Source organism: Carassius auratus, chromosome 37 (assembly GCF_003368295.1).
Source record: "Carassius auratus strain Wakin chromosome 37, ASM336829v1, whole genome shotgun sequence".
NCBI classification, from domain to species: Eukaryota; Metazoa; Chordata; class Actinopteri; order Cypriniformes; family Cyprinidae; genus Carassius; species Carassius auratus.
The window spans coordinates 3993749-4060513 of NC_039279.1; the positions used below are offsets into that span (position 1 = coordinate 3993749).

At 35.9% G+C, this 66765-nt stretch overlaps 2 protein-coding genes across 4 annotated transcripts; one reads left to right on the forward strand and one right to left on the reverse strand.

Moving 5' to 3' along the window:
* Nucleotides 1-31967: 31967 nt before the first annotated feature.
* On the forward strand, nucleotides 31968-46667 carry LOC113055923 (serine/threonine-protein phosphatase 2A 55 kDa regulatory subunit B delta isoform). 2 transcript variants are annotated; one of them, XM_026222313.1, is made up of 10 exons: nucleotides 31968-32145; nucleotides 32380-32454; nucleotides 40662-40759; nucleotides 40842-41007; nucleotides 42086-42198; nucleotides 42698-42875; nucleotides 43239-43403; nucleotides 44329-44498; nucleotides 44716-44807; nucleotides 45577-46667. In XM_026222313.1, exons 1-10 carry the CDS (start codon nucleotides 32136-32138, stop codon nucleotides 45854-45856), a joined length of 1347 nt encoding a protein of 448 aa, XP_026078098.1. In that variant the 5' UTR covers nucleotides 31968-32135; the 3' UTR covers nucleotides 45857-46667. The 2 variants fall into 2 exon arrangements, with proteins under 2 accessions (XP_026078098.1, XP_026078099.1); XM_026222314.1 differs by lacking the exons at nucleotides 31968-32145; nucleotides 32380-32454 and adding an exon at nucleotides 37068-37288 and having other exon boundaries at nucleotides 45577-45856.
* Nucleotides 46668-46893: 226 nt separating this feature from the next.
* Nucleotides 46894-53135, reverse strand: LOC113055924 (BCL2/adenovirus E1B 19 kDa protein-interacting protein 3-like). Of its 2 annotated transcripts, none has more exons than XM_026222316.1 (6): nucleotides 52751-53135; nucleotides 51244-51412; nucleotides 51052-51130; nucleotides 50463-50569; nucleotides 50210-50359; nucleotides 46894-48974 (listed from the first exon to the last, which is right to left on the reverse strand). In XM_026222316.1, the coding sequence occupies exons 1-6, from the start codon at nucleotides 52791-52793 to the stop codon at nucleotides 48932-48934; spliced, it is 591 nt and encodes a 196-aa protein (XP_026078101.1). In that variant the 5' UTR covers nucleotides 52794-53135; the 3' UTR covers nucleotides 46894-48931. The 2 variants fall into 2 exon arrangements, with proteins under 2 accessions (XP_026078101.1, XP_026078100.1); XM_026222315.1 differs by lacking the exon at nucleotides 52751-53135 and adding an exon at nucleotides 51650-51789.
* Between the last annotated feature and the right edge of the window lie 13630 nt (nucleotides 53136-66765).

A 66765-nucleotide genomic window follows, 5' to 3' on the forward strand; every position in this document is an offset into this window, starting at 1 on the left:
CAGGGAAAGCACAGCTGTTCCTTTCTTCGCAAAAGCAGGCTGAGAGGGAATGAGCTGGCTGATATCCCACTGGCTCTTGGGCCTGGAACTCTTTAGAAAAGCATAAAGACAGTGTAGAGTCAAGGTAGAGATGGAAATGCATTCAAACAGTGAGAAGAGTTGAGAGTTGTCCACTTTGCATTCTGAAATATTCATGTGAGAAAGTGTGAAGGAGAGCATGCTAAATAACATGCAGCAGATAAATGTCAATGTTTTAGTTTAGGTATCTGTTGGCTCTTTTTTGATGATTCTTTTAAAGCTTTTTATGAGACGTAGTGCTCTGTATGATATACTGTAGATAAAAACAAAGAGAGAAAAAATGATTTTGACAGTGTTTTGTCCAAGACAAATTTCCCTTTAGGCCTAATAAAATATATTTTTGTTCACTTGAAGTTTGCTTTCAGGCCGCTCTGTGTTCGGAGTTTCCAAGTTATCCATGATAAAATAAATAAAAAATGGGCATCGCATAGTAAATGACTGTGCAATACACACTACCAGTATTTCAAGTAATTGTGAACACAACAAACTCACACAGAAACTTATGATTGAAAGAAATCATAGTATAAATCATAGTCTGAAGCTAAAAAAAAGAAAAAGAAAGAAAAAAGATCATAAAAATACTCTTTTTTGTCTCTTTAATTCAAAATTTAAATTGTTACTTGCAGTTTCTTTGTAATTAAGTGTGAATATTAAAAGTGAAAATTGTCCTACAGCTAAACCATTGTTTATTTTTTTTTTTGTTTTTTTTTTCTGTTACATATTCTATTATTGGGATTAGGGCTAAACAATGAATCATATTTTAATTCTGATTTATGTGATCATGATTTCTGTGATTTGTTAAGCGTAATTGTCTCCGATATGCTGGTTATTTATCTTGAAGGTGTCTAAATGTAATTTGGCATTTGCATTATTGCATTGGTAACAAGCCTCCACAAGCTTTCCTGGTTGAGGTGGTTGCCAGGTGTCAAGAGTTTAAACCCCCAGTCAGAGCTTTTTCAGAAATAAACACATTTTCTTCCCAGTGTTTTACTTTATCTTTCTGTATGACAAATGAAGAACTGAAGGTCTGAAAAATACTGGCAAATATGTAAGGGTACATTTACACAACAAAGACTAAAAAAATGCAAACGTTTTTCCTTTGTGTTTTGAAAAGTATCACACACAGTTTCAAAACACTGTCAAAATGATTCCCATTCACACGGATCCACGAAAATGACTGAAAACACTGCATTATGCATGTCAGGCCAGTAGTTGCCAATGTCACTTTGCGTGCCACATAGTTATGCATTCACGTAATACACACATGCACATGATGTCACAATTTTATAATAAAATTGCATGGCAATAGTAAGGATATTTATTGTATGTATTTATTTATTGCGTACAATAATTGTGATTAGTGTTTAACCATTGACATGCAGCCCTAATTGGCATCTGAAGAAACGACCCTTATGAAACAAAAATATATTGCAGTATATTGGAAAATATCATGTAATATATTAGCCATATATTATTATATATATTTATTTTTTCCAATATATTGCAATATATTGAAAGTGGCAATCATTTGTATATTTTGCAATATATTATATAATATATGTATCATCGATATATTATTAAATGTATTCAAATATATAAAATATTAGAAAATAAAAAGGGAAAATAATATATTACAATATATCACAATATATTTTAAGAAATATATTGGTAAATATATTTTCCTTTCGTAAGGGGACCTTCAGGCCTTGAGATCTTCTCAGATTCCAAGAAGGGATAAAACCCTGGGAGTTTGATCTAATTACTGTTGCTGGATGCTAATGCACATCGTCTAATGGTTCAGGACTTGTCTCATATAAGCTTACTCGGTTGACCAGACATTCAAATCCAAGATGCCATGGATCAAGGCGAGCTAAAATGTGCTAATGACCATAATTGAAGCCCTCTCTGAACTAAAGCAGGGTGGAGTGTATTTACTTGACTTCAGGCGGCATTTTAATTAGCAAAGTTGTTCCACATCTTGAGCCGCAGGTGGAGGGCCACAGGGATTGACTCTTTGGGATATCACTATGTTGATTAACAGCATTGCCATTGGAGAGGATTGAGAGCACTGTAACACTAATGAATTAATGAAAAATGTATGTTTCTTATCTAACAGAGCGACCCGTGGCACCTCCAGTTGTCACTTTTGATACAAAGAACCGTGTTTCTTCTTCTTCTTCAGTAACTTCTGTAGTTTCCCAAGGGCATCTGCTCTTGTTCGTGAATTCAGTACAGGACGGCATCCATCTCAGGAAGATGGTGTGCTATCAGCTGGCCACAGACGATGCACGATGCATGCTGCACAAAGGGAACAGTTTCCATAGAGGAGGAGGAAATATTGAGACACCTGGATAATGGAGGAAAGAGAAAAGAATGAACAAATTTACAGAGTCTCCTCTTTTCCAGCTGAGGCCACGGTAACCAATAAAGCGTCATCTGCTATCAGAGGAAACTGGGTTTTTTATGTGGTTTATCAGCAAGACTCACACAGGCCTCTGCAACACTAATAATAACTAGAGCTGTCAGCGTAACATGTTTATTTAGTGTGATTCATTAGAAGGAAAATAATGTGATAAAATAATTAGTCATGCCCATGAGACACTGATACAAGAACATCTCTTAAATTAACTTTACAGTATTTTTCTTCCCCATTGGCAAATTGTTTTATTATTATTATTATTATTATTATTATTATTATTATTATTATTATTATTATTATTATTATTATTACTATAAGCATAAATCTAACAGCATTTAATGTGTTTTATACTTAAAATGAGAGACAAAAAAATATTTATTTATCAGTGGGTATAAGAAAACCATGGAAGCTTGTTTAATAAAAAAAATAAATAAAAAAATTTTTTATTAAAAAATCTTACAGTTTACACTTTTTTCTTGCTATTCTAATTTTTTTTTAAGGATTTTACATCTTACAATTTTGTTCTTTGCATACACTATAGAATAAAAAAATTATAATAATACAATTGTGCAATTATATTTCACAATTCTGAATTTTCTTATCAGAATGCTAAGTTTATATCTAGCAATTCTAAATTGAGCAATTCTGAGTTTATGTAATTTATAATATTAATATTTGGTATTTTATTTTATTATGGGCTTTATAATCAATATTTAGTTTATTTTTGGTTTTCAGCAAACACACACACACACACACACACACACACACACACACATATATATTTCACTTCATAATGTCTTTCATAATTCTTTTTTTTTTTTTTTTTTTTCATTTGGATCATTATTCCTCTTTCCTCTTTGTGCTTTAAAAAAAGTAATCCTGGCCTAGAATATCGGTGTGACATGCTTATTCCAGTCACCCTCTGTCTAACTGAAGTGAATCAAATCAGAGAAAAGAGGGAGAGAGACGAAGATGTGTGACAGACTGAAAACGTCAAAGACAAAGATGAGAAAGATTGTGAAGATGTGAATGTGTTTCAGCACACAAACATCAGTACCCTGGGTTTCTGTCTTGGCTGGAGCGAGTAAAGCGAAGAGGGGCAGAGGACTTTTCTGGAACTTTCTCTGAGGATAAGGAGCTCATGAAGGGAAGTTCTCTCTGTTCTCGCCTGTATTTAGGACATCTCTCCAGTTTTCCATTTGCTATAGACTGGATCAGACTGATCTCATTTCAGTTCTTAGCAGGGTTAGCTATGTTTGCTGAGAAATATGTGAGTGTCCAATCAGTGACCAGAACAACGAATGACATCAGTGTAAAGGCTTGAACTCTTTCAGATCCCTTCTGCATGGCAAGCATTTTTAACATGAAATGTCAATTTTATTTTTGTAAATCACTACCATATTGACAAAACCCCACATGCACAATTTACTTATCAAAAAACTGCTTGTGGTTACATTTTAAATATGAATGTATAATAATAATAATAATAATAATAATAATAATAATAATAATAGACATATATGAACTTGTTACATATTGACCAGGCTAAATAAATGTTTTTATTTATTTATTTTTTTATTTTTTATTTTTTTAAGTTATGAGTTTATTGGCAACTGTTCAAAGTGAAAAATGGTAAAAATGTGTCAGTACCGAAGATAAACTTTGTCTCTGGCTAATGCATGTTTTCAGTTTGAATTGATTTAACCATGTGCTGTGCAATGACACTGACAATTAACCAGTTCCAAAAATGCCCACAAATGCCCACAAACCCCACAAATGTAATAATGTATAACAATGTACTAAAAATATTTGGGAAGTTGCTATAACCTGTGTAAGCAAAGTCTTTACATTTTAGTCCAATAATGCAACAATATTAAATTAAAAATCATTTTCATAGTAATAATAATAACAATAATAATAATAATAAGAAGAAGAAAATACTCTCATCCTCTCCCAGACTACATGAGGGTTAAAAAAGACAACTTAATATTGAAAATATAGCTAAAAATTGTATATCTGCATTTTTGGGTTAATGTTTTGGGCTAAAAAACAGAGAGAAAATGAGATAGTGGCAAAATCCAAAAAGAAATCTTCAAAAATGGATATGGCTTATTTCCCATCGTTTCATTCTCATTCGCACTACTTGCATGCAGATTTTGTGTAATTTCCGAAAGTGGAAGTGTATGATTTCGCACATTTATATGGAAATGATATTCCTCCCACCCTGTAAATCACACACTGACACAAATGATGCTTGCTTAAGGGAATCCTGCGGGAATGCCAAGAACACTGAAGCACACTGTGTCTCGAGCTCAGATGATCAGCGGCTGCTTTATTTCAACCTATTCTTTCTGTGCTTAATGTAAAAAAATATGCATTTTAATTCATTTTTAAATTAACCTTTTTCTTTATCCTTTCTTATTCCGTTGTCATTCACACTGTAAAAAAAAAAAAATGTTCTCTTACATAAACTAAAATGTGCTTTATGTAGTAACTAAATTGTATTTTTTTTATATAAATTTAAATCAAAAATATGATTTAATATGAATAATCAACCCGACTACATTACATCATTACATAAGCTTCTTAAGTTCATTTGAAATATCTTATGATCATAATGAAGGATTTAAAATATGACCTTTATGTGGCCATATCTTATTTTCTCTAGCATGCATATGTAAATATCCTCAATTTACCATTGTGTATAAAATGTAAACTTGCTTAAGAAACATTACATTTGGATGAACTGCATGTATGCATAATTTTGTCCGTAGGAGTGTGTTTATGGAGTTGTTTGTTGTTTAATCATTAATATTTGAAAACACATAGAAGCTGTGTGTTAATCTAATAGTGTCTTGACAAGAAACGCGATGAGTGCATTTGCATACCATACTGACCGTACGACAGATCAAACAAGACGCGGCGGTACTTTGTGATTAAGATTATAATCATTTGTTTTGCTTTGCCTTTCTTGTCATCACAGCTCCAGGTGACAGCTTAAGTGGAAGATGCACTGACGACTGAGGACAGGAATCCAAAGAGCGATATTATTTTGCCATAAATAACAGTTTTATGGTCCTGTAATCAAATTCCACTCCAGTCTTGGCATTTCTAAATGAGGCTTTATGACATCTTACAGTGTGTCATGAAGTCATTTAGAGGTATTATCATTTAATTTAGATGGAGATTTATCTAAACTGGATGTAAAAGTATGATTTAAGTGTTGTGCACTACATAATATAAGGCTATTGTTTTAATGATATGGTGTTTGCAGAGAAATAAAACTCACTGTGAGGACATTGTTTTGTAGCTGGGCAGATACAATTCATTCATTCTCTGTCAACCTCTAGATAAAATAAGTGCGTAATCATATACTTCTTCTAAAGAAACATATGAGAGAAGGGAAATGGTGGAGATTATTCACTGCCGGTGTGAGTGACTGTACTGAGCTAAGCTTCAGATCAAATAGATGCTCTCCATTAAGCCCATGGTGGTGGCTGTAAAATATTTCCATATGAAAAGGAAAGGAAGGTCATTTCTCCTTTCTGTTGGGACAGTCACACACCTCTTCTGAAAAAGAAAGAACCAGATGAGCGGGCAATGACGTAAACTCTTATGCATAACTCTTACGATAGGCTAATATGGCGTTACATTTTAGTCAAATGTTATGAGCGTGTAAGACATGCTCACGAGCACATTATGTTATTTCACACGCGCAAAAATGAACCTTCAGCTGGCATGATAAAAGTACTCGCGCACAAATTCAACAACCGAGAGGTGTACATGTAGCTTAGCTGCGAGCGAGCGCCTGGCATACTCTCATAGGTTATCTCTGCTTGTGCAGTGGAATCCTGCTCGCGCGCAGCGGGCTTCTGCTCGCGGAGTGCTGTTTTGCTCGCGCGGTGGATTTCTGCTCGCTCAGCTGATTTCTGCTCGCTCGAGTCTACATGACTTTTGACAATTTGGGGGCGGAAACCAAGGAGGGCACTGACCCTCTTATGATTGGTCACTTTCACACAGGGACATCCTTGTACCTTGATTGACAGCTCTCATTACAGGAAGCACGGAGTTGGGTTAAGTTACCACCGAAGAAGAGTGGGACTGAATTAGAATGAGTTTTCTAATATACATTAAATGTCTTTGCACATAGTTAAATCAATTACCATCGATGTATATATTTGCGTTTTGTTAAGTAAGTTAACATTGACGTTACATATTTTTGAGCAACAAGTAACGTAACTAGCTAGCCTATTCGTTCTGAAGCTAACGCCTTAGCCAACACTTGTGATGCTGATCGACAGACACTCATTTTAAAACTTTTAATCTTTAAAAACTGCATCTTAGACAACTAACGTTAGGCTAACTGAATCATAACAATTGTTTTCACATGTAAAAGTACATGTGAAAACAATTATGTTATGATTCATTTAGGAAATATGTAACGTTAATGTTAACTTTCTTAACAAAACGCAGGCTTCATCGTTCGCTAATACACTCTAAAAAAAAGCTGAGTTAAAAATAACCCAATTGGCAACCCAGCGCTGGGTAAATATTAGACAGAACAGCATGCTGGGTTATTGAGAAAACCCAAAATTGGAATTTTTACCCTTTGTGTGTTTGCATTTTTTTGGTTCTGGGTTATTCTTGCTGGGTTATTCTCATAATTTCACTTTTGCTTAACAAAGCAATCATGGATTAATAAATAATGAAGAATACAGGTTATTTAGACTGTTAAAAATAATTTTAATGGAATCTGACATTCACAAATTTATACCACTGACAAACAACATGCAATTTTCCCTTTTTTTTTGTTTCCAGCAAATCCAAAAAAAAAAAAAAAAAAAAAAAAAACAAATACAGTTGCAATAAATAAGAAAATTATTTCAGAATGACCGGTGTCTAGCTGTTTAACTATTACATTTTTACATGTTTAGCTATTTAAATACACAGTGAAATGACATTGACAATTAACATTTTTTACATTTAAATGTAAAATCATTTAAAGATGTAAAATGTATATTACAAATTTATATCATGTCGTTACAAACCCGTAAGACCTTCGTTCATCTTCAGAACACAAGTTAAGATATTTTCGATGAATTTCAAGAGCTTTCAGACCAGGGTGAATAATTCATGACAATTTTCATTTTTGGGTGTACTATTGTCAAACACTTAAGATTTGAAGCAAATATCTACACCTGAGAGCAGTGTACTCTGCTATAGAGCCTGTCAACGGAAGGACAATTTTCAAAAGGAATTCTAAATTTTATTTTCAATTGCGTTTTCCACATGTGACACATTGTGACATAATCCAAACACAATTGCAAATCTTGAACAAAAACACTGTTTCAAAAACACTGAACAAAAATTACTGTTTCCGTTTTCATGAATGCACAGGGACTGCCAAATTTCAAATGGAAAAGCAAAGTCCGTTTGCAGCTGTATTTTCCATGTATTATGACTAATAAGCCTGTCATATTAAACAAATACTGCATCATAGCAGCTTTACAATATTAAATAGGAAAATAAGTCAGATTGTGCAGAAGAATCATCTGTTTCCTGTGGTCTTGTCCTGGTGGTCCTTTGAGACAAGGTCTTTACAGGGGATCTGTATCTGGGGCTCTAGTTGTCCTGGTCTCCGCTGTCTTTCAGGGATGTAGAGGTCCTTTCTAGGTGCTGATCCACCATCTGATCTGGATACGTACTGGATCCGGGTGACTGCAGTGACCCTCTGATCTGGATACAGACTGGATCTGGTGGCAACAGTGACCTCGGAATGAGAGAGAAACAGACTAATGTTAGCATAGATGCATCATAAGAACAAGTACATGAGGTTTTATGAATTACCATGTCTGTTTTTTCACTGTGTCGCACATGTTACCTGCCAAAACTCAAATGGAATTGCAATTACTTTAGCATCTGAATTTCCAATGCCTCACATTAAAAGCTGTCAATTTTTGTCAGAGGTGGGACCATACTATGGAGAGTGTTTGTATTGGGAGGTGACGTCACTCAAAGACAATTGTGCAAAATGCTTTTCACCTGATGAATACAATATAGGGTAAGATGCAAATAGGTAAATCAGAGTAGAACTGCAATGTTGTTTTGTTGACGTGCATCAGAGTGGAAACAGTGAGAGATTTGGGGTAAAAACTACTAAATATCTCCCAATACAAACATGCCCCATAGTATAGTCCCACCCTTGACACAAATTGACAGCTTTCTGTGTAAGGCATCTGAAATTCAAATGCGTTTCATTTGCGTTTGGACTGTCACAATGTATGCGTCCACATGTGGAAAAATGCAATTAAATATACAATTTGCAATTCCTTTTGAAAATGGTCCAGAATATCCTTACCTGTCCTTTAATTATGACCAATGCCTGATAGATCTGCTGGCATTTTTAAATCGCCACGACAATTGGATGGGGTTTTGTGGACTCTGCTCAGTTAAAGAATTCCATGTTTGTTCCAACCTTTAAAATAAAGTAAAAGAAAATACAAAGTGTTTTAATTTGTTAACTGTTAATAACAGTGATTCAGTTCAATTAACAGTGTGAAGTTCATCATGAAATTGAGTCCATCATGTTTATGAGTTAAATTCACCTATGAGTTGGTCTACAGAAGCAGAATTTGCTCTAGTGGTTCGCTGAAAGGTGTGCTTTCAAACTGTCTAATCAATGGGATGTTCCAGTCATAAATCACAGTTTTATGTTAATATGCTGGCTATATCAAACACACACAGTCACTGGCACAGTGAGGGAGATCACACTGAATGCGCGCACGCAGACATTTCTATGACAAGTCACGCAGGTACTGGGTTACTCCCCAGCTTTAAAACAGTCCATATATAAACACTTATAGGTGTACCAAAGTGATAAGGACAAGTCAAAAACACGATCTGGAAAATGGGTATATGAAGTTTACGCTCATAAATTATGTAATCTGAACATAAAGTTACATAAAGTGCAGCTTTATGCACGAAATAAAAATGTATGTGCGTTTAAGTTAAGTGAGGGTTAACGTTAGTTGATTATAACAGACAAACAATTATGTAAAATGTATAATAAACATGAACTTACCGTTAGACGCCTCAATAAGACTGCACTAGAAGAGTTTTTCTCTCACAAGTGTATCCATGTGCTTTTCTGAAAGGAAAAAACAACATTTTGAATTATAACTTGCATGTAAAAAGTCTTTATAAACCACACAAGCATTAAATCATTACTAACTCACTAACTCGGCCTACGTCCGCTGTGCGTGCGCGCACTTTGAAATGCCCTGAGACGTCGATTCTTTTCCGGGAATCACTTTGTTCGAGAATTACTGAACCGGTTTATTTGAACCCATGTCGATATGGACAACTGCAGGCGTTTACATTAGAGCAGAAAGTCGTATTCACTTATTTGAACTCATTTGACTCACTTAAATGTTAAATGAGCTTTTCAGTGTCACAAACTAATTTTTCCTCTATTTTCACAGGTATTCGCATATTTCAGCCATCCGTCACTGTCTGAAACTTAATAAAACTGTATTAATCTGTCGTCTTAGATACCTTAGCACGATTAGGTGAGTAACGTTACGTAGGTTGCCCGTTTGAGGTAAACTGTTCATCATTTAACGTAAATAATGTTGGCCTATAGAAGTTTAACAGTAATGTTGCCGCAAAAAAAGTTATAATTCTGCCAATTTAAATTAATTATTAAAGAAAACATTAAATAAACTTACCTTAAAACCGTTGAAAGCCGTGGCTTTGCCCCGTTGTTCTTCCAAAATGACAGTTGGGGAGCGATCTTCAAGGCGCGTTAAATAACCCCAGCGCTGACCTGAAACAACCCAGCGACGCAACCCAGCAGGTTTAACCCAACACGTGGTAAATTTGAACCTACCCAAAAGTGTTTAAAAAGAAATAAAATAACCCAACAAAATGACCCAACCGTTTCTAGAGTGTATATTCATCGATGGTAACTGATTTAACTATGATCAGCGCAGCAGTTTATACGTGCAGAGACATTTAATGTATATTAGAAAACTCATTCTAATTCATTCCCACTCTTCTTCGGTGGTAACTTAACCCAACTCCGTGCTTCCTGTAATGAGAGCTGTCAATCAAGGTACAAGGATGTCCCTGTGTGAAAGTGACCAATCATAAGAGGGTCAGTGCCCTCCTTGGTTTCCGCCCCCAAATTGTCAAAAGTCATGTAGACTCGAGCGAGCAGAAATCAGCTGAGCGAGCAGAAATCCACCGCGCGAGCAAAACAGCACTCCGCGAGCAGAAGCCCGCTGCGCGCGAGCAGGATTCCACTGCACAAGCAGAGATAACATATGAGAGTATGCCAGGCGCTCGCTCGCAGCTACATGTACACCTCTCGGTTGTTGAATTTGTGCGCGAGTACTTTTATCATGCCAGCTGAAGGTTCATTTTTGCGCGTGTGAAATAACATAATGTGCTCGTGAGCATGTCTTACACGCTCATAACTTCTGACTAAAATGTAACGCCATAGGCTAACACACGTAGATTATGCCATCAAGGTCAAGAGCTATTTAAGAACATTCCTTTATGCATCTATGAACAGGAGAGTTGAGAGGATTTAGCTCTCCAGATATTAAACTCTGATTCTCTCGTGGTTTGGACAAGCTGGTTACACCATCAGAGCTGGGGAAGATACAAGCAAACCCATTTAAAGTAGTTGAATTAACATCAAGCTGCTCTTTTGAAAAAGTAGTGATGTACTCAAGCTGCTAAAGAAATGTAGCTAATTAGGTTTGATTGATTTAAAGGAGAAATAGTTCCATGAAATCAAAATTGATTTATTTGACTTTCCAAAACATGACAGACTTTCTTTCTTTTGCGGAAAACGAAAGATCATATTTTAAAGAATGTTTTATTTGTTTTTGACCATGCAATGAAAGTTAAAGTGTCCAAAACAACACTGGACTTTTCTTATTTTTTGTATACATTTACATTATTCTTGTATTATTTTTGTGTTCCACTGAAGAAAGAAAGCAAAACAGGGTCAGAATGGCATGAGGGTGAGTAAATGATTAAATATATATTTTTTTTTTTTTGGATTAAACTATTCTTTTAAGGGGGCAATATCATATTAAATAAAAGTGAGTAAGGCTATATTTATTTTTAAAATTATTAAATTTGAACAAAAACACTAACAAAACTATTAAAAATAAGAATGTGATGCCAATTAAAAATGGAAGCTACCGGAGAAGCTACACTGCTTTGTAAACATCTAAGCCCCTGAACAATCTAGTAATGTTGCTTTTCTAGTTCATCGCTCCCCGACACTATACATGATCAAAATGTTCTTCGCTAGTTGCTTGATCTTGTACTTGTGCACCTCCAAAAGTCCTCATATTTCAGATGTTATCTTGGAAACCGGGTGTTAATAAGGACATGTCTGCATAGCATATAACACATCTGCTTTCTTTACGAGTGCAGAGTATACATTAACGTTTCACAGCTTTTTAACCTGAGCCCTTCCTCTCCATGTAAGTGAACTCTACGGGATTAAAGACAGAGAATAAAGACAAATGTTTGCCACAAATATGGCTCAGGATGATCATGAGGAGTAATCTCTCTGCTCTCAGCACTGCATGTGGACCAGAGTGAGCGATCGCTCTCACTTAAGTCAAGATTTCATTACTGGGTCATCCATCTCTTTCTCCGTCCCATCAAGAGAGAGATTTCATCTCCTAATGTGACTCTCTCGCTGAGGAAAGCACAGAGAGAAGACAGATATCAGTCAAACTCATCATCATGGGCTTCCACTGGTATGATGAGAGTTTCTGTCTTTACTATGGGGTCGGCCTTCTCTTTGAGACTTGGATTAAACCACTTCAATTTTTTTTAAGTATGCATTTTAAACTTTTTGAAAAATAATAATTTGAAACAATGGACTTTCAGGGAGGAGGCAGAAATCTCAAATTTTTCAAGTAAGTAATAGTTCATTAAAAACTCTTAATTAAAAAAAAAAACTGGGCAACTCTAAAACTTGTTTTTCAGGTCCGCAGGTTTAAGCGACCACAAGAATGTGATATTTAGCACCTAGATTTTTTTTTATTTAAGTATTAATTAAGTATTTTAGCCCCGGAGTGTGATTTTTACTATTGGAACCCCCTAAAAACACGACTGGGCTAGTTTTAAATAGCAATTGGGTGGGTATTGTTGTGAAAATCTGGCAACCCTGCCCTCAGGTCATCCAAGATGTAGATAAGTTTGACAGAAATTTAGCATTGCATGACTTGTAGATCCTCTGCAGTGAATGGGTGCCATCAGAATGAGAGTCCAAACAGCTGACAGAAACATCACAGTAATTCACACAACTCCAGTCTATCAATTAATGTCTTGTGAAGACAAAATGTGTTTGTAAGAAACAAATCCACCATTATACAGTACCTTTCATATTGTTGCATCTGGTTAAAAAAAAAAATACCAAATCCATCTTTTTTTTTTTTTTTTTTTCTTCAGTGAAAAAGGTCCATCCAGTTGTCCTCTCACATGGACTGGAGTGGTGTGGATTATTGTGATGTTTTTATCAGTTGTTTGGACTCTCATTCTGACGGCACCCATTCACCGCTGAGGAGCCATTGGTGAGCAAGTGATGTAATGCAGTATTTTTCCAAATCTGTTCTAAAGAGGAAACAAACTCATTTGCATCTTATATGTCCTGATGGTGAGTAAACTTTCAGCAAATTTTCATTTTCAGGTGAACTATTCCTTTAAAAACATATATATGGTTTGAAGATGAACAAAAGTCTTATGGTTTGGCAACAAAATAGGAGTGAAGAATTTATTTAGTTTAAATGTTGTTGTTTTTCATTTATATTTTGTATTCGTTTAAGTATGAACAATAAATTCAGTTTATTTTATTGTACTTTTCTTTTTTTTCTTTCTTTTTTATTTGATGTATCAGGGTGGATTATACAGTTAAAACCAATTTTATTTTTACATTATATAACAAAAATGTATTGTATTATCTTTGAAAAGAATAATGTATCAATGGAAATGTTCTTCTTTTCTCAGGCAGTGCAGTCAAACATATTTTAGTTAAGCTGCTTTCATTTTCCCTGACAGACAGTGAGACATTTTGAGCTTTCAGGAACGACTGGTGGTTATCCTGATGTTTCCCAGCTCTGCTGAATGGTCGGTCAGCTCTCATACCCAGCATGCGTCCTTTCAAAAGCTCCAACAAGGGTTTGTGGGGACAATGCAAAGATTTCTGCAGAAAAACATCTCTGAGCAAAGACAGCCGATATCATGGCTTCACGGAGGTGTTTGGCTGGTCTGGATGTGGCTGGGAGCCAGAAATGTCAAGATGTTCTCGTCTCTCCTCCGTTCCTAACTTGTTGTTGAAGCTGTGTGTAAGCATTATTCTTTTCTTCTGACAGACTTCTTTGTGGGAAACAACAGGACTGCATTCCAATTAGTTTTCAAAAGCAGCCCCACATTTAAAAGATAATTTGTGGCTCTGTATTATGGTGTGAGAAACCTTTAAAGCATGATGATTTTCTAGTGAAAACGATGTTCAATACCCAGGTTCGTTTTCAAAAGCTTTCCCAGTTTCAATGACCATCAGCTTTGCTCTTATCTTTACAGAAACAGCCGCTTGGGATGAAAAAGGTCTGTTTCGTTTACTTATATTGTTAATGCTGTCTATCCTAAGGACTGTAAAGTTTACAGATTCTAATTGTACAGTTTTAGTACAAGACAGAGTGTTAGATTTTCTCTTCATAAGATATGTCTAGTTATTAATAAAGTAATGATTTTTTTACATTTACAATGATGAATGAACTAAATTCGGTGGAGCATTGGAAGGCCAATATCTATCCAGAGTCTTTCACAGCCACATGATATTTTACATCTGCAAAATCTTCAACAAATGTAGATAATTGAAGTTCTATAGACATATGAGATGGCAGTGTTTCATTATAATGATAATAATAAAGCAGTGGTCTAGTTGCCGGATAAAGTGTCCACCTGACAGAAATGGATAATAATGGATAATAATGCTAAAATAATCTTCTAATCGGTTTCATGTAGAAATATAATCAACCCTTTCTTCCTCTAATGAAAGGACATCAGCAAGATCGGCAGCGGGCTCTCAAAGAGCTTCAGTAAATGTAGCTCAGAATGAAATGGACTGATTTTAAGTGTGTCTTTTTTGCGTTTTTCATCCTCTTTTAGAGGTCCTTACATGCTCCCAGCACGCTGAACTGAACTGTTCAGGTCTAAATTTACAATAGGAACTGCTCATTAAAAATAAATGTGCACATCACAACACAACGCACTAGAAAAATACAAGTTCAAAGATTCAGTAGAAAATGCTTTTCTGCAACATCAAATGCTAAACTTTCTTAAAGGAATAGTTTGCTTACAAACAAAACTCTTGGAAATAAAGCAATATAAAAGTTGTGAATACTATACGCGTACAATATATACAAGTCTTCTGAGGTCGTATGAAAGCTTTGTGTGAGGAGAAGTTATTATTCCCAAACATGCTGTGCAACTTCAGAAGCATTGTAGTATACCACTCAGTCATTTTGACTGCATTTATGGTTCTGTTATTTTATTGTTATTATTATTATTTATTTTATTTTTGTTTGGAAACAAGGATTCTGTTGTGTGGAAAACAGATTAAAAAAAAATTACAGCAGGTTTATTAAATAATGAGAGATTTTATATTTTTGGGAGAAGTATTCATTTAAAACTTTCAATCTTCTGCAAACTGTATTGGAAAATGCACACTGATTTCTGATTATTATCATCGCACACCGTGATCAAAACAGAGTTTATCACATAATTAATTAGGCCGTTCAATGCCTGTGATGGAATTTAGTAGATTTTTGAGAGCTGATGCGATGTGGGTTAAAATGTGGAGTAAAAAAATAAATGTTGTATCCCTTGACACCACGTGCAGGACATGATAATTGGGCAGGTTTGAAAGCCCATTTATGTCTGGAGACGTGAAAAGAATGAAGCTGATGTCAGGAAGATGTCAGGCATGTTTCTGGAGGTATTAAGGTAAACAACACTAATGGGCAGGAGTCCTGAAAGCTGGCTGAGAATCAAGTCTTGCCTCTGAGTTTGGAGAGATCAGTTTTCTGAGCATCCGGAGTAGTTCAAACAAATCCTTTAAGGTATATTTTCTGATTCATGTGTGGTGATGTGAGTGCTTCTTGCGGATACTTCAGTCCCGCATCACAATTGTGAAAAGAACAGGTAAACATGTCAGTGTTGCCAGATCTCGCTAGAAATACAAACACCTTTCTGACAAAATAAGCCTAAATGAGAGACACCAGGATCTGGGAAAGCGGCTCAAACAGTAGGTAGGGATATCGGAAAACTGTTATTAGTGGTCTGTCATATTTTATTGAGCTATGGGGGCCAAGAACAAAAACACTACTGTAATCTTGTTCGTTTTTTTCTCTTTTTTTTTTCTTTTTTTATCCATGCATAGAAGTAGATTTTATACAAAATGTGTTCTATATTGTCTTTTTAAGGCAAACAAGATTTTTTTTTTTTTTTTTAATTATTTATATTTAATCATGGCACTATCAATGCAACAAACGAATTATTATTATTATTATTTAATTATTATTATTATTATTATTATTATTATTATTATTATTTTATCTAAATAGCAGTTATCCTTCAATCTAAATATTCATGATGCATTGGTATTACATCTTTATTGGATTTGGTCACAGTAAACTGGTTGATGAAAAAAATATGTTATTAAATTCAATCCAAAACTGTATTAATAAATTATCATTTATATTATTTATTCCTGTAGAAAGGTCTAAAAAGCTTTGGAATGGTAACATTCACAATGACATACGCATATCGGAACCGAGAGCTTTATGCTGGTTCTCTTTATGACAAATCTATTGCAATTAGCAGCATGTCACCACTGGCCAGTTATATGTTGCAATTAGTAGTTCCTTACCCCCGATGCTTTATTTATAATGGATTCTTGTGAGCATTCTGGATTAATTCCCCTGGCTGTCAACATACCCCAAAGATTTGTTTAATTAAATGTTTACTATAAATAACTGAGTCAATGGAAACCAATTAATTCAGTGCTCAACAACACTGTGTGTCCATAGAGGAGTTTAAAATAGGAAGTGGTTTACATGCAGATTATGCCACGGTTTCACATGTGTTTATCAATCTTATTTTCTTTCTTTTTTTAAGGGAATGATTTTTTTTAAGACCATCATATATTACAAAGACAAATTTAGGTCATTTGATGTTATAATGTCAGGCAATTATTTATATTTTTCAAACATACATGAGGTCTTGTTTGTGAGAGATATTACCTTTAGTAAGGGCTATTGATTTCGTTCTTGCTCGTATCTGAATGTAGGACAGCGACGCATGTGAGCTGCCTCCTCAGGACAGTCATTAGTAAAATGACTGACTGATAGAGGCAAACTACTGGGATGCCTGTTCTTGTCACACCTCATGTTATAACCAGGAGCGTTTTTAAAAGAATGTGCATCATAACTCTCCCTTCAGACTATTACAAATCCACCTGCCTTCTTTTGGTTTAAGAAATATTTTAATGTGCCAAAATTAGCTGTTTCAGTACTCATAATGTATCTCAAATATGAGCACACATTAAAGTAATATCAGTGCTTTAATAATTTACTACTATTCTTTTAGTTGTCAGAAATGTGTTTGTGAACTTATATGAATATGAGTTAAAGTGGTCTTAAACAGGTTTATTTGCTTAAAACTATTTAAGCTATTTTTTCAGCAAGAATGAACAAAGTATCTACATTTTAATAATTTTTAAGATGTTTTTATATTCATATATTTGCCTTACAATTGCTCTCGAACACAGTCACAGTATAAGCATATGTTATTCACATTAAACTAGAGTTTAACTAGAGTTAAAATTATATCATAAACATGCCCATGGCAGAAGAAAAATACTGGATGTCCAAAAATTTTTTGTTATATTTTAAAATCGATGTTTTGTTGAACATTTCTTCAGAACAAGCTGATAGCCAGAGAGAGAACTATGAGCATGGATTTAAAATTGAAAATTGAATCATGACACCAAATAGTTTTTCCTGCCTCCACTGCATTTTTATCACAATATCTCAAAACATGCTGCCTATAATTTACCATGTTGTTTCCATCTCTCACCAGTTATGCCATCAGTCAAAGTCAGCCTTTTTGGAAGACTGCTACACTGCTACAAACCGCTGCAGTGTTAGAAAGCATAACAAACTCTTACTGAAGTCTTTTCAAATTACATTATAATTATTGTGCACAAAGTTTTCCATGGAGTTTAGCGTTGTTTTCATCAGTCAGACTCCCATCTCGTCTCCAAGGAAATCTCTTTCCAGGATGTGAAGGAATCACACTGCAAGACTGAACAAATGAACTTGGAAGTATTTCCACAAATATATTATGAATGTTATTATTTGTAGAGGTAAAGCTCTCCCTCTTCCACTTAAAAGCTTGAAAATGTGTTAACTGCAAGGGGTCTGTAAGTATTTTATACTTAAATAAGGACTTAAAACGACAACAAGAAGAAAACAATTGAAACAGTAAGCAAGCAAAGATGGAATAAACCTCATATTTTCAGGTTACTTCAACTGAGATCATATGCGTTAAGCAAAAAACATTTGCTTATGATGAGGTTCAAATCCTAAGTCTAGCAAATTTGAAATACTTGTGTTTCTTTCCTGCTCATTTGCAAACAACTCTGGAATATGCAAAAACTGAAGGCCACAGAATTGCTCATAAATGCTAGCTTGGCGTTTCCCATAATTCTCACTCATTGTGTTCTGTCACTGGGTTTTAATAGACTCACAGTATGTGAGCACCATTTGCTAGTCTCTTTCCAGTGCTTCACTCCCAGGAGTGAATCTCCATTGATTTAATAGGCACTGGGAATCATTAGAGCTCTACTGCTTCACCATTCACTGAGCATGAGGAACGCTCGCCTACCTGTAAATAAAGGTGAGGCAGGTGAATGCAGAAACCTGCAGAAAGTTTAATAAATGCACAGTTTCTGTTAGCAGAACCTTTGCACTTAAAGGGTCGACAACACAGCAATTAAAAAGCCCTAGCTGTGAAATGTCTGAGATGGTGCTAACATGGTGCATCTGCTCTGTGGCAATATTGAAGCTTGCTCCATCATGACAGGAGACGCATGCTAAACTGAATACAAAAAATGACTGCACTCAAGCACAGCAGTATGCCACAGGCTGGATCTCACGGGAGAATGACTAGCTAATCTTTTCCAAATAGAGATGTTGCTCTGGGATATGTTGGGTGATGTACAGGTACAAAGTATGACGTTTTGAAAGCTAAACGTTTAATGGGGGATAATTATCTGTGTTAATATATTCTACATAATATAATATTATTCTTTTACAGCTCATGATGAATGGTTCTGTTTTAAAGTGAAGGTACGAGGAACAAGTCTTAAGTAAGTGACTGAATAAATATTAGAGCTCAATTAATGTTATGAGCTTATTCTGAGATTTGTGTCCTCCATCAGCATTGAATGCCTTGTACTGAATTGAGAGAAATTTAATATTTTATGCAGGGAGCAAGAAGTGAATACTAAAATATCAGGAGAAAGCTGATCACAACATAAAAGCCTTCACAGATGTGTTTATGCTGGCTCAAAGTTGACTACACCAGCTTATATATTTATGAGTGTACGAAATATTTTGTGCTGCTTTAAAGGGTATAGAAAATGTTATAGTAACTTTTTATGTAACTTTATAGTAAGAATTTGGTGCTTGAAATTCTGAACTAGCTTTTCGTGTGAAATGACTCAAATTAGGTGAATATAACAGTGAAGTGAATATATAAAACCTCCCCAAAAGTGGTGTTTCATCCAATGCAAACTCACTTCCAGGATCAATATTCACAATCCAGTCAATTCTTGATGACTGAATCAAGTTAGCTCTCCATTTTTCCTTCAGAAATACATCATATAAGCTGTGTCTCATTTAGAAGACCACGTCCTCCGGAGGTCGAATCCTCTCTAGGATGCGTATACGGAGTGTCCTTAAAAGGCCTTTTTCCCCACAGGTTATACCTCTACTCTGCATGAGCAAGTGTTCCTCAACTGTGCGCATACGTCAGTGGAACCAGACGATAGGCTTAAATGTCTCCCGGCTTGACTGTTGATTGGCTTTCCAGCGGGAGGGGCGGAACATGTGCACACAACCGCCATCTTTGCCGTTACGGGTTTCCTTATATAGTTGTATTGAGGACTGAGGAAGTGGCATGTCTTTTATAAACTCTGATACACCTCATGTATCCTTCGAATTCCTGTGAAAATAGCTCACATTCGAAGGTCTCATTCGGAGTGTGCTACTTGCTTTTCTGAAATGAACCTGGATGACGTATGCAGCCTTCGAATGCGACCTTCGGAGAACGCAGCCTTCTAAATGAGACAGCAATAGTAACACATGAAATGGGTTGCAATAGTCATTTTATGTTGTTATTTTATCTAAATTCCAGCAGGATCAGTCTTTACTAGGCACTGTTTACACCATGAAACTGGTTTAGCTGGCTAGTCAGGTCAATTTCAGTTTAGTTTGCACCAAATCTGGCTTTTAGTGACACATCTCTGACGCAATAAAGTCACACCCTAAGTATCTCTTGCTCCAAATTAAACATGGTAACGTTACATGGTAAATAAATAAATTAGTGCTGTCATTATAAAGCACTTAAAAGCTCATTTCTAATGAACATTTGTTTTCTAATTTATTAAATATTGCTGAAAATAAATATAAAGTATATATATATATAAGACACTTTGCATTTATTTTAATCAATATTTCATATATATAAATCCGGGGAATTTCCCCCGAACAAAATCCCTCCAACCCCCCCATTTACTGTCAAAATCGCTCCTATGCCCCTGCTGTCAAGTGATTAAAGCTGCAGTCGGTAACTTTTGGCCCTCGCGTATGGCGGAAGAACATTGTAGCCGGAGCTACTTCTCTCTGTTTACATCTATGGTGAGTCACGCAGGTACTGTGATATACTCTGCAGCGTTGCCGACCCCAACCAGACTAAAATAGTCCAAATATAAACACTTTTTATAGGGGTACCATAGTGATTCAGAATAAGACAAAATCACGGTTTGGATAATGGATTCATGATGTACTAGCTCATTATATACATTTTTTACATTTTCAACACAAAACAACTCTGTGGCACAGCCCTGCGCTGATTGGACCAGAAGAGCCAGGAGCAGAGGATTTTTGCAAAACAAATAACAGGTAGAAGTGCACTGAGCCATAACGATCTTTTATTTTGGTCACGTGAAGTTCACACTTTTTATGCCAGTCGTATCATTTTATTTTGTTGTATTTATCCGTCACACAATGTTCTTCTGCCACGCGTGAGCGCCAAAAGTTGCGCACTGCAGCTTTTTACTCGATATTAATTGCATTCAAAATAAATACTGTGTGTATTTATCATGTATATATAAATACACACACATACAGTATATATTTTGAAAATATTTACATGTAGATTTATTTATATTTTTATATTCTTATATTTTAATATTATATATGTATATTTGATATATAAATATTTTTTTATATATACATGCATATGTTTGTATTTATATATATACATGATAAATATACAAAGCATACACACATATATTATGTAAACGAAAACCTTTATTTTGGATGTAATCGTGATTAATCGTTTCACAGCACTAAAATAAATATTAAATAATCTGGCTCTTAATGATGATTATTATAAATATGTTATGTGATTTATAGAATGATTATGCCCTTAACTATTCACACCAGCCATATTAGTTTAATAATAATTATTAAGCTTTTATTTTAAATTCATATAAATATATAAAGATAATACAGTATGTAATATAAATAAGCTTTAGAAGCAACGCCCTTAAACATATGAAGTTAGATTTTTGAGTCTCTTTATACCTATAAATATAACCAACTGTATAAACTCACTTCAAAACTTCTACTTGCACTGATATGGCAAGATGTTTTCTTTAAGTTGTCCTCTTTCATGTATAAATCTTTTCATCTTGCTTTGTAAATGTGTTCAAATTCTTCATATCTTTTCATCTTTGGCAGTGAATTGCACTCTCTGGTGAGAAGTTAATCACAGTTTCAAGACAGGTGACTTTACTGATGTCACACTTTAATGCACGCGCTTCATAAACTCAGGATCAAAGCCTCAGTGAACAGAGAAAATTGAAGATCGGTGTCACTGTACTAACAAATCTGGACTGGACTGGTCTGGTTTTGTCATAAACAAGGTCTTAGTGTTTTTATAAAATGTTACCTTTCTGTATGTGCTTTCTCTCTCCCCCACTGAATCACAGAGAACTTTTAATAAATTAACTACCAAGATGATTAATTATGAGGAGATTATTAGTGTTTGTGAATGGTGGGTCTGCCATTTCAAGAGACTGAAACATCATTGTAACAAGTTGATACATTAAGACATGTTGCTAGCACAGCATTAACACCAGTTGGTAATTCAAGAGTAGACCATTTCAAAAGGCAACCTCATGGCGAGTATTTAATGCCTTTAGCTTTTCTATCACTTTGTGAGTTTGATTTCCTCTTTCAGGCAGTTGGTGGCAGCAAAGGAAGCCCCCATGATCCTGTCAGCTTTCATTTAGGAGCCGGTGACAACAGCCTTACTGTGTTAAATCACTGTGTCGCGTGGTATTACTGGGTGAACGCTAGCTGAGCTTGTGGAGTCCTGACTGAGTAAGCCTGCTGATAAAATCACTTTCTGTGTTCGCACTGGTGTCTGCAGGCTCCAGATAGGGGCTCAGACGCCCGGTGCAATCCAAATACAACAGGAACGAGCAATTAATTGCAGGGGTTAAAGTGTGTCAGCAGCAGCACAGCGTTAATGTAAGCTGATGTAAGCCTCGTTATTACTACAGTTTTTAGCTTGACGCAAGCTGTGTGGTTTCACTTTTTTTCCTGCAAGCATATTTCTGCCTTTTTTCTTATCTTTCGGCATTAACATGTTTAATCAACAAGCCCCGGAGAACAAATGATAACCCCAAATGAATGGAAGTCAGCAAAGCGCTGCAAACCAAATAGATCTCTCTGGTTCATTTCTTTTGAAAATGAAAAGCGATATCAAAGAGTAATAAACTGCTGTGTCAGAATATTTGCCTGCTGTAATTTTAATAACTCAAAGGGAAAAGCCTCGCAATATTCAACAAGTCTTGTTTAAATGAGTCTATTAATAAAGACTTTGTTAAAAGGGCAGGTTATATGGTATTGTTTTAGCTCTTTAATTCAAATGTGCTTGTGTTGTAACTTGTTTCTGTAGACTTTCTGAAAAAAGCTCTATTCATTAGAACTTAAGATAATGATAGAGATAGAAGTCTCACCACAGTACACACCACACCACAGCTATAACAATAAAGGCACAAAGAAACAAAATAATTGGAATCACATTCAGAACTAAGCTGATAAAAAAATAAAAATAAATCAATCTGATATAACAAGCGAGAGATTTTAAAGCGGCAGACGAGTGTGCATTTATAATAAACAGACAATATCATACACTGGTGTGGACTCTAATATAGTTATCTTTATAGTTATCCTTGTTGGTGTGAACGGGTCTAAACAGGAAGGAAATAATGGTTTTGATGCTTGGAATGTAACTGGGTTAGTTTTGGTCATGATTGGGCTAGTTTTGAATACCGATTGGGCTGGTTTTGTTACGCAGATGAATGATGCATTTATATGGTGCCTTATTGTTGTACACCCAAAGTGCTTTACAATCATGTGGGGGTCTCTCCTCAACCACCACCAGTGTGCAGCATCCACTTGGATTATGATTGTGAACGCAATTGGGCTGGTTTTGTTACACAGACCTGGCAACCCTGCTGCTGTTGTTACTTCTGTATTACTCTGACCACTGTAAATCACATCTATAGACTTAATTAGATGATGTTTGCTGTTCTTCTTACCGTTTGACATCAGATTAATTACTATGATAGAGTCTTTACCTGCTGTACCAGTTTAATGTAGTTTATGATAAGCCAGGGGACACTGCCGAAATGCAGCTGTCCTTAAATGTGTCCGACAGCCTCAGGAATACAAAAGTCATAACATGTTCTCTGGCCTCAGACATTGTATGGAACCTATACTTATGAAAACGACGTTTTTGACAATGAAGGAAATTGCAGTCATACGAGGCGTTTGGACAGGGTTCAACTCAATTTTAAAAAGTGAAGGTGTCCTAAATCATGTTAAGATAAAGTTGTCAGACTCCATAATGCCCAAGGTCACCCAAGCACCCAGACAGTGAGGAAACTCGGTCATCTGAAAATCAGAAATGTTAGAAATGTTGTCCTTAATACTGCCCTTAAATTGGATGTATTGTTATGTTTTTTGAAAGCTTTTACCGTATAAATATATGTACGGAGGGTGAGTTTCCTAAAGGAATAGTTCACCCAAAAATGAAAATTCTGAAATAATTTACTCAACCTCTTATTATTCCAAAAGTACCATTAAAGTAGCAGTATAAAAGAAGTTGAAATAGACAGTAATGACAGAATTCTCCTTTCTGAGTGAACTCTTCCCTTATAATTAAATTAACATGGCAGTATTGCACTATTGAAACAAAGTTCAAAGCACTTTGGATCTGCAGGGAACCCCAAGGGATGAACCTATTCACAAAATATGTTACATCTCTTGTTCTTAGTCTTTGTATAAAACACAGTTTGCAGTATTTGCACAAGGATAATAATACCCTTCAGTAGGGCAGATGGGAGATCATTCCGACCTATCAGCCTTGATTTTTCCACATATTTCTGACACGCTTGACTGGAAATACAAACAATTAAGCTGATAAAATGTGCTCCACCTAAACTGTCTGCAAAGCTCAAACAAGTTCCTAATTAACTGTTTTGGGAGGTCAGCAAACAGTTATTGTTCAATTTACATACGGAAAGAGCTCCAGTCAGGTTTGTGTTGAGTTGGCTGGTTTATAGCCCTGGAAAGGGCACTGGGGGAATGAACGCAGAGCATCGGCATTTGTTATGTCCTAAATAATTCAACAAGACTATTCCAGGGCTTTTTGTCAGCAGTAATTCCTTGTGCAGTCTACTGTGACAAAACATTTTTGTATACATGTCACATGCATCATTATAGAGAACAGAACAACGTTATGATCTTACAAATGTTATATTTAATGTAATGTAATGAAAAATGGGATTTTTGTGTAATGTAATTAGTTGACAAATAACAAAATGTCATAAATAAAGCATGAGTTTATGATTATTATTAAGATATCTAATATAAATGATATTTTCATTGAAAATGTTTTTAATAATAAATATTTTATAAATGTATATATTTTAGATAAATTAAACATTCATGCAAAGGTGTATGTACACTTTTGACCTCAACTGTACAGGTGCATCTCAACAAATTAGAATTGTGTGGGTTTTTGTTAAATATGAGCCAAAATCATCACAATTAAAAGAGCCAAAGACTTAATTCGGTCTGTGTGCATTGAATTTATTTAATACACGAGTTTCACAATTTGAGTTGAATAAATGAACTTTTCCATGACATACTAATTTATTGAGATGCACCTGTATATATTCTGATCAATATACGATTATGCAATAAAACTGTGCAAGCCAAAACACATATACACACCTTCTAAATTAAAACACACCTTAAGGTGTGTTTGGCACTGGCACACAAGCCCTTACTAGCCGCAAAGTATGTCAGGCACGAAATTCAGTTGTTTTACCGTGATGTTTGGTGCACTGTAAAAATTAAGTAAATAAACCCTCAAGCACTAGCCAGAAGAATAAGCATTTTTGAAACTAGTAACACTTTCTGAATCAATGTCTTCACTGTAAACCACTGTTATGACATCTACAGTAAGTGTCTCAATAATGTGCTGCCTTATACTGCATGCATGCTTTAATTTGAAGGTGATGTCATGTGCCTGTTATTGTTGCTCTTGCTGTGACGAATCATCGCTTGCTTTCTCTCCCCCGTCGTGTAGAAAGCCATCTCATCAACACAATGTAATCACAAACATCAATCTCGTCTTGCTCCTCCTGAACACTAGTGAGATGTCTCGACCAAAACATAATACAAAAGCATTGTTCCAAAACATACAGAGAGCTGCCAGCCTAGACAGAGCTGCCGATGGCTAGGATGCAGTCCTTGAAGACAGCTCCCTATGTAGGCAATAACAGTGTGCACAACAGCATTGGTGCATTTATTCATTGACAGGATAAAGATGTATTCTGACTTTTTCTGGTTTAATGCAGAGATCATAACTCGGGATTTTAGCCAGAGCATCTGCTTTCCAATTGTTTATTCTGCTGAGATTCTAAAGTTTAAAAGGCCTGTTCTCATTACTCCCATGACTCAGTTTGAGCTGCGTATAAATAGTTCAGTGAAAAAAGTGTTATTAATTTTTCATGAACATGGAAAAGTAGGGCTGAATATCAATACAGCTAATGAAATCAGAGTAAAGGGGTAGAAGATAAAAGAAAAGATGGTCACCGGAGAGAGAAGAAAATGGAGGAGCAGTAGTACATGATACTTGTCTTCTGCTGGACAAAAGTATGATGTGATGATTAACTGAGTTCTAAAAATTAAAATTCGATGACCTTCAGGCTATCCAAGATGTAGATGAATTTGTTTCTTCATCAGAACAGATTTGGAGAGATTTAGCATTACATCACTTGCTCACCAATGGATCCTCTGCAGTGAATGGGTGCCGTCAGAATGAGAGTCCAAACAGCTGATGAAAACATCACAATAATCCACACCACTCCAGTCCATCAGTTAATGTCTTGTAAAGCGAAAGCTGTGTGTTTGTGATAAACAAATCCATCAGTACGTTATTTTTTTAAAACATTGCTTCTGCCTAAAATAAAAGTCCTCTATCCATAATATTTCTTTATCTAGTGGAAAAATTTGTCTCGTCTGAATCAGGAGAGAAGTATTTACAGATCAAGCACTATTTACAAATGAAAAGAGGTGATGGACTTTTTCACTGGAGGAAGCGTTATTATGGATTATGGAAGTGTTTTAATGCTGTATCTGTCGTGTGAATTGATTATGGATTATAGTCCAGCTGATTTGACTCTCATTCTGACGGCACCCATGCACTACATAGGATCCACTGCATGTGAGCAAGCAAGTGATATAATGATACATTTCTCAAAATCTATTCCAGTGAAAAAAATTATGAGCTCTAAATCTACATGCTGGATGGCCTCAGGGTTTGATTTTTGGTTCACACAGAAAATTAACATTCTGTCAACATTTACTCACCAATCCAAACCTGCATGATTTAGTTTTATGTTTTCCCAATAAGTTAGTCTGGAGTAGCTGTCTTAAAACAAGTGAGCTCATGGATCACCAATAAATCAAAATTTTTATTTCTCTACAGAATTAAATCTTTTGACTGAGCATCTGATCTTACATGAATTACAGAAACAATATTCCAAGGATACTGATCCGAGGACAACAGTAATAGACTTCATGAGTGCTTGAAAGAAACATGTCTCAGCTAATGTGTATTCAGAATTGTGAGAAATCGCTTTCATGTAATATAAGTGGTGTAATTTACATTACGTCTGAAATGAACTATAAAGGCTGTATAATTGAGGTGAGTGAGATGAAGGCGTGTTTTTCTTCCTCTTTCTAAGTGGCCGGCATATTCAGAGTGATTTCTAAACTAATTTAATTTTGTTCATTACACTTAAAATCTTGTGCAATTCAGCACATCACTGGCAAAGGCTTTTATTTTCAATGTGTCTGTTTCATTAAAGTATATATAAAAACTCTCCCTTATATAACACAATTGCATTTCCCTTTTTCTGTTGCTCTCCTGATATAGGTCCTATAATACCCAACACTTATATTCTTCGGTGTACAAATATTACTAAAATGTGTTTAAAATCTAGTGAAATTAATTAATATTAGGCCCAATATTAATATTAAAATGAACTTCATAGCTATATGCAAGAAGATGTGAAAAGTCTGGGGTTGGTATGATTTTTTTTTTTTTTTTTTTTAAGAAGTTTCTATGCTCACCAAGCCTAAATATATTTGATTTAAAAAATACAGTTAAAACAATAATACTGTGACCTATCATTACAATTTGAAATACCTGTTTTCTAGTCGAATATATTTTAAAATGTACAAACCCGATTCCAAAACAGTTGGGACACTGTACAAATTGTGAATAAAAACAGAATGCAATTATGTGGGAGTTTCCAGTTTCAATATTTTATTCAGAATACAACATAGATGACATATCAAATGTTTAAACTGAGAAAATGTATCATTTTAAGGGAAAAACAAGTTGATTTTAAATTTCATGGCATCAACACATCTCAAAATGTTGGGACAAGGCCATGTTTACCACTGTGTGGCATCCCCTCTTGTTTTTATAACAGTCTGTAAACGTCTGGGGACTGAGGAGACAAGTTGCTCAAGTTTAGGAATAGGAATGCTGTCCCATTCTTGTCTAATTCAGGTTGCTCAACTGTCTTAGGTCTTAGATAAACTCCTTTCTGATATTGCTCCACTATTTGTCACCGCATCATTGGGGGATCCTCTGCCCATCTTGACTTCTGAGAGACACGGCCACTCTGAGAGGCTCTTTTTATACCCAATCATGTTGCCAATTGACCTAATAAGTTGCAAATTGGTCTTCCAGCTGTTCCTTATATGTACATTTAACTTTCCCAGCCTCTTATTGCTACCTGTCCCAACTTTTTTGGAATGTGTAGCTCTCATGAAATCCAGAATGAGCCAATATTTGGCATGACATTTCAAAATATCTCACTTTCAACATTTGATATGTTATCTATATTCTATTGCAAATAAAATATAAGCTTATATATTATATAAAATATATACTATTAATATATTACTATTAATAAAAATATAATAATTATTATTTTATATGTATTTGATATTTATTATTTTGTAGATTTTAAAATTCTTTTAAACTCACGTTTCAAATTTTAAGTTCCATTTTTTTATCCAAGTTTAGCTATAAAGCAGTGGTTCCCAACCTTTTTCAGCTTGCGGCCCACACAACCAAACACATGTTTGCGCGGCCCACTTCAAAAACATTAACTGACCCCCGCTATTGTTGGGTTAATAACTTAGTACTCAGAAGCTAGATTGTTAACTGTATTTATTGAATGAACTAGGGCTGTGCGATATGGACAAAAAAAAAAAAAAAAAAAAAAAAAAATCTTGCGGTTTCTTTGATCAGTTTTGCGATTGTGACACACATCGATATGCTTTTACAGTCATAAATGCATTCAGGATTAATTTGAAACATATTTCCAAAAGAAAACCAATTAGAGCTTTATCAAAAATTTGTAACGTCTCTAGAACAGACATGGAGTTAGGCATATGCCCAGTCTGTTCCGCTAGGCGCAATGCAGTCTAATTGGATCGGATAGCATACTACGGGAGGTCAGGGCAGCAGAAAATCGTGCTATAAAGGGATTTAGAAATCGTGCACGGTCAAAACGTGATTTTATGATGATTTCTTTTAATCGCACAGCTCTAGAATGGACTGGAAATTAACAGAAAATAATTACCACCGCGACCCACTAGGGGGCTGCGGACTACAGGTTGAAAACCACTGCTATAAAGTGCCAGGTACAATCTTCAGAAATAATTGTCAGTTTTGTGTCATTTTTTGTCAATCTGTGGAACTTGCCTATTTCTGCCTATCCCACACAGATTATATATATATATATATATATATATATATATATATATATATATATATATATATATATATATATATTTAAAGCCACAACAAAATGCACCACCTGCCTCTTATCTGCAGACAAGCAGCACTGCATATGTTAGACACTGTAGTAAATCAGGCTCCTGAAAGCTAAATCAGACCCTTAAATTACTGTTGAAGCTATACGGCCGCCAGGGCAGACGCATTATACACATGACCGTTTACACAGTGCTGGACGTGATGAAGAGTGTGTAGCTGCATTTAAAGCCTGCTGGCTTCAGTTAGAGTATATTAAAAAGAAAAAGAGGCTTTTATATTAAAAGACTGCCATCTGCTGGTCATTAAAGCTTTCTTTATTATAATAAATAATCTTGGCCTACTAAATTATAGTGCAATGAATCCCTCAGTAGGGCGCTAATGCCCAATCACCTTATTTATTGAATTTTGTGACTAGTTTGGGTGGCAGCCAACCTCATGGGAGCTTTTCAGACCTGAACACGTCAACACGGACAGATTGGCAGCATCTTTAATGTGACCAATAAAAGTCCTAAAATAATACAAGCACAAATGTTTGGTTGCATTCAGAAAAAGTAAACCATTCAGATACATAAAGAAAAAATCTATTTATACATTAATATTCATGAGGATCCTTCAGCTTTGTTGAAAGTTCACGTAAATATAAACAAAACCTAATTTTCTGATTGACACACAGGAATGGCAGAGCTGATTACTGCTGGCCAGTACCTTATTAAAAAATCATCGGTGAATAAATTACATATTATGCATGAATTAGGTGGTAAAGAAGCACTTATGTGTACTTTAAATCACTCCTCGCTTATTTATTTCTCATTAGCAGTTCGGTATGATGTGTTTTGGTGCTGTTATGGTTCAGGGTAATGAACCCCCTTTGCAGGATGTCTCTGTTGATATTTTGTCCTGCGCTGCTCTCTGTGAAACATTGATTTACAGACATCTGCCATATCCACGTGGGTCTTGCAAATAGATAAATTATTCATTCAGTATTATTCTGTATGCTTTATTTATGTTCTTCAATGAAGAGCCCAGTATGAATTTCTCAAATAAACTATAAAGTAATGGATAGATATGGTATGAATGTTCAATTGGCTTTACATTTATTTGTTGTGATATGTGTTAATGTTATAATCACAGGTTAGCACAAGAGTAAATGCACAAGTCATGTGAGTTCTCGACTGCTCAAATTAATATTGTGCCATTGTAAAGAACCCTAAATCTGATGTTTTCAAACATACTCTTTTTTCTCTCTCTCGTTCTCACACAAAGATAGTGGCTCCTCTATGTGGCAAACCTATGCAATAACAATAAAGCACTGTAATGGATTATACTGTCATAACACACAGAGAAAATGTTTAAAGATGATAAAACGGTGACCTTAATTTCAGACTACATTTAATGAGGATTCATTTAAAAATTTAAATAAATCTTTTTTTTTTTGTCCTGTGCAACAGTACAATATATAGCAGTAATGTCATTAAAAAAATCTAAATTATTAAGATGAGAGAAATTTATGAAGAATGAGAACAATATTACAATATAAAACACAACATAGGTAATGTATTTATTACACACACACACACATAGCATTCAGCATACATACTTATATAAATATTTGGAAACACAAAAACATACGTGTTTGTGTGTGTGTGTGTGTGTGTGTGTGTGTGTTTTCCAAACCTATATTATTTCTTTTGTTGAACATAAAATAACATATTTTAAAGAAGGTTGTTAGCCAAACAGTTGGTGGTCCCCACTTACTTCCATAGTATGTTTTTTTTTTTTCATTCTTAGGAAAACAAAGGACCATCCCTTCATTTACAATATTATTATTTTAATTTTTAAAAAAAAATGTTTATGTAGTCTACTTTATAGCTATATATATATATATATATATATATATATATATATATATATATATATATATATATATATATACACACACACACACACACACACACACACATAAAGTAGGCTACATTCACATTGTAGTAAAAATAATACATTTTTAAATTAAATATATAAAATAATTAATAATATTAAAAATAATATATATATATATATATATATATATATATATATATATATATATATATATATATATATATATATATATATATATATTCAATTAAATGTAATTATATGTATAATTACGAGAGAGAGAGAGAGAGAGAGAGAGAGAGGCCTAGTTTATAAATATTGTCTAATGATATGCATTTCCGTTTTCTCTCCTAATCTTCATGAACAAATGTTACTTTCAGCACATTTCCAAATTCAGTTTAATGTTGTGGAGGAAATGCCGGCAGCAGAAATAGATTTTAAATTCTCAATACAATGTCTAACTACTTTGTCCTGTCAAATTTAGCATGTTATGTATGCTAAGTAAGCAATTACATAATATTTAACATCGTTTTTGCATCATTTTACCAAACTGCTGCTAGAAATGACAAATACTAAAACATTCTCACAAGAAACCCTCAAAGATACTTAAGATAAACACAGCTAGCTGGATAACATTTCACCTGTCAATCATTCATTCATCCAAACCATAAACAAACAAAGACGTTTGGTTTTTTTCGTAACTTCCACAGCGTCTGCGCAAACCTCAGCGCAGCGAGGACGCAGCGGGCGCACGACGCGCTCGGTTAAATGACGTCACCGTGTCATGTCGACGGGCGGCGTGCGCCATCTTGAAGCGAAACCAAATCACGGGCAGATCCCGCGCGCCTCCGCTCGCTCTCAATCCGCGCTCGTTCACACCGACCGCCCGGCTGAGCTCGAGGATAAACCGCATTGAAGGCTCCAGGCACAGGCACAGGCGATGATGGCAGGTAAACGCGCCGCGCGGGGGATTTGTGTTAGTAGGCGGGGGCGCGAGCGGCAGCAGTGAGGCCTAAACATCAAACCAGCCCCCTTAACTCAAACTAATCAAACCCACATCAACTGCTTTATCTCAGTATGCGTACTCGTGCTGGCAGGGCTCAGAGTTCTGCGTGATTAAATGCTTTTTTGAGGCTGATCTGAGCATGCATTTCAATGCAGTTGTGTTATTGTTGTTGTTGCAGGGGTTGGTGGAGGCAATGATTTCCAGTGGTGCTTCTCCCAGGTCAAAGGAGCCATAGATGAAGATGTTGCAGAAGGTAAATATCGCGTTGCATTAGTTTTAAACTCCCCTGGGTGAGTATGCATGAGTGATAAACACATCGGAGGAGTTCTGTATAGTGAAGCATGCATCAAAAGGTATGATAGGAAAAGAGTGTTGAAGATCCATGAAAATGTACATGCTCATCCTAAATATTTTAATTAGTCTTAAAATAAATTATATGGAGGCAAGTCAATATACATCCTCTTATTCTTGAGACTTTGCAATGCAGTGCTGTAAATATTGTTGGCTCATTTAACAGAATGCTTTTGATGTTCTTTATTTCTAAGTTGCTTGCTAAATGATTTGATTATTTTGTTATCCATTTTATAGACATTTTTATAATATCCAGATTTTTGCAAAGGCAAAAATATTGTTGACTGAAGCAATCAAAAGCTCACAAGAAAGAATAACACACTCACCCTAAAAATCTTTGGAATATAAATGGGAATAAACCTGTAAAGTCTGGAGTAAGTTCTGCAGAATTGGACGTTTTTTAATGAAAAAACAACTTCAACAAATGTGTATTTTGGATGCTTTCTCTCCACTAAATGTTAAGAAAGAAGATTGGTATTCTTAGCCATTGCTAGGGTATTGCTATGTGGTTGCTACGGTACTCTGGGTGGTTGCTAGGGTACCCAGGGAGGTTGCTAGGGTGTTGGTATGCAGTTGCTGCAAAATAGTCTTACATCTCAAAATGTGACCAGTTCAGTCAATTGTTTGACTGTATGTAGGCTAGATTTTTTTTTATAAAACAATGTCTGTTTCAGTAGGAAATATAGCAGCGTGGGAAAGAACACAGCATCATAATATTTTATGAGTTTTTAATCCCATGAAGGCAGTTGTTGGCAAACGGGCAGTCAATGTAGTAGTAATAAATCCAAAAACATGTATTAATAGGGCATGGCACATTGCGGATTGATCTTCTGCTGGGTGCGTCCGTGAACATTTTTGCCATTTTCTGGGGCTCCTGTAGGGAAGCACATCCTGTCTTTGAAACGGCGGAAAGCACGTCCAACTGGTCCGACCAGCTCACATTATCCATGTGCCGTGTCTTATGGTGCGCTCGGCTCCATCCAGAGATCAGTGATTGAGGCTTTACAGCGAGGTTTGGGAATACAGATGTGCTTTTGAGTCTTAGAGAGCTAATTGAGGTTTACTGGATGGTTGAAATCGTCCGTTCTTATATGCCTCTTATTTAGTTTTTGCATTATTTTGCTAAAAATACCATGGTTTTGTGTCTTATGTTACATGAGACAAAAAAAAATTATTCGGTTCAGAGGCATTCTTAAGGATGTTTAATGTTGAAATAAAAGTTTAGTAATTTAGTTGAGTGCTGTTTGGTGTTCAATGGTGGCAGTTGGTTGTTGATGTTTATGCGTCTTCCCGCTCTCCGCTTTAACCTTCTGTGAAAAATAAAACTGATTTCTAGGAAACGGACACATGTTGACTGGTGTAATATCATCTGAGCCGAGTGGCCCTAATGTGGAAGAGAAGGTTATTTCGAGACCAGACTGTGAGGTGGGATTTCTCAGAGTGATGATTTTTTCTTTCTGTCTGTCGAATTCTATGGAAATGGGAATTTTTAGAGTTGTGGTGATAAGGATGCATGGAAATTTGGATTCAAAACAATATTGTCTATACTGTGTGTATTTTTAGCGGACCTTCAGACTGTGTGCTTGCAGGATGCAAACATAGAATTACATGTGCTCTGACTTTCTCACACTCAGCACCTGGGCTTATAAACGAAAAAAAAAAAAAATGTATCTGTTCACTCTGAGCAGAATCAATATTTCAATGTTTCTGTTCCTGCGTTCCTCTGTATTATTAGTTTTCCGAAACTGGTTTGGGTAGAAGAAAACCTGGTTAATAACGTAATAAAAAAAAAAACATATATGCCTATAATAGACTAATAATGCTAATAATAATAATGTATAGCATTTTCAGTCACACTTTATTTTAAGGTCCAATTCTCACTATTAACAAACCATTAACTATGACTTTTGCCTCAGTTAACTCATAATTTGCTGCTTATTAATAGTTTATAATGTAGTTGATAAGTTTAGGGTATTGGGCATTCATAAATGACGCACAAGAAAAATTTATTTCAATAAAAACAAGGTTTAGTTTTTGTAAGGACTGTGATGTCCACATGTCTTTGTTGAAGAAATTAGAGGCTAGCATTTCTATCGGGAAAAAGGTGGCCAAAAATGAAAGATTAAGTGGATATTTGAATTGAATTAATTAAACGGAACATTGAAACTCTAAGAGGATATTAAGGCAGATTTGACGTTAAAACACGTTATTAACTTAACGTTATCAAAATCCAAACAGAATTATAAAAGTACCTAAAAGTGATGCACGGGCCTCATCTTGGGCTTTTTTCTTTTTCTTATCTCGGCGCCGGACTACTGTTGTCTTTTCCAGGGCAAAGTTGTCCATCAGTAATGATCATTTGCAGAAGACGTAAACCTGAGGTGAGAGCGAGCATGCGCGCAGATGCAGGAATGATGCGTCACATGTTGCTTCGTCTGTCTACTGTCTTCACCGTGAAACGCATTTTTTATAATTCTGTTTACATGGTTATTTACTTATACATTAATAACATATAAAACTAAAGGATTTTTTTTTTTTTTTTTTTTTTTTTGAGCAACTGTTGGACTTTTTTCCTCTTTAAGGTCAAAATACTTCCACACCGCTGACATGGCTATTCTGTAAGTTAGCTAACTCTCATACGACTATAATTGGCTACTACTGTTATCACATGACAGGCTGCGAGTTTGGGAAATGCTAATATTCAAGCATTTAGGCGATGGTTTAAGATATATTTGCCCATGGTTTGTGTTGGATAAGTATCGGACATAGGTATTGGATCGTGTTTTTTTTCTCCCCGCCGATATAGCGTTCTGGGCCAGTATCTGAACAATACCGATGTCGTGGATCTGATCGGGACATCCCTACTTTAAATTGGCTATATCTGCACAGTCAGGCACTCGTCACGCTGAATGCAACAGTTTGAACAACGTAGCAGTGTAACTTTTTATTTGTCTCTTTTAATTTAATTTAATATTGATAACGTGCACGTGAGGAAGACATGATTCAAAAAGGTTTTGCAAAATAAATAAAACTGAATCTTTTGCAAAATATTTACAATTACTCTTTGCCGTCTCGTTTTCCTTTCTGAGAACTTTGGAACACTTCACAATGAACCATAACTCGGCACATTTTCTTCTTTCATTCTGTTAATCTGTCAATGATTTAAGTAAAATAGCCTATATTTTGTGTATATGCCTATATGTTCCTTTTTGTGTAAGCCTATAGTTTTCTGTTCTCTCACAGAAGCGCTGTAGGTGCGTGTGATTCGTTGAATCCATCTTACACTATCCTCGGTTAAACTCTAACTCCAGTGCATTACCATTGCGAATTACCTATGATGAGTTCACAGCTGAGCGGGCATTTTACACGCATCATAAGCGTCACATTTCAAAGACATACTACTGGAATTCGTGATTGGTTGACAGCAAACTTTAAATATTAAATGGAACGATAAAATAACATCATTAACCGGTTTATTGCCATTTCATATTTTCGATTCTGTTTGGTACTATACAATTTATTTTAGTTTCTGGTTCTGTCCATGTCAAAATTTCATTCGTTTTCAGTTTTCGTTATTTGAACCCTGCTCAGCATAATGAACAGAAAGTCTCTGGCTCCTGGACATTTAAGTAATTACTAAGTGAAAAGACTTCCGGTTTAAAATTTTAGCTGGTTTTGTGAGTTTCAGAGCAGGAACCTGAGCATAAGCTGTTCTTATTGCCTCATTGAAGTGCCCCTTTTATGTGTTATGAAAGGTTCATATTTTGATTTTGGGAGTCCCCGACTACAGGTTGACATGCATGCAAGGTCAAAAAACACTTTCATTGTCTTGTAATATGCATTTTTTTTTTTTTTTACTTTACTTGCTCAACGACTCCCAAACAAAAACTGCTATTTTTACAGCTCCAAAAGCAGCACAGCTGTTTCCAATATTGATATTAAATCAGATTATTAGAATGATTTCTGAAGGATCATGTGACACTAAAGACTGGAGTAATGACTGATGATAAATCAGCTTTGCATCACAGAAATCAATTATATTTTAAAGTACATTAAAATTGAAAACCATTATTTCAAATGGGAATAATATTTTACAATATTACGTTTTTTTTTTGTTTTGTTTTTTGTTATATTAAGTAAAAAAAGATTTTATAATAGAAATATTTTCCTTTACACATTTGTGTAAAATGCCAGGGTATAAAATATAAATTATCAAACCATAGTGCAAATATTGTGAATATGATTTAATTAAATTTGTTATAATTCGTAATTAGTTACATTACACATACAAATAAACATTTGTGCAGAAATGTCACAGATATTATGTGAAGTGGAATTTATTGATAAATCTTGGTGAATATATTGTTGTAGTTGCTTGTGTGCTTTTTCTCTACCCCTGAAAGATGTTCAAACAGGAAGTGAGTCAGTTGTCTGTGGGAAGGACTGCACTGCAAACTTGAAGTTTTATGTTGATGTTTATGAGGCCATAATTCATTCGGCATCTCACGTGAAGGTTCTGTGTCAAGTGTGCGTGTGTGGAGGGATTCCCTCCCGATCTTATCTGTCCAACATGGCCGCGCTGCACCCCTCGCTCACCCTCCCTGCAGGCGAGCCAGTGCCGTCCGTACCGCAGCTACTCCAAGGCTCTTAAATCTTCCTCTGCTGTCTTATGTTCGCTGCTGACAGCCACAGCCTGGAACTGTGCTATAATGGCCTCTCTCTACCTTTCAAGATGGGTATGTGTTTCTTTATCTCCGTCTGTCTCTCACGCCGGGTGCTCCGCTTGTTCTTGAGCATTGCGAGGTCTGGCTTGGTCTGCTTTTCTAGCACTGTCGGACTCCTCTGTGATGTAACGTGTTGTTTGGGTTACTGTACAATGCTCTCTTTTGATCTGGTTTTGGGAGGCGCTTGTGTAATGTTGCTGTAGGTTAAGGCTGATGTCTGATGTGGATGTTAATCGTTAATGTTTGCTTGGATGGATTATTTACGAAGTGGTCACTGTCCATCATGTACCTGCCTCCGCTTCCCCCGCTGCTGCTGCGGCTGTTTCGGTTTGTGTTGTGATACAGAAGAGTGGTGTTTCCTCTCTAGCTGTACTTACATCATCTTCATGTATGCACAGCACAGGATGAAAGATCAGGATAGATAATGACCGCGGCTCTCTGTGCTTAAATTAATCTCACAAAAACATGTCTAGGTAACATCACACCTAATAATAATAATAATAATAATTTTAAATTTCTATATTTTGCAAAAAATTAAATTGACTTTTTTTAAGACCATTAAGTTGCATTATGCATTTTTACATTGACAATTAAACTCTTATTCAACTTTTATAACCCGCTCCCATTTTTTTTTTTTATTATTATTTTTTTACGGATTTAAATTTAGATTTAAAATTGTTTTCAGATTAAAATGTTTTTTTGTATTAATATTTTTATTATTATTATTTATCAATATTTGTTATTATTATTAGTATTATTATTTATTATTATTATTATTATTATTATTATTATTATTATTCAAAGAAATCATGTGAAATGTTCATATTTTTGCACACTATTAAATCATTACTTGTTAATAATAATACATTATATTATATTAATAATAACAACAAATGTATTATTAGTAGTAGTATTTAATATGCTAATATAGTGTAAATAATTCATATTAATTTCAGATGTTTAATTAAATATTGTGTAAAATACATTTTGCTTAAATTTATTTTGTGCATCTTAGTTGCTTTCATTGAATTGTTTATAATTACTAGTAAATAAAAAAAATACTTTTATTAGAATTATCTAGTAAGTAATTTTTTTTAAAATATCGAATTGATTAAATACGGTCTAAAATAAGTTTTGATGTGTTTTTTTTTTTTTTTTTTTTTTTTTTGTGCACCTCTCATTAAATGGCATCAGCTTGAATGTTGTTTTAACGGGAATTGAAGGGAATTTAATGTGTTTGGATATATTACAATGCAAAGAATTGGAATGGTTATCAAAATAGCCTTCATTTTCTTCATGCATCATCATCCTTGGTATCTTTAATGTTGATGTTCGAGTGAAATAAGACCGGGCATGTTGTTGCAGTGTTTGTGAGGTTCACCCGCTGATGTTTGTGACTCATCAGATTACTCTCTGTCCCTGGTGTGATGAGAGATTGATTAATCAGACACAGACGGTCCAGAACACACACATGGACAGAGGTCGAGGCCGCCGCTTGTTTGTTGCTCATTAGCTGATTCCTTTCGACCCAGGATTTCTGTTGGTTTTATATCCTAACTGATACCTTTTTTCTTTTTTGATCTTCAGGATTCTGGCAGTCTATTTGCATAAATGAAAATAATAATTTGCTCACCTTTATGTTGTGTTATGGGCCCTTCCGATTTGTTTTTTTACAAAAGGAGCAATTAAGAAAAATTTGGTGCCTAGAACAGTTAAGCCTCTTAAATGTGAACTATAGCCACTTTAACTATTTGTGTCCTTTTTAGACTAAAATAGTATGTACACATTTTGTTTGTGAATGTATAAAGGGTTTATTTGTGACCCTGAACCACAAAACCAGTCTTAAGTGTAATTTTTTTTAGGTGTAAATGTCATCTGAAAGCTGAATAAATAAGCTTTCCATTTATGTGTGGTTTGTTACTGTCGGCGGTGGCGAGAGCGTCAAAGTGGCCGGAAGTCATTCATTTTCAATGTAAGCCGGCGTCGAGGAGCGGCGCGGCGCGACTTGGCCGTTGAGAGCGTCGAGGAGAGTTGAAATCAAGGCAACTTTATGGTAATGAGCTATGACGCGGTTGGGCAGCAACCAATCGGAGCGTAGAATCCACCGCTTGAGAGGATTCCAGAGAACGCAGCTCCGACCACATTAGTTCCCAAGCACAATGGAGGACAGGTTGATTATTGCTGTTTCGCTTTTGCAAACAGGGACATAAAAAAAATAAATTAAAAGTGATACGTGGACCAAGGTGTCTGAGATTGTTCATTTTAAGTAAAGGATCTTAATATTTCGTCCATAACAATATTTAATGAGGTTAACTTATAACGTTACCCTCCTTGTGGTTAGTCTGCACGAGATCAACAAGCTTATTTGCTTTGCAGCCGCTTTAAATACAAAAAAAGCATTCGATCTACGTCAGAGCGTCTGAGTGCTCTTAAAATAATAATAATCCACATAAAAAAGTCACCCGGGTGAGTAAATGATATTCTCACATTGGCTTTGATGTTACTCAACAGTGAACTTTCTGTGAACCGGGCTGTTTCTGTATAAACTGAAAACAAAACGTCAATCTTTTTGCTGTTCGTCATATCATCATCAAAAATTTTTTCAATCATGCTTGTCTTTTAAACAACCTGAAGCCCAAACCAGGCCCTACCGATTAATCTCATTAGGTTAGCTCCGATCACTCATCAGTGGTTCTCAGTCGATGCGGAGTCTCCTCATCAAATCCACAGTGAAGAAATCAAATGGCAGTTTTGTTTCAGTTCTGTATATGTACAATAGGTGTTTGATTATTTCTCGTACTGTGAACCGTCGGCTGAATGTGTGTGTCTGCCTGCGCTGAGCTAATTGTTCTGTTTCGGGAACACTGAATCATGCCTCTGTTTGTCCCTGTGTCCTTCCCTCCGAGCGAGAGGGATCAGAAAGGTGAAGCAGCAGGGGTGGAGAGAGGAAATGATCCACACTGAGCATAGATCTGTTTTTAATTCAGTTTAAAAACAACTATCCTAGACTTGTATAATGCATATTTAATGAAATATATTGGCGTAAACATGCAGTGGTCAGTGTTGCATAGTCAATTTTGGTGTCAAAGCTTTCTACTTTCTTTAAGATGTGCATATTGAACATATGAAATAGGTTTGGAATATAGATTTGTTTTTAATCCAGATTGAGTTTAAAACATTTAAACATTATCATGCATGAAGATGAGTCTTGAGTAATGGATATTTGAATGAAGAGAAACATTATTTGTCTGTGGCATGTTAAGCAATGATTCAGTCTTGCACAATGAGACCAAAAACAAAGCTTGCTGCTTTCTTAAAGCTGTGCATGTTTAATGTATGAAGTAAATAATTGTCTTATCTTTCCTTCTTCTTTTTGGATATGCAGCGGACATTATCTCAACTGTTGAATTTAACTATTCGGGGGAGTTATTAGCCACAGGAGACAAAGGGGGAAGAGTCGTCATATTTCAGCGAGAACAGGAGGTGATGCAACCTAAAGGTTTTTATTGCATTTATTGCATGATTCAGTTGGTGTTTTAACTTGTTCATTGTTTTGACTCCATAGAGTAAAAACCGGCTGCTCTCAAGAGGGGAATACAACGTGTACAGCACCTTTCAGAGTCACGAGCCTGAGTTTGATTACTTGAAAAGTTTAGAAATCGAGGAGAAGATCAATAAAATCAGATGGCTCCCGCAACAAAACGCTGCACACTTTCTCCTGTCTGCAAACGGTATGAAGACCAAATTAAGATTTTTCTTCAGTTTTTGTGTTTTGTTGTACACCACCATTCGCAATCTCCACCGTGTTTTTTTTTGTTTTGTTTTTTAAAGCAGTGGTGCATTGAATTGATCAAAGTGACAGAGTATATTGTTATAAAAGAATTAGATTTCATAAAGAAAAAATTAACATGTTCATCAAAAATCCTGAAAAAAAGTTTACTCAAAAATATTTACATTCGATATTAATAAGAAGAAATGTTTCTTGAGCAGCGAATCTGGATTTTTCATGATTTCTGAAGGATCACGTGACACTGAAGTAATGATGCTGATAATTTGTGGTTGACCGATATATTGCCGATAAGTTTTTCACAGTGCTCACACTCTCTCTCTTGTTTACTGTCGTTAACAGTTCTGTCTTATAAGAATATAAGTCTGTCTAGTAATCCGATAGAATGGTTAAACAAAGGAATAAATGGATACAAAAAGTATTATAACGATTGCTTTGTTATTAGTAATAGAAAGGCAAACATTATAATACTTTCTTGCCAAAATACTGAATTGTTGAATACTGAATGCCCTGTTGTTAGAGTTTTTTTCTTTTCTAATTATATTTTTGTTAAATATTTGTGAAAAATACTGTAATCTAAATTATAAGTATGTTTATTTTACACATTTTTTTTTTATCCATTGTCAAATGATTTCAGATTTCTTAAATATTAATTCAAATAAAAAAAATATATAATTATATCGTCTATCGGCCCCCTGTTTTCCAACATTTCGGCTGTCAAAAAACCAATATCGGTCGACCACTACTGAAACTTCAGCTTTGCATCGCAGGAATAAATTACATTTTAAAATATATTCAGATAGAAAATGAGAATTTTAAATTGTAATAATTTTACAATATTTCTGTTTTTAGAAATATTCATCAAATATTAATTTTGTATATCCAACAAATGCAAAACAAACCTTTGTGAATGGTAGTGTTTATAAAATAATTTGAGCTTCCCAGGTCACTAGGTTTTAGAAAGGAGCTTTGGATGTGCAGTTTCTGTTACTGACATATTTTTGTTTTCTCTTATTAAAAAGACAAAACCATCAAACTATGGAAGATCAGCGAAAGGGACAAACGAGCAGAAGGATACAACCTTAAAGATGAAGACGGAAGACTGCGAGATCAGTTTCGGATCACAACACTACGGGTAAGTCTGCCGCTTCCCTTCCGACGACATTTGGAGTTGAGACTGCAGCCAATGAAGGTTAGCTGTGCAGTGAAGCACTGGTTTTTAGTTAATCAATATTTAATGAGATTCAAAGTTGAATGTTTCCAGAACTTGTTGTCTGTTGAGTACATGCCATGTGACAAATGTACAGTATACACCAAGTTGTCAGTGGGGCAGAACTGTTAAGTCAAGGCCAGGACATATTTTGGAAAAACTGAGTACAAGAAATACATTTAATTGCAACCTTATATAGTTTTTATATTGGTTGTTATATCAAGTATATTGGTTAATGTTAACTCATAGTATTGTTCAGTGATGGTGCCATGGATCCTTTACTAATCTTTAGCTATAGATGTTGGGTTATTTGACTTAAGGTTAATCAAAAGTGAAAAAATATATTATTTTATATGTGTGTGTATATATATATAATTTGTCCTGGTTTAACATTTCATTAAATAACTCTCTGGTTGTTTCGCAGGTTCCTGTGCTGATGCCGATGGATTTGATGGTGGAAGCAAGCCCGCGCAGAATATTTGCAAACGCACATACATATCACATCAATTCCATTTCTGTAAATAGTGATTATGAAACATACCTTTCTGCAGACGACCTCAGAATAAACCTCTGGCATTTAGAAATCACAGATAGAAGTTTTAGTATCCTTTACACAGTCAGTGACGTTCATTGTTTTGCCCTCATTTTATTGAAATGTATCGTCTCATCTAGATCTCAATTTGTTTTGCTGTGAGTGTGTGTGCATACGCATATATTGTGTGTGTGTGGATATGTACATATTTTAGTAGTAGTAATAGTTTAATTTAAATAGCCATTTTGCACCTTTAGAATGAAACTGGCTTTTATTTATTTTCATACATGATATTTTATAAATCATCTCTTTTGACCAACTGTTTCTTCAGAAGCTGAATGGCCCAGGCCTGCATCTCTGACACATTTTCTAAAACTTTCAATTGTGTTTGAAGTTATTTCTGTTGGTTTCCTTTACCGTTTCCCCCCCTCAGACATTGTAGATATAAAACCAGCCAATATGGAGGAGCTGACGGAGGTGATAACGGCGGCCGAGTGTCACCCACACCAGTGTAACGTCTTTGTGTACAGCAGTAGTAAAGGAACCATCCGCTTGTGTGATATGAGGGCCGCCGCGCTCTGCGATAGACATAGCAAATGTGAGTATTTTAAGTCAGTCCAGGTTTTTTTTTTTCTCTCCAGTTGTCTATTTTTTCCACTCTTTTTTTTTATCTTATATTCTTGCGTCCCTTTATTTTCCATCAGACATGGGAATGTTACCTGACTCTGTATAATTATCTCCTAAAGCATGATCAGACTCTCTCACTAAAAGACAGTGGAAAGTTCTCATTTTGTCTGTTTTTGCCGTCCACTGTTTAATGTCAGTATGGCCTTGTGTTACGTAATCACTGGGTTATGTAATTAATCGAGCGCTCTGTTCTCAACTTGGACCTCCCTCCAGACCAACAAAGCAAAACAGCAAACGCTCGCTATTTACTTCCCATCAAATCCACTAGTTACAAAACAGATGTCAAGTAAGTGCATCAAATTCAAGTGCACAATCCAAGCCTTTATTTTGAAGTTATTTTAGCGAGTATTACATTCCCAACTATTCTTAACGAAAAGGATGTGTGCTCTTGTTGATAGGGTTCAGTTCTGCTCCACACTAGAGATAGAAAGAGGTCAAGTCAAGTGCATTGTGGGAGATAAACATGTACTACTGTTCAAAAGCTTTCGGTCAGATTGTTTTTGTTTTTAATAGATTGTTTTATGCTTACAGAGACCGTTAAAGAACAATATTATTGTGAAATATAATATAAAAGAACTATCTCCTCTGATGTAAAACTTAAATTTCAGTCTTCAGTGTCACATGATCCTTCAGAAATCGTTCTAATATACTGATTTTGCGCAAGAAATATTTCTTATCAATATTGAAAACAGCTGTTTATTATATTTGTGGAAACTTAGTAGTAGAACAGTAGTGCTCATGTGCAGGATTTTACGTTTTCTGCTCAAACAGACTTTAATGTTTCTGCAGCGAGTCTGAAATATCATCAGAAATACTGTGTTTTTGTTCCTCTAAAGTTTTTGAGGAGCCAGAAGATCCCAGCAGCCGGTCGTTCTTCTCAGAAATCATTTCCTCCATATCTGACGTCAAGTTCAGCCACAGCGGTCGATACATGATGACCCGCGATTACCTCTCCGTTAAGGTTTGGGACCTGAATATGGAGAACCGGCCCGTAGAGACCTACCAGGTACGGTAGAGATCATCGTATTGCAACAGCTGACATTCCAGAGCTTGTACCGTCATGTTTTCAGAACATGGTGCTTCATGTCTACAATTAATAAATTCTACAAATACTGTCTGCACCTTCCCAAAGTTTCACACCCTCTTAAATGTGTTATTTTGCAAGTGATATGTAGTTCTTTGTTGGTTTTTGTTGCTGATTCACATGTGCTTCTCTGTTTCAGGTACATGAGTACCTACGAAGCAAGTTGTGCTCGCTCTACGAGAATGACTGCATTTTCGACAAGTTTGAGTGCTGTTGGAACGGTTCAGACAGGTGTGAAACCGTATTTAATTAGGGCGGCCAATTCCCACGGTCCCACATTTTAAAGCTGTTGATTCTTCCCAATAATGTGACTGCAGGAAGAAAATATTTTCAGTGATTTACATGTGTTGGGAAGATGAACGTTCTGGCAGAATAATATATGCAATTAGCTTAGGTATATTTTTAGCAATAGCCAAAATACATTGTATGGGTCACAATTATTTTTTTATTTTATGCCAAAAATCATTAGAATATTAAGTAAAGATCATGTTCCACTACTTCCTACTAATTCCTACTGTAAATATATCAAAACTTTATTTTTGATTAGTAATATGCATTGCTAAGAACTTCATGTGGACAAATTTAAAGGCGATTTTTCTCGATATTTTAATTAAAATCTTATATAAGCTTTAAAAGCGATTAATTGTATTAATGTTAACTTTAATAATAATCTTTATTCTGTATGATAAAAGGATTTTACTTCTGATTTGGTGTTGAAGCGGTACTTGAAAATTAGTGATTTGCTTGAAAGAATCAGGTTTTTTAACCAAATCAAAATAGTTGAAACAAATGCTTGAGATACAAACAAAAAGATTTCCAGTCCATTTCCAACCTATTATTCAGATAATAAGTGTATTCAGCAACATTGGCTTGAACTTAATTGAAAACAGTAAAAATCTAAAGCCTGGTGAATTTTTGTAATGTGCAACAATCTGATAAATAATCTTTTTTTTTTTTTTTCTCTCTCTCTCATCGGTCCCTGCACTTGCGTCCTCCTCAGTGCCATTATGACGGGTTCCTACAACAACTTCTTTAGGATGTTTGACAGGAACACGCGCAGGGACATCACACTGGAGGCGTCGAGGGAGAACAGTAAACCCCGTGCCATGCTCAAACCACGCAAGGTCTGCACAGGCGGCAAACGGAAGAAAGACGAAATCAGCGTGGACAGCCTGGACTTCAACAAGAAGATCCTACACACCGCCTGGCACCCGAAAGAGAACGTGATAGCTGTGGCCGCCACCAACAACCTGTATATATTCCAGGACAAAATTAATTAAAAAAGAGAGAGAGAGAGAGTGATCTAAAAACCAAGAAGAAACAAAAATAAAGAAAAAGAAACATCCCCTCCTCCCCATTTCCCCCCTGCGCAGGTCGGAGGATGCTCAAGAATTCTCATACTTTGCAATGATAAGCCTAGTCGTTAAATCTGTAAGAGAAATATGGCCCTGTTGTTGACCCAACAAAGAAGTTAAGCACTTGTTTTTCAAACCAGGAAGCTGAGAGACAGACCTTATATATTAGAAAAAAATTAATAAAGAAACTCTTTGGGAGGGCGTCAATAATTCACGACGACCCCAAACTAAAACATAAAATCTAAATCAAGGAAGAAGGCCGATATCAACTTACCCTCCAGTAACGGAACCAATACCAATCAGCATTAAGAGGCTTGATCTACTTTGCTAAAGTCGTACATGTATTCGTCTTTCGTCTGAGCCTTACGTTTTTATGATTTGACGACCAAAAGTACGGAAACGCACCAGAATGGGTAACGTCTCGCTGTCAATCGTATGTACTCACTGTTCGAAATCCAGGCCTTCATGAGCGTTTATTTAATGCCTGTTAACATTCCTTCCCCTTGCCTGACTCTCAGGCCTTCAAGTTCTACCTTTTAAGCACTTAAAACAGGTCTCCATTTTGGTCAGTGCACAGTTTTGTTTGTTTCTTCCCCATTTCTCTCGGTTTTATTTTATACAACGTTTTTTTTTTTTTTTTCTTGTTTTCTCATGCATAATAATATCTACTCACTGACTGTATCTATATATTACACCATCTGGTGTCAAACCACTTAATAAAAGTAACATAACATTACAAAGAGAAAGCGTTTTTACATTATGAGCAGGTATGTATGATTTTTTTTTTTTACGTTCTATATTTGCATGTAATCTGCATATGTAGATCTGGAGCGCCAGTGGTTAGAATGTGAAATCGTCCTGCTGAACCCAAATCTGCAGCATTATTGGGGAATTCGACCCAAAAAATTTAAAATAGACATTTGACGAAAAGAAAGTGGCCTGATTTTTTTTATTTTTTATTATTTGAACACAGCAATTGCTTGTATGTTGGACGAGTCTTAAAAAAAGACAGCAAACCAAATGTAATTCCCTCATAATGTTCTGGTTGGGAAGCAAATCTCCTTATTGTACTACTTGAATTTGCAGTTGCACTGTTTGATTGAGGACGTTGGCCATGATAAGCATCAGTATTGCCGTCTGTCTCGCGTAGAGTTTTCATTTTGAGATTACATTTTTCGTTTTGACTTCGTAAAAGGGATTCTTCCGCCTTAAGTCTGTCTGTATGTCTGTCCTATAGTAATTCTCACCCAGTAACCTCCAGGACTAGATCTCGACATCCCATCGCCGTCATGCATTGTTTTTTTATTTTATTTTAGCACTCCATTTGTCCATTCATGTGCTGCTACGATTTGTGCGGCTTAGTATTTGGACACTAATATACGATATATTGTACGGTCGGTGACGGCCATCACAGAACACTCCAATCGAAACCAATGTGTTCAGTGCCTCTTGAGACAAGACTGGCTTTCCTCCAGTCAATCAAAGTTAACAGATCACATCCTGATGTTGAGATACTCCTTGTGCTCAATTCCTTGCACACACAAGAATGGTATGCCGTGTGGAATTTGATCTAAAATGATTTATCTCACATCAGAATGCGGTTTAAAGAAACTGGTGACAACATACAGTTTGTGTGCTGCTGAATTTTGACATGCGGCTGCAAAACTGATGTCAAGATGTCAAACGTAACTTAACGGTTGACAAGTACAAAGTTGTTCTAGCTGATTGTGACGCTCTTTAAATCTGGGAACTGAGAGGTCGGATACGTACTCGCAGACCTTGTTCCTTGTTAAATGATGAGGATGCTAACATTGTGAAAGTGTACACTTGTTTGATTATTTTTGACCAAAGTTAAATAAAATTTTAATTGTGTTTATCTGAATCGACACACTGCCCGACACTTATTCCAATGATTTCAGGTGGCCTTAGCAAACTTTGAAATATTGCATTTTGCATATTGTCTGTGCAGTAGAGTTCTATAAATGTATGTGGCTATGTAATGATAAACGTGTAAAACTTTGTGGCTCAGTGGCACATAAAGTCACAATTGTGTGCAAGTATATTTAACTACTGTTTAAAATTATAGTGCAAATGTAAATCTTATGCAATATTAAGACAGATTCCACATTACATTTGGCAGACATTTATTTGTTGATTCCCTCTGTTGTTACAAAACCACTATGAAATTGACACATACACTTAACATACGATTTTTTTTAAACTACAAAACATGCACATGTTTACACAATTTCCCTTTTACTCCTGCCTGATTCATTAACAGTTTTATTTAAGGCGATCTTTGGGCTGTACCCTTCAGATAAATATTTGTGATTTCAATTGACATTCAGAAAAGTGTTGATATAGTACTCAACATTTTGGCCAGTATTTACCAAAAACCATTCTAGTTGTGTAATACTGTGAACAGCTTGATTCCCAACGCAAAGGTCAGTTTTTGGAGTCTGACTCCTCATAAATACAGAAGCAACTTCAAGATACAGAGAAATGGTGACAAGGCAAAACAAGTTTATACCATCTAATGTTGAGATATACCATAAGAAATAAGTAAATTCCCTGTTTTATTACAAGGGAGATAGTTATATCTCTTTCAGATTCACAGTCTGCAGTGTCAGGTACCACATCTCTGGAGATCCAGGATCTCATGATCAACTCCTATTTCTCTCCCATCTTTTGTTTTATGATCCTCTCATAATATTCTCAGTAGTCTTGGTTCAAGTAAATGCTAAATTCTGAGGATGCAGTACATGTAATTCTATCAAGTCTAGCATGGCCTTCCCTGTGCTGATGACCCTGGAAAGGACTGGCATTATTGGGGAGGAACTATGGGAAAGGCCAGTGGAATACACAAGGGGGAAGCGAGGAAGTGTGTCACGTGACCTCGTCCTATCTGCGTCTACACAAGCACTGATTCACGATAAAGCAGCTAAGATGGCGGATGTGCATATATGAGATTTGTCTCGTTTCTTGGCTTTTCCTGCTCCCTCAAAAGGTGCCAGAAGTAGTAAAGCGCCGTCCGATGTACACCCTAAAAAGATGAAATGATTCATTATCAGATGTAGCATTGGTGGTAATTTTACTGTGTTACACATTAACATGCATTTGAAGCACTTTCAGCTCTTCCAACTTTCTCCTCTAGGTTGTTTTTTCCATTTTCCGGCTGCTTTGAAAGCAGTCTTAAATCAGTGGACTTGTTTTCGCATCAGCAGAAAACTGCCAAGTCATGCTAACCCCTGTGGAGCACTAGCATGCATTCCAGCACGCAGACCGCATCCACTGCTGACTCCAAAAATAACCCTGCATTTGTTACTGTTAAAGATGCCATATCTAGTATTTTAAGATGATACATTTGCACAGCAGTTTTTGATTTATGAATTTCTTGAAAATGTGTTTTGTTAGAGGTTGTTAGGGAGTGCCTGTGATGTTTTGGGTCATTGTTTATTGGCCCAAGTCAATAGAAACCACCCACAGCTCTTAAAAATATTCTGTTCCCTGGAGATGGCTTGGTTTCCTCTTTTAATGCAAGTTTATGCTATTTCTTTACCAATTATTATTTATTGTATTTTTTTGGTCTGTCTGGCAAAATTAATATGACCTGATCATGTAGCAGGTTTATTTTAGGTGTTTTATTTTTTATGTTTTATTAGTTTTTTATTATTATTTTTAATTAATACTATACTATTTATTAATATTTGTATACTTCCAGTTGTATTTTTTTTTTTTTTTTTTTTTCGTGATTATGTGCTGGTCATTTTCATTATTTTTGGGGGGGTTTAGATTTTTATATAACTTTATTTTTATTTTCGTTTTAGTTATTTCCATTCTTCAACTTCAATTTATTTCAGTTAGCTTCCAAAGCAATCAGGTTTATTATTGTTAACAAAAACTGAAACCATAATAAATATTTAATTGAAATGAAAAATAAAAAAAAGTTTAACAAAAACTGAATGAATTAAATCTGAAAACTAAAACTACATTTAAAAAAAAAAAAAAAGATACAACAAAATTAGTACAACATTAAAATTAAAACAGAAAATTAAACAAAAAAAAAAACTTTATGGAAACCATAACAGTATATCAATAAAACTAAAATAACACTAAGAGCAACTCTGATGTGTATATATAATGTTTATATTTTAATTCTGCATTTCAATTATTATAATTTTTCATGGTTTTAACTTTGCAGCTAAGAAAATGTATTCGTAAACAAGTTATAGGCTGATGTTTAAGATGAAAGTTTAGAGGTTGTTTTCATTGACTCACCCGAGACCCACAGCAAGGATGTGCGAAATGACAAGAGAGGGCAGGAAAACTTTGAGGAATTCTGCTGAGAAGATTCCTCCCTTCTTCATCGCACTGGTGTTCCTCATGCTGAGGGTGCTGGAACGCTTCGGGTGCCTCAGCACAAACTCCCTACAAACACATCATCTGAACTCGTTATTATGTTAAGATGCTTTTCATGCCAAGTTGTTTTTTTAAAAGCATTAAACTGTTTTCTAAGGGGTTTTTTAGGTACTTGGGCGCCAGGTTTTCCGGTCGACTCGACCAGTCCCAGATCCAGTCTGCATTTTTCTTCATCAGGATCTCCACCTCTCTTCTCCTCTCCAAATAGTCTTCTTCTGACTTAAACCAAACCACAACAAAATTAGGATGGCTAACAGATGACTCCTGTTTTTTTTTTTTCTTTCATTGGCCAATTTGTAAAGTCAGATGACCTAAGTATAAATATCCATGACTTTTAATTGACTGACTTTATTGGAATAATTTTTATATAAGTTTTACTCCCACCTTCTTTTGGGTATCTTTAACTACAATGTGTTAAAAACATTGAGTACAGTGCACTTATTCTATTCATGTTGTGTTGCAAATCACGTTTGCTGCTATTGAGGTGGAATAATATTCAAATTAAGGGTGGGTCAAAAGTAAAATTATAGGATTATTATATGCTTATTTTAATGTTAGCACAATGTAAAAACATGTATGGACATAGTAATTTAAATGTTAGTACTAAGATGTTAAAGACACTTAATCAACTAATACAATAGGACAATACAGTAGGACAGCTAGCAAGTCATGGCAAGGTTAAGTGTGCTGCTAATGTCTACCTGTGAGTTGTCCTTTTCTCCAGAGCTGTGGACCTCGGAGCCCCTGCGCAAGTGTGAAGGAGTCTGAGATCTTGGAGGACTGGTGAGAAATTGATGTAAGATGTTTTATAACATGCTCATCCCATAAAAATGAACATCTTGTGTGCATCTCAGTGCAGTTCATGCACTAGACTAAAATGTGGTCCTGCTGACCTCTCACATGGCAGGCTTCCTCTGGAGCTGCTCCTGCCCGACTCGTGCTGAGCATCCAGCAGCATCTTCTCCAGGTCTCCGCTTGGGGCGGTGCTGGCAGACTGTTCCTCAGAAGCTCCTTTAGGAGTGCTGCCTCCTCCATTATTAAAATGCAGCTCCACCCAGGAACCTGCAGCAAAAGCCAGATAACATATTAAGGTCTTTAGTGTTGCATGAAGGTGTGTGTTTTTGTTGTTGTTTGTTTGTTTTGTTTTTTTCCTTAAATTTTAAATTTTTTTTCTTTTTTTCCAAAAGCCGAGTTTAATAATTCTGACATAGCTATGGCAGGAGCATTGTTATTTGGTTTATTTATACATTTAAGTATGCAAACACTTCTCGGTGTATTGCAAGTATCACATGCCTTAACCTGTTGTGAATATGTTATCGAATGACACTGAAAACTGGGCTGGGCATGAATCAGTGATCATGACACAGCGACCAGAACATCCAGACAAACAGAGAACATGCCAGGACTCGAGACTCAATCCAGAAGTCAGAAGAAAATAAACATAGCCTAGCTCAGACTATAAATAGCGCATGATTTTTTTTTTTTTTTTTTTTTTTGCTTTGCTTCACTTACTATCCAATTAAATCAGGCTGTGTGTAGACCCCACCTTTCTCGAGTAGTGATGCGGACTTCTTTCTGCGAATCGGTTCTTTCAGACAGTTCATTTCAAAGGACCGGTTAAAATTGCTTAGTGATTCTTTGCTTCATTCCCTGTCTGCTTACTTGCCAATGTATTTTTTTTTTTTCTTCATTTTTATTTACGCTATATTAATAAGGTTATTTGCATTTAGCCTGTAAATCAGTACTAAAACTAGTTAGTGTTGATTAAACCGCCACAATAAATTCGTTAACATATAATTTTATTATGTTCATATATCTGCTGGTTGGTTGGCAAAATACTGCCCAATCAAATCCTTGTTTGTTCTCGGGTTATGCATTAATAAAGCGCTACTAATCTATATATGCATTGTATTCAGAATCAGTTGTTAATTTGGCTCCTTAAGATTCGGAGTCGGACATGTTCAAAAGATTCTGTTCTCCGTTCACTGAGTCGGCAAGTTGCCGAATCGATAACGGTTCAGTTCAATTCCTAAACGAATCAATCAAGAGATCCGGCTCTAAAGAATGAGTCGTTCACACATCGCAAAACGTGTCGCTTCTATTTCTGTTATTTGCAGATGACATGCGTCATTATCACGTCATTATCGTGATTTTTTTTGCCCACACCGGTTTCTCCTTACTACATGTTATGCCGTTAGATATTAGACTTGTACATTTGTACAATTGAACTTTGTGAAACCGGAATTTGATGGATGGCATGTAGCCTACGATTGTCATCTAATTTCGTAGTTTTATCCTAAAAAATAAAATAACCATTTACATTGTGGTATTATGAATGTGGTTTTGAGTAGAAACATGCATAAAAGAACATTATCTCGAGCTGTTTTAATAGCTACATACCCTGAAGGTTTTCCTCGGACACGCTTTGTTTTTCAATCGACATGTCAGCTTCTTTTACCAACAAAACAACCCACAGAGAATGATTCAGTCCGTCTAAATCCTTAAATAAGAGTCGATACGACACATGAACGCAATGTTATCCAAAGGCATGGGTCTCTCCACGCGCGAAGTCTAGTGTTTGTCGATGAAAACAGTCCGGTTGTATACTCTGCACGTCCTGTAAGTAAACAGCATATGGATTCATGTGACACAAGTGGATCGGGATCTTTATTCCACGAATGCACACAGCTGGTGGTGACGCAACATGCGGCTGTCCTAAGGATGGAAATATAGGGCATACAGAATGACAACAATACTGGCACAAGAGACGCCAGATTGTCTAAATCTTCCTCAGAGTTGTTGCCAGATTGTCTGATTTCCTCTCTACCCTCGGTAAATCCAAGGTTCACCATAGGTTTTCGATTTTTTTATTGTTTATATATATATATATATATATATATATATATATATATATATATATATATATATATATATATATATATATAATTGAAACAATAAATAAATGTATTAGGTACATGTATTCAATTGCTTGATAATACAAATTGCTAATCAGCCAATCACATGGCGGCAACTCGATGCATCTAGATCTGAAGACGTCTTGCTGAAGTTAAAACCGAGCATCATAATGGGGTAGAATGGGGATTTAAGTGATTATATATATACACAGAGGGTAGGGAAGTATTCAGACCCCCTTACACTTTTCACTCTTTGTTATATTGCAACCATTTGCTAAAATAATTTAAGTACATTTTTCTTTCCTCATTAATGTAGGCTACACACAGCCCCCCATATTGACAGAAAAACAAAGAATTGTTGACATTTTTGCAGATTTATTAAAAAAGAAAAACCGAAATATCACATGATCCTAATATTCAGACCCTTTGCTGTGACACTTGTATATTTAACTCGGGTACTGTCCATTTCTTCTGATCATCCTTGAGATGGTTCTACACCTTCATTTGAGTCCAGCTGTGTTTGATTATATTGATTGGACTTGACTAGGAAAGCCACACACCTGTCTATATAAGACTGTACAGCTCACAATGCATGTCAGAGCAAATGAGAATCATGAGGTCAAAGAAACTGCCTGAAGAGCTCAGAGACAGAATTGTGGCAAAGCACAGATCTGGCCAAGGTTACAAAAAATATTGTGGAAGATTTTTATTGGTCAATATGTAAATTAATCAGGCATAATCAATGTGAAGCTAGCCATTTATGTAACAAGTTATTCTACTGTTATAATCATGAGTTTGACTGTATGTAGAGGCCTGCCTGAGAATGGAATGTGCAGAGAGTGCAGGGGTATAGTATATGGTCTGTATGTAGAGGCCTGCCTGAGAATGGAATGTGCAAAAATAGTATATGGTGCAGCTGCACACTCTATTTGGACATATGACAAAATATATGTGATAGACAGAACCATATGTACTGAACATGGGCACGCCTTCAGAAGCACTGTATAAAATAGAGAACCGACACAGACTCGACAGACTGTTCTGCAGAGCTTTCTCGGTTTTATTTTCTCTTGAAAATAAAATCTTTCTTATGGAAACAAAACCCTGAGATAGTGTGATTCCTCAGATCCATGGAAGAAGAAAATACACTACATTTGGCGACCCAGATGGGACTGGAAAGGAGCAGAGTGGACGGCTGCTTTTGAGCTGACTGATGAGCAACACACACACACACAGTGGTGGCCACCATAGAATAAGGTAAGCATCCTTGCTTATATAATTAGTGTGTGTTGTTGACTGGTCAGTTCTGAGCGGTAAGGTCACTTAAAATCTGCTCTACCAAATTTAGAACTAATTAAATAAATAAAAATGGGGGTTTTGTTTCCAGAAGAAAACTGCAAACACATATTTGGTTTACTGAAAGGTCTTTTAGAAAGGGCCTGATTTTAATCTGGATAGTGTAGGCAGAAAGACATTGTATGCAATGGTCTGTGTTTATTGGATAGCTGTGCCGAGTAAGGACAGTGATAAACGGATAAGCAGATTAGTTAAGGAATCGCGAGGAAAAGTCCCATGGATACCGCTTTGAGAATGTATAAGTGAGATTCTCGAAGGACTGAATAGATGGGCCCTTAAGGACGCTCTAGGTAGAGCGAGCTCTAGGAAGAGCTGTGTTTTGTTGTGTGAATGTATCTGTGTCCGGACTGAATGAATGTGTGAACAAAGAAATTCCGTGTTGGGTGGGTAAAGGTTGCGCACCATTCTTGGACCGTCACTTCAGGGTGGCTGGGTGGAGTTGGACGCAACTAGTGGCCACTTGAGAGGGATGAATGTATGATGAGCCTTGATAATAAAAGGACAATTAATGTCTGATTATCCCTTAGATAAAGGGAAAAAGTATGCAAGAATAAGCACTCTGGCTCAATAAAGAGTGTAGAAAGTATGGATGAGTTTAGGAAAATAGTATCAATAAAGATTGAACCAAGATCTATAATAGATTTTTGCATTTTGGATGTCTGTGTGAAAGGGGAGAAAATATTCTGAGCCCAGTGCAGTGGGAGTGAGAGCAAGGGGGGAAGAGAAGCCAGCTGTGTAAACACAGAGACGGGCGTGGCTGATGTTGAGAAAGGATAAGTGTAGGAGCCCTAAAACAATAAAGTTAACTATATGAAGGTGGTTTTAGAGAAAAATAAATACAAATGTTCCAAGAAATGGACTTATATAGAGATGGCAGATATGGTGGAATGTAGAAATAATAATAAATTAAGTAAAATAAGATATGCATTTATTATTTAATAACTTATATTAATAGATGAATTATAAAAGATGCACGTGCTTAAAACTCTATATCGAATATGTGAAGACATCTAAAATTTGTATCTTGTTATCCCTGGGACAGTATGAAAGTTAATCCATTACAGAGTTTCAAAGATTGGGCTTGTGTAAATGTAAAAAAAAATAAAATAAAATAAAATAAATAAATAAAATACATAACTTGTGCATTGTGGAATGAAAGCAAGATTGGGTGACCAAGTGAATAGACATTTTGATTTAAAAGCCATAGGCATTTTATAATAGGAAGGGAACTAGCTGCTTAAATAATTAAATTTAATTATTTTATTTACAATAATAGGAATTATTTTATGTTGGTTAGGAAACATTAATTCATCAATACCAGATTATTCTGAATCATATATGCAAATATAGAAGAAAAATTATGATTGAAGTCTTTATTTTACCATATGCATGTCATGCTGTTATAAAAGGAAGGTTTATTTTATTTTACTGCTGTATACTTAGATAATAAAGGTAGCTGATTTCTGCATCTTGCAACGAAGAAAAAAATGCTTGCTATTTTCCTGCAATGAAGAACTTGCTTTACTAACAAAGAATAAGAGAACTGCTGTTATCAACCAGATGATTGTGTTTTTATTAAGGGACTACTGAAAGAGGTTGAAGAGTGAAAATTAGAAAAAAAAGCTGATTGCTCAGACACAGTTTGGTTAGAAGTTATATAGGTACATTTGATTAATGCAGTTTCTGAGTGTTAAACTTTCAGATGATTTCTGGAACAGTGCCTTGACAAAGGAGAGCAATGAACTGGAGTCTGGAGAAATGGCAAAGCAGCAAACACAGCAGCGGAGAGAAGACGAGGGAGGGGCTGATGGATGTTCCCCTCCCCTCCTGAAAGAGGAGAACACACTTCAGCAAGGAGAAAGACTGAAACAAAGCAGCAAGGAGAAAGACTGAAACAAAGCAGGAAAAGGTGAATCTTTCACTTGAGACTTTTCCTGAGGGTGAAAAGAACATTATGAACTGCAGAAATCTGGCAGAAAGCAACCAGAAGCCAGACTGAGAAGAAGCAGAGAAACAACGGAGATCGTACACCACAACATCAGGTCTTTGAGTGCCATCACAGACTGACAACCTAGTACAACAGCCCAGGCTGATGATCTAACCAGAAGGACTTCCATTCCTTCAGTGCACAGGTCCTGCAGATTCAATGAACACATAGAGACTGCTTCAAATGTTAATTATTTTATTTCATTATCTTATTTACTATGTTTTAATCTTGATTATTCACTGGTCTCACAGCATTTCTTTAAATTCTGTGTTTTAACTAACTCTCTCAATCTGCTTTTCAATAGGTTCCAGTCCAGCCTCATGTCTTAAAGAAAAAATAATTTTGACAGACAGAAGTGAGTACTTGACTCACCAATCAGATAAACATGGAGCTGGATTTGGCATAGTAAGGCTGTTTCATTAAACAACTAGGGGAAAGTGCATAAATGAATACTTGACAACAATGCTGAGTGCTTTGAAAAAAAAAAAAAAAAAAAAAAATATTGGTATCTTGATGAACAATAGAAAAATATATATGGTTGAAAAAATTGAAATATTGGTCACTCCATTTTGTTTACAGGTAATTTTCTAAGGTAAAACTGAATAAAACATTATTTCCAAAATCATGTAATTACATATACTGTCATCACTGGGGATAACAAGAAGGAAATGTTGATGGCCATGGAACCTAGATTATGAAGAGATCTCCAATCCTCTCCTCAGAGTTGCTCATGAGCAATAACAAAAAAGTATTTGAATAAACTTTAAATTAGACAAACACATGACATTTGAGAAATGATAATTGGCTCTCTCAAATGCCCAATGCCTAGGCCTAATATTCTAAACAAATTAATCTATTAGATTTTGAACAAAGGAAAGAAAGAAAATAAAAGTTTTTGGCAAAAAAGGGGTGTAAAAGTGTGAAAAAGTATGTGTGAAAAGTGTGAAAAAGTATGAATGATGGTGTTGTATGGCATGAAAGAGAGTGTCTGACGAGACACTGAGGCAATTCAATCAATTTGCCCAAACAGCTGTATAAAAATTTGAATGTGGGCCCACAGGGCAAACTTATGCCCAGAAAAATAAAGACCATGGATGAATTTGGTTAAGTTTCCTGGTCAGTACCTAGGTCTCTGTTGTGGCAGAAAGAAAAACAGTGCCACACATGCGCAGCGTATAACATGGGAAGACAGAGCAGAGCAAAGCAAGCTTGCTCTGTCCACCCCACATCTAACTTTCTTTTCAGCATATCATGATGGAGCTGATTGTGTCAAAGGGATAAAATATTGTCTTTCTGACTGTTAAAATAAATAAAGTGGGTTGAGTGTTTTCCAGGTCAAAAGGCCTATGCTACGGAGCAAGATAGGCTTAGATAAATTATCCATTAATCTAGGGGAACTCAGTTTACAAAACAAAGAGATAACTAAATAAGCAAATTGTTGAGAATAAAATTTAAATTAATTTAAAAATAGTAAGGATGCCAATAACAGAGTAAAACCAAATTATTTATTATATTATAGAAAATGGGCATTCACCCTTTTCTTATTATAAGGACAGCACTGGAATTGTTAAAGCTCAAAAAGGGGCCAAGACAGCCCTCAACCCACATTACATTTCCACAGGTCACACCAAGAAGGACGACTAGCAGATGAACAAATAAGCATGCTTGATAACACTAACAAAAAATTCTTAAGGTTTCCATTTACAGGTGACAGCAGTTCCAGTAAAGCCAAGGAATGCTTCGCTCCATCAAAGAGAACCAGTGAGGGTGCAGTTATGATCTCAAGGGAAAGCCTTGCATTAATCAGCAAAACGGTTACAGAGTGACACCTGAGTTCACATCTCTAACCTTAAAAGACGTCAACCAGATTCAACATCTCCACACAGCATGAAGTGAGGGATGAAGGGCGTGCTAGTAACGAACCCACCCTTGCCAACGAGGGAAAGACCATTGCAACGACTCGCAAAGAGTCTCCCTGGTGAAGATGGAACGAGAGAGTGATGGGACTGCTACTGAGATCAAAATACGTGGCAGCAGATATGAGCCAAGAAATAGAATGAAAGGAGCAAAATAGAAAAGCTCGAGATTATTTGAAAACTGAAGAAGGAAAAGTATGTGTTATGTTTGGGGGACAATGCTGTATTTATATACCAAATAATACTGCTCAAAAAGGGAGCATTTAATGAAGAATTGATCAAATTGAAAAGGCTAAGAATGGTCGAAAAAGAAAATGTTGGAAAAGATAATAAAATAGGACCATAGTTTATAACTAAATTGGGAAAGCATTATTGACAGGAGATTTACTATTTTACTGTATACTTCCTATATTGAGGGCACCAGTTAAAGCCACAGCTAAGCAAATTAAATTTAAAAATGTCAAGATAATGGGAAATTGATTTTTGAGGGTAACAAAAAAGGCTCTCTGTGATACATAAGGTATCTGAGCTGAAGATCAACTCTTATAATCTTGTGATATTCAATGTGTGATGTGATGTATGTATTTTTATGCCTTTTATACATAACTATGAGAACCAGGCAAATGCTGAACCAGTTGCAAATTCATGCTTTTAACAATGTTTTCTATTAAAAGAGGGGTTAGGGAGACTGGATCTTTTACTCACTCCTTGTCAAATTAGGAGAGAGATGTTTGGTCCAGTAATCCCTCAGAGTGGAATTTCATAATCTAGTCACTGGTGATAATACAATGTGACTTATTTAGTCATTAGGTAGAGTAACTAATATGACTGCATTATGGAGTAGCACTCTGGATAAAAATGATCAAATGTGAGACTTACTAAGTCTCAAAGGGGAGAATGTGGAAGATTTTTATTGGTCAATATGTAAATTAATCAGGCATAATCAATGTGAAGCTAGCCATTTATGTAACAAGTTATTCTACTGTTATAATCATGAGTTTGACTGTATGTAGAGGCCTGCCTGAGAATGGAATGTGCAGAGAGTGCAGGGGTATAGTATATGGTCTGTATGTAGAGGCCTGCCTGAGAATGGAATGTGCAAAAATAGTATATGGTGCAGCTGCACACTCTATTTGGACATATGACAAAATATATGTGATAGACAGAACCATATGTACTGAACATGGGCACGCCTTCAGAAGCACTGTATAAAATAGAGAACCGACACAGACTCGACAGACTGTTCTGCAGAGCTTTCTCGGTTTTATTTTCTCTTGAAAATAAAATCTTTCTTATGGAAACAAAACCCTGAGATAGTGTGATTCCTCAGATCCATGGAAGAAGAAAATACACTACAATATCCAGTCGGGGCTTTATGGCAGAGTGGCCTGACGGAAGCCTCTCTTCAGTGCAAGACACATAAAAGCCCCCATGGAGTTTGCTAAAGAGACACCTGAAGGATTCTCTGGTCTGATGAGACCAAGATATAACTTTTTGGCCTTAATTTTAAGCGGTATGTGTGGAGAAAACCAGGCACTGCTCATCACCTGTCCAATACAGTCCCAAAAGTGAAGCATGGTGGTGGCAGCAATTCTGTTTTTCTGTCAATATGGGGTGCTGTATGCACATTGAGGGAAAAAAAAAAGAACTTAAATGATTTTAACATATGGCTGCAATATAACGGAGTGAAAAATGTAAGGGGGTCTGAATACTTTCCGTACCGTATGTATTGAGTTTTATTTCAGTTTTGAAAACTAAATTTATACACAGCTAAATGTATTATAATATTTACAAATACTATATTTATTTGCTTATTTATGTATTTTAATTTGAAGGGCTCTTAAAAGTGTGAAATGTGCAGGAATGTTCAATATACTAACGGATATCTCTTTGCAGGTATTCTACACCTTCTTGGATTATTTCTAGCGCTGCTTGCTGCTGTATTGGGATTGCTACTTCGTTATAAAAATTGCAGGTGGGAGCAATGTTTGGAAATCTTGTTTGAAAACCGCATTTCTGCAATTGTTTAAAGCACTGCACCTTTAAAATCAGTCATGCAAGGTTTTTTTTTTTTTTTTCCTCTCTTGTCTTAGCTGTCCTTCGCCATCTGTTGGGCTGGAGGATAACCCATGCACTACAGTAGGATGAGAATGTTGTTCTGCAGTATTTAAATCATGCTCAATGATGCAGTTTCTAGAAGGAACAGCATGCTATGTGAATCCTGAACCGCTTCCAAATAAACAAGAGCTATGTAATGAGTAGGGTACATGTATGCGGTTGGTTATTTAATGCATAAACCGGATGATGACGTGATGCTGTGGGACTAAGATGCAATTGCAGTGCATTGGCCAGCGGGCGGCCACAACAGCTGTCTTTCTCCTGTCTCTTTTAAAAGGCAACCCAGGATAGAAGCCAGGCTTCACGCATCCCGCAGAACTGCCAGATCCTAGTGTGTATGCATGTGCACCCGCCTGCGCATATGTGTGCGCGTGCCACCCTCCCCTCCTCCTTTCTCCCGGCATCATCCCTCGCTCTCCATCAGGGATGGTGAGGGAGTGTTTATGGTAAGTGTGGAGAATCAAATCTCTCTTGCTTCAATATCTCTTAGCCTACATGCAATTGCTCCCTGCCGCTCCTCCTTTTTTAATGTTTTTCCCTGGTGATCCGGTGTCTGAATTACTGTGGATCCAGTTGTCTGCTCAGACCGCAAGCGGCTTGGTTCTAAAGGGATTCAGGCATCTTCTGCATGGAATTCAGGGCATGACAACATGCATCGCTTGTCGTTTCAGTGCATGTGTTGCGAATCACACAGAATGATGGAGGACCAACAGCTCCCTGGATAAACCCTGCAGACCAAAACAACATCACAACTCAAATCATGCACTTAAGGTTAGTCTCGATCTTTATTCATTGAATTCACTTCTTGCAGGGTGGCATCAAGCATGCAATTACCATATAACGATCCTGTTATCGGCCTGCTGGGATGTTTGTCAGAACTGTCAATGCGAGCCGGTGCAGAAGGGGAGATGTTGATCAAATGATGCTTGTAGCAGCTACAGCCTCGCTTGCGCAGGTTGGAATAACATCCACAGGCTGGCGTCTGCCCACTGGGACATTTGTTGAAATGTTCTCTGAGGGCCATCTGTGATGCAAAGAGGCTCGTTCTGCATGACATCGTTTTTCTTCAAAAGCTTGGCAGAGAAACACCGCACAGGTTGCGTAGGTTGTATTTATGATGCAAGTGAAGGATGATGAAATGTGCTTCTTTTTTTGAGAATGCCGTTGTCTGTCACTCATTGACTTGAGATATTCAGAGTGTTTGGAAGTTTTGACATGGCAAAAAAAATATGAATATACATAGGCACAGATGTATGTTTAAAACATTGTGATGTGGATTATTGAAAGAAGGCATAGATCACTTTCAAAACAAGTTTGTCTACAAACAGGTTGCATGAAATTGATGCACATATACTAATATAAGAAATGTGGATGTTATTGTAGCCTCTGCAGTAGGTTGTTTTATATAATTGGAGAGGATGCAAATTATAGTAGCGTGTGTGTGTGTGTGTGTGTGTGTGTGTGTATATATATATATATATATATATATATATATATATATATATATATATATATATATATATATATATATTTCTAATTAATGGTGATGAATAGCATATGCTTAATCCACACTTGTAATTTTGTGCTTGATCAGGAGACTGTATGCATGCTAAATATCCCAGAATGTTTCAGATTCAGTGTTATTTTTATTTCATTTATATACTATTATAATTTTTGTAAATATCTGAATTGGATTTAATTTTTTATATTTTGTTGTCACTTCAGTTTCTTGATTTTGTTGTGTTTGTTATTTAAATGCAGTTTTTTAATACATGTAAACAAAAATGAAGAGCGTTGCATTGGCAACTATCTGAAATAAAATTAGTATATATTTTTATATTTTATTTCAAGTTAACTAACCCTGTTAAGAGCAGCTAGACATTTTTTATATTTCATTTTAGAGGATATTGCATAAAGTCTGCTGAGTCACTGTAATTCAGTCAGATTAGAACGCTTCTAGTAATCTCACATCCAGAACCTTAAAGAAACCGTTCACTCAAAAATGATAGATTTGTCATTATGTGCTCACCTCTCATAGCTCGATATGGGATCTATTAACCTTTCGTGACTTTTACAAGGGTTAAACTCAGTGTTGAATTAGCATTGGACAACAGCTGATCTGTATCAGGAAACAACTTGTAATATTTGTATGTTTGATACGCTGATAAGTGTTTAGTAAGAGATCCGGCAGAGGCAGACAGTAATTCTGCTGTACCTCAGAGCTGTCAGTATGGCTCCTGTATGTATGAAAAATGCCGTTATCTTACCCAATGATCCGCATAATGTGTTCAGTTCAACTGGGCAAAGCTGAAGGGGGTCTTTCATCACTTCTAAAAGTGAGATTATGTTAAAGAATGAGGTGAGAGATGCCCTACTTCAGTACAGGATTGCTGTCAGTGTCTATCATACTTTGACAAGTACTACAAAATATCGATGGAAATAAAGTGTGCATATTTTGAACAATTTACACAATTATTGTTTATAAATATATAATTAATGGTTCAGTTCAAAAGGCTAATAGTACATTTTGAAACTGGTTATTAGATTTAATTTAGATTTAAAAATTGCCAATAGAATATTCAGTCTGGCCATTGTCATCTAGTTCTACTGCTTAATTAAGCACAATTTGATACTTGCTCAGGATACTTATCTTTTAACTGTATTACTTTTAGCAAGGTAACAGTACAATTTTTAGTATTTTAGCATTAAGTAGGTTATGGTGCTTCTTTGAAAAGCAATTGATAATTTATCATTTAAAACATAAAAAACGGTCAAATATCAATTAAGTGATGCAGACATTCTATGCGCTGCACTGCTATAATCGCCTATAGCAGTGATGCTCAAATCGCGAAATCCAGTTTCCGGCGCAGTTTAGCTCTAACCCTAATCAAACATGCATGAGTTTGCTAATCAGTGTCTTCACGATTGTTAGAAAATCACAGGCAGGTGTGTCTAATTAGAGTCGGAGCTAAACTCTGCAGGAAACTGGATCTCGCGTGCCAGATTTGAGGATCACTGGCCTATAGGACCACAGTGGAGCCACAAAGAACAAAAGTACAAGAACAACACCGAAGCTCCTCAAGAAAGCCAAGAGCATCCTGATTCCTGGGATATTGGTGGATTTGATGGAGACGCTTGCAAAGTGCATCTCTAATTACACAAGCTCAATAAAAATGTGATAATCTGAGTGCTTTCAAAGCAAATGAATTAATTTAATGCTCACATTCTGTATATGTAATTGTTCTTTTGTAAAGCTCTTTTTGAAAAGTTATTTAAACTTACAGTAGATGCTTTTCCTTCACTCTAATGAGGGATAGAGATGTTTTCTGTCCTATTTTGTCCTTTTTCTGATTATCTGTCATCTACAAGTTCAGTTGGGTTGCTGCTAGATTCCTCTTATCTCTAGTGGAGCAGAGGGAAAACTTTCAATTTCTCTTTCCTGAATCAAGACTGCTAAAAGAGCAACCATTTATTTTTTATATAAATCTCTTTTTATTGCTCAGAGTATGCTGTATCATAGCCCAATAGACTACATCAACTTTTGTCTCGGATGTTTCTCCTTGAAGGAAGTTAAAGGCAACACTGCCTCAGTTGATGACTATACAGTGAGATCAGACAGGAGCTCAGATCATTCGGTGTAGTTTGATTAGAAATGTTTGAATGCACATCGAGATCTTTGACATATTTGAGCTCTGTTTGAGAACGTTGAGATCTCTTCTGATACTGTAAGAGAAGATTAGAGATTACCAGGCCTTTTGCAATTAGACTATTGCAATTAGTGGATTATCTGATGTTTATAGAAGAGATAAAACTCACTATTATAATGAAGGTCTTTTATCATTATTTAACTAATTATTATTTAAATGAAGAAATGAACTAATCCGTGTCGGTCAAGAGAGATTAGCATTTGTGTGACATCACAGTGATTATTCCCAGTTCTCTTCTAGTTAAGGAGAACCTTACGTTTGTGTCAATTTGACATGACGAGCAAGGCAATGAAGTTAAGAATATATTATAAACCGTTTCTTCCTGCACCTCAGATAAAGGGGAACATCATCTATAAAGTGTTAAATTAGTAGTTTTGTTGAAATAACTATAACACTGTTGATACTAACACTGCTATCTAGGAGAGCAATGGCTACCTATGACATTTGAATAAATATTCTTTATTATTATTATTTTGAATAATATGCATGGATATAGTAAATAGATTTTTTTTTTTTTTTTGGTTGAAAGTTATCACAAGTTGTCTTGATTTTAAGCCTGATGACCTCAAATCCTGATGCAATCAAATGTTTTGTGGTGTTTAGTTTATTTCTGTGTAGTGCAGTGCTTAAAGATGACAAAAATCTGTTTTTAGCAGAATGGAAAATTAAGTGTATTCATTCTAGAACAGTTTTTTCCAAACCTGTCCTGGAGGCACCGCTGCCCTGCAAATTTTGTATGTCTCCCTAATCAGACGCACCCAGTTTAGTTCTCTCACAAAGCTAATGAGCTGGAATACAGGCTGTGTTTAGATAGATACATACATACATGGAAGGACATACAAAAGGATTGCAGGGCGAAGCGGGACCTCCAGGACAGGTTTTGAGAAGCGCTGTTCTAGGAAAATAAAAAAAAGATACTGTTATGTCCTGGTCACAAACTTTGTTTTTATAATTTGAAGAATTTGTCATCAGGCAACAGAAAAGAAAACTTGCATGGGCTTTTTTCATGTTGTATTTCCAAGCGAATTTGCTTTTAAGTGAGAGTCAGGGACTATTATTGTTCCTGTGGTCTCGATGAGCTTCCTAATTTCGTGTTTTCCTTGTGAAATGCAAGGTGGGTGGAAAGATGTAGCTGAGGATCAAACGGAAACGCAATCGTTGACAGCGTTGTCACGAACTCAGGTCCATCCTGAAAGGGGTGGTGGCCTGTGGAGTACCGCCCAACATGTCCAAGAAACCCCCCAGTGGGCGGCCCAAAGGGGAACGGCCTGATGCCATGGCAGCACTGCAGGCAGCCAATGAGGAGCTGAGGGCCAAGCTCACTGAAATCCAAATAGAACTTCAGCAAGAGAAAACCAAGGTTAGAATCTAGACCTGCTAATTGCTTGTGTGCCAGAATACTTGAGTTCATTTCAGAAGTATTATTTTGTTTCTGTATAATAGTTGTGGACTACATTCAGTCTGGAAATGGCTTCTCAGCTTCAATATTGCTTTTAATGTTGACCTCATTTCCTTCTGTATATTTGAAAGATTTATTTTCTCTGTAGAGTTCAGTCTCTTCGTAGTCACATCATCTGCTTATGCCACTATGATTAGCTCATTATTTTTTATTAAAAAAAAAAAAAATTTGATCAGTCAGTAATGACAGAATGTAATTTTTTTTTGGACTGAATTATACCCAAAAATGTAAGTGTTATTATCAAACAGTTCATCCTGATTCCACGTAAGGAGCACTCAAGAAATCCAATTCCTTTGAATTCAGTTGTTACAAACAAGTCTGATGCTCTCTCTGATAGTGTTGATATCATAAACCCCTTATGTTTTATGGATTGGGCTCAATTTAGTTTAAGTGGATGTGTTGCTCCATCATGTGTGTTCTGTTAGCTGTTTTATGGCTTCAGTAGCAATGAGAAACAGTTCAATTGAGAGTGAAACAAACTATAGGCATTCTGTCAAAGCAGGTTCAGTGTGAATGACAGCAGGTTCAGGGGGAAAATGATTTAGCTTAGTCCGTTACTTCTGTGTCTTTTTTTATCTCGAGGGGTGAGGTTGGTCTTTAAGAGGCATGAGAGTATCCAAACCATCCATTTCATGGCCTGATGATTGACAGGGTGTGAACCTCTGTTTCTCATGAACATCTCATTTGATATGATCGAGGATGAACACAACTCACTAAAGTCTCAGTTGTTCTGTTTTGTCATTGAAATGAAGACATTCTCGGAGAATGGAAAATAACTTACTAGGTTAAACCTGGGATTCTAAACCTCCTCATCAAAATCATTTTAATATATATAGATGTGATACATTTGGTCACACCTCTCACTCCTATCCTGCTCATCGGTGTGTTTTCGTGTCCGCTCGTTGTATGTGTATGTACATACTGCAGTGGCTCTCAAGATCAATACACACATCTCAG

Coding starts and splice junctions, on each gene's coding strand:
- LOC113055924 (XM_026222315.1), bottom strand. CDS start 51,710: ATGATCACTGATTCATGCCCAGCCCAGTTTTCAGTGTCATTCGATAAC. Junction 51,413..51,649: donor CGATAACATATTCACAACAG/GTTAAGGCATGT, acceptor CTTTTGCTGCAG/GTTCCTGGGTGGAGCTGCAT. Junction 48,975..50,209: donor ATCCTTGCTGTGGGTCTCGG/GTGAGTCAATGA, acceptor TCATCTTTTTAG/GGTGTACATCGGACGGCGCT.
- LOC113055923 (XM_026222313.1), top strand. Junction 32,455..40,661: donor AGATGAAGATGTTGCAGAAG/GTAAATATCGCG, acceptor TTGGATATGCAG/CGGACATTATCTCAACTGTT. Junction 44,808..45,576: donor TGTTGGAACGGTTCAGACAG/GTGTGAAACCGT, acceptor CGTCCTCCTCAG/TGCCATTATGACGGGTTCCT.